This window comes from Triticum urartu, chromosome 7 (assembly GCF_003073215.2).
Source record: "Triticum urartu cultivar G1812 chromosome 7, Tu2.1, whole genome shotgun sequence".
NCBI classification, from domain to species: Eukaryota; Viridiplantae; Streptophyta; class Magnoliopsida; order Poales; family Poaceae; genus Triticum; species Triticum urartu.
The window spans coordinates 278,372,324-278,444,412 of NC_053028.1; the positions used below are offsets into that span (position 1 = coordinate 278,372,324).

Here is a 72,089-nt window from a genome sequence, read left to right on the forward strand (position 1 = left end):
ACACTAGTTCTAGAACTAAAAGAAGTTCATGGCCAAAATAATTGGAACAACCTTTTTACCCTTTGTTGTTTCAATGGGAGAAACTTGCCCAACTCTGCCAATATTTTTGCCCATAATTCACCAGAATTTTTGCCTGATAAGCAAGAAGAGTTGCAGACACAATTGCGTTTTAAAAAAAATTCCCATGATTTTTTGCTTTGTTGTTTTCGCCTTTATTTTTACTTTGTTTTTCGCTGTAGGGGGAGAGCTCCCCAATGCTACGCCATGGCGTCCGGCGGTGGCTGGGGAAGGAGTTGCACAGGAGATCTGGGCTGGTGGGCGTTGGGTTTTCTGGTGGTGGGTGGAGGGGAGGATCACATGAGGGAAAGGATGGTTGGTTGTCGAGACGTGGCAACAAGCGAGGAAAATTGGACTTGCCTTTTTTAGCACATGGGGTGGGGGACCGATAGGGACACTTTCCTTAAGTGTCGGCCGCGAGATCCACTCGCATAGCACGCGGGCGCTGTGTAGCAACGTCCATAGATGATTAGGGCATGTGCAATGATGCTATCTTAGGAGTGTCACATAGGATAAATGATGAGGTGGAGGAGAGAGAACTCATAAGAAAATGCTTGTCTTCTGAAAATCCATTTCTGATCATCGGAACAGCTGAGCCCGGAATCTCAGTCGTTCGTATTCATTGGGATGCAGGAGTGTTTTGTATTCCTGAGCATATGTGTCTCGTGTATTCACAGGGTATTCGTTGATGGGTGCCGCACATTAAAGAGCTGCTCAGCTACCAGCGCTTAGCGGGACGGGATCAATGTGGATGGATCAGGAAGTTTTCTGAGCCTCCCCGTCCCACGCATTAAAGATTCTGCGGCAAACCATGTTCAAGTAAAACAGCAGGCCCCTCGCAAAAAAAAGTGCAACAGACTGGATATTGTTATGCACATTAAGGAGCCAGTAGGCAAAAAAATAATCTTGGTGATTGTTGTGCACATCCAGGACCACGCATGGATAAGTGAAGAACCAGTGATCGGATGTCAACCTCGCCGGCATCGTTTTATTTTTTATCTCACAACAATTTGTCATATGTTGATCGCACACTAGTTGTTATGTCACAGTGATAGCAAAAATCAGATTCATCAGTTTAGACAGCGCAGCTGTATCTCAAAACATTAGTTTACATTCAAGAGGAACAAGCGCGGAAGTTAATCCACAAGTCACACACTAGAAAATGCTCGATTATTCGTCTTTTACACACGGTCTGAAAAAGTCTTAAAATGCTTTGGGCACTAGTGGCCTCGTGCACGAGGTGCGACGGTGTCTTGCAAGTTACAGGCTTGCGAGGTTGCTTTGGCAGATCACCCCTATATGGGGCTCTGGGCAGGTGGGTCCTCTTATGACCTGGGAGCTTGCATATACTACAAAACCTCGTCGGCTTACTCAGGCCTTCATATGGTGCTTTCTCTCCGCTCGAGCATGGCCGCCCGACGTCACGCTTCTTGCTTGGAGCTGACAGACTCGCTAGGGCACCCCAATTGCTAGATGCGGTAATGCTTTTCTCATTCTCAACAATTATCGCATCATTGTTGAGCATTGCCCCAGCTGATACATTGTTCTTCCGACTTGATTCAGCTAATATCCTGTCCTCAATCCTTAGTCCATCCCTGTTCTCTGCAAACGGAGATGCCACTATGATTAAGTCTTTGATCCTCCCAGCACTAGTTCATAGGCAGCGACCGATGAGTCTCCGATCCTCACAAGTTCCATTGCATGTAGGCACAGAGTTGAGCTTCGACACATAAAAGATTGGTTAGCAGCCTGGTCCTCCTGAAAGTGAGCAATGTGGTGTGGCAAGGTGTCCCTAGCATCTTTTGTCCACCTTTTCAGGATGTGCCGTTTAGGTATCTCCTGCACGCCAATGTGGTCCATCGCCTGCGCACGTCAGCAAGAATAAGTACCATATCATGCATATGAGCGGGTTCGATAGTATGGCAGCAAGAGATATTATCTTGAGAGCATGGCAGCAAAGCATTCCAGTGTGGGCAAACTGACCGCACTCACATTTGAACCAGTCACCCTCATCTGATATGGTCACCTCGTATTCCACCTTACTCCATTTCTCTTGTCTTTCGGCGTCATTGTGTCTTGCGATATACTTTTTTTTCTTTCCAACTTCCTCGACTTGGTATGATCCACCTTTGAACAGATTCTCACCAAATTGTTCAAACATCTTCCGTGTATAAACCTTACTCGCATGCCTCTTGATATCAATGTTTGTTCTCATGACAGCATCACTCTGAGCAGCACAGAGAAAAAAAAGAGAATTTGTCAGTTTTATACACAATAGGTTTTTCATATAGTGGGCTTACAATCCTTGTTCTTTTTTCTTGGTAGCTCTCATCTGATTCCCGGTCGAATTGCAGGCTCATGTACTGACGCACAAACACATGCATCGGACTTGGTGGTGGCATGTATATTTTCAACATATTGTTTGCACTCTCGCTACACTGGGTGCTGGTCATTTTGGCACAGAAAACACCTTTGAAGTATGGCTTCGCCCACTTGCGTCGTATCTCATACAGATTTGTCATGTAATTGTGGGACTTCAGACTGTAGTTCTCAACAAGCATATCCCATGGAGTCTCAAATTCTTCCTCACTTATCATGTGATTCAGCACTTTGTGGAATTCAGCCCTGAACTCACTCTTGTCGGTGTACAGTGGGCCAAGGTTCTCTTTTGCTTTCTTAAGAATATGCCATTTACACCATCTGTGCACACTCCCAGGAAGCTCGCTCTTGATTGCTATCTCCATGGCTCTTACTTGGTCTACATTTGTCACAACAGAAACAAATTAGTGGAATACATGCATTTTTTCCGCACCATCATAGCTTTGTTTGTCACAAATAAAATGGATGCATACGTGTCAATATTGTTTGTGGATGTTTATCGCCCATCATGTTGACGAATTCAGAGAGCACCCACTGGAAGCTGTCAACTTGCTCATCACGCATTAGCACTCCAGCCAGTATTATGCTTTGGAAGTGATTGTTCACACCAAGCAACAACCCAAAGGGCATGTCATACAAATTGGTCAGATACGTCGTATCGAATGTGATGACATCACCAAAGAATTTATACTGCAGCTTGCTGTTCCCATTTGTCCCCATAAGGTTTTTGATTCTGCTTTCCTCATCACCTTGTACTTGGTAGGTGAACTCTGGGTCATTCCGCTGTTTCTCCTTGAACACAGCTAAAGCTTTGTTCACATCATCGTCAGCCTGGTCTCGACTTATTCGTCCACACAGATTATGCAATGACCTTTTTGTGAAAGGCACACTCTGTCACGAACCGAAGAAGCTACCAACTTTGTTGTAAACCTTGTTGAGGTTCACATTGTTCGACCTAAGCTGCTTCACCAAATCTTTTGTGTAAACGTATATGTGCTTGTGAGATGGCCAATGTACCTTTTCACCACAAGTAAGAGACAATGAATGGTTGTGGCTTGACTGGTGCTCAGCAATGTACCATCCATTTGTCTGCAGAAGTAGTCTCATCATCGCAGGGCACTCGCAGCGGCAATAGCGGCTATTATGTTGCTCTGGTTTTCCCTGCTATTTTTTTACTATTTGTCAGCTCTTAACAAATAAATTCCAGTACAAGAATTAGTTAAGGAAATATAAAAGTCTGAAGTGCTAACCGAGCATCCACAGACGATCTCTTGCATACATTTTGTCCGCTTGACATTCAACCTGCTCTTGCCATACCTTATACCAAATCCGAGCTCCCAAGAATACAGGTTATAGAAATTATACGGTTCCCCTAGGGAATCAAAGCTCATCCCAATCTCTGGCTTTACTACATTCTCTGATGGTTTATCAGCGTATCTCCGTATGGTTTCTTCTAAAGGAGTGACTCTACCAACAGGGTGTTCTATCTGGGGTGACACCGCCAACTCGCAACCTGAAAGAAAAATTCATTTTGGTTTTTCAGTTGTTTGAACATTTTTACATTGTCACTAGGGTGTGTACAAGATCTTTTGTCTTGTTTGTGTTTTCAGTTCAGAAGCACTAAAATGGGTTAATTCTGTGAATGGTTGACGAACTGATGACAGTAGCACTAGATTTTTTGTCTTCAGTTCACAAGTGCATCATTTAGCTGACAGTATCACGTATATGCTTGAGCTATTTTTCATAATGGACATATTTCTTTTTTCACCTAATAACTGCAGAAAAATTGGAACATTTATGAGAGCCATGTATACCTTCTGGTCCATCTCGGGGCCTCTGGGTTGACCTTCTCGGTGGATTCGGCTGACTGTGTCGGCGGTTCCTTCCTCTTGCGGGGTGACTTGTTATGCTCAGATGAATCACCGAGGTGGCCAACCACAACGTCGCACGTCAAGTCGGCTGGAGTCGGCGCCGACGGCCGTACGTCCATTAGCACCAATGGATCTGGCTTCTCAACATCAGCAGTCACCTCTCGCAGCGGGAATCTACGCGCGTGACCGATAAATTAAAGAATATTCAGCATATTTGCGTTGGAGCGTCTCTGGATGGAATAGAACAGAATATTATGGTGAATAATGTACCTGTCAACCGGATCTAGCAGAAATTCGAGCCCGTCCTGACGTAGTTCCATAGATGTCGCCGCACTCCCCGCCATCGCCATTGTTTTTCGCCGTCTCTCGGTGAGCTTGGAGGATGGGGGCGGTGGAGGGGGTGGGGCTGGAAGGGAGGAAACTGCTCAAATGAGTACATGGGCACCGAGATATTTCGAGCCGAGCCACTCACCAAGGAAGGTAACTCCTCTCTTCCTCTGCCGCCCCCTTGTGCGTCTCCACTTGTTGTCTTCCCTGACGCTGACGCGGACACCAGGGACCGCCGGTTTGCAACCACCCAGGCCGTGACGAAAGGTGCTCGAAGCCTCCACAACCGGCGTGGCTATGCTGTGGCGTAAGAGCATCTCCAGCTGCGCCCCAACAGCCTCCCAGGCGATTTTTCCACACCGGCAGGCGAAAATCGGCCCAGTTGCGTTCACAGGAGCCCGTTTTTCGTCGGTTTGGGTCGAAACTAGCGCCGGCGGACTCAGGACGAACCCGGCGCGCTGGGGGGCGCCGGGGCGAGCGATTTTGGCACAAACGAGGATGGGCCCGCCGAGTCAGCGAGACGCCACTTCGTCGTCCTCATCGCGTCGGTTTCCGCGGGAATCAATGCGAAGGCTGCCGCACTGCCGCGCCGGTCAGCCTCCATTGATGCCTCACGGGCGGCGCAGTAAAGGCGCCGCGACGCGCGTCCCGCCCTCTCATGCCACGCGTCGCCCGGCGTGCAGCCTCTCGCCGCCCCGCTGCGGCTATAAAAGGTGACCTCCCCGCCGGTGGACGACACAGCTCACATTCCTCCCTCCGGCGCACGAAGCAACAATCTCCCCCCCCCCTTCCCGTCGGCGAGCAAATGGCCGAGAGGTTTCCAGGCGATGGCGGGGCGGCGAAGGGCTTTGGCCGCTGCCATCTACAAGAGCCGGAGGCGCGCCTCCTCTACGAGGCTGAGTATCCGGCGCCCCCGGACATGCGGGTGCCGGGGGCGTGGAGGCTGAGCGCCGGCGGTGTCCCGGTGCCACTGGTTTTCGAAGGGGCGGCACGGCGGGTGGAGATCGCCGCATCCGCTCATCCTTGCCGCCGGAGCAGCGGGACGAGCCGCGGTACGCCACCGACAGCCACACGATGTGGTCCATGTACTTCGCGCGCCGCCGCGAGGAACAGATCGCCTCCGCCAACGGCATCATCCCCCGCGGCCGCCTCAACGCCGACGGGCGGCGCGAGTGGTGGGGCGTGCCAGTCCGCACCCTCGAGGCCGTCCTCGACGGCATCGAGACCGGCAACGTGCCGCGCCTCGAGTACCCTTCATGGCCTTCCTTCTCTCGCCGCCGTGGCAGCTCCTGGACGCCGCGACGAATGGAGCCGGGGTCGTCCTCGTCGTCGGGCTCCGGCTCGCTGGCGTTCCGCCCTGTCAAGCCAGAGCCGGAGAAGACGCCGCTTGGGCGCCACACCCACAGCGTCGCCCTCGTCATCAACGAGGGTGGCCGTCCCTCCCCGCGCTCCCTCCGGCTGGTTCGGCCGAAGCCCGAGCCGGGCCTGCTCCCCGTGAAGCCGGAGCACGTCGACATGGTGGCCCCTGACGACGAGGCCGCCATAAAATGGGTGAAGGAGGACTACGTCCGCGAGCAGGTGCGCCGCCAGCACCGGGCGCACAAGGAGCTCCACTGGCACCGCGGGCGCGAGGAGGGCGGCGCCATCGTCCTCGACAACGATGAGGAGGACGAGGCCGGGCCGTCCAGCGCCCCACCGCGCGTCAGCGACCCTGGCCAGGGGTGCAGCAGGGATGGCGGCGGCACCGGCGAGGCACGCGACGACGACGACGGCGGCAGCGACTACACCCGCTTCTATAGGCTTCTCGACATGTAGATGGCGGGCGGTGGACGCGGGCGCAGTGCCTAGGCGTAGTTTGGCACAGTAGTAGGCGTAGTTTGCATGTTTTTATGTTTTTTTTACAAATTTCAATGAAATTTCGCCGAATTCGTGCCAAAATCGCCGAGTTTGCCATAATTTGTACGGAATATCGCCAAACCCGCGGTGACCTGTGGGCCGACGATTGGGAACAAAGTCGCCCCCACACGTCAATGTAACGCTGGTTCGCTCCCAGGCGGCTCTTTTTCGACGCCCTGAAGGGGCGAACGGCTGAAGATGCTCTAACCCTAGCCGCAGTTGGTTGCCGGCGTCTCTTCTGCTCGCACCCTTGTCTCTTCCGTCGCGCCGCTGACCGCGCCCGGCGAAAGATGGCGAGGGCTCCAAGTACGGCGACGAACGGTGCCCCATTCTCTTCGGTACGTCTGCTCTCCCTCTCTCTCTCTAACAGGCTGATTTCAGTCATCTTGGGTGGTACTGTAGTGTACGTGTGCTTGGTGTTCTTTTTTCCAGAGCTCAATGCCAAGCTCTGCTCTACGGCGGCCTTTGGAATCGGAACCAACTGCGGCTACGGCAGCATTTACTAACCCCTTGACGGCGCTGTCTTCGCGCCAGACGGCTGACGGAGACGATCCACGGCTCGGGTCATCAGTGTAACGTGGATTTTAAATTATGAGCCCACGCCACTGTTTATCACCGTATATTGTCAGCCGATCTCATGTTCCCTCAGCCGTATATGATGCAATGGACCCACTAGTGCAAATCCCTAGAGATGGACCTAGGGCCAGGATACCATGTTCATATGCCATCCTGAAGATTATTGAATTCTGAATATGTATTAGGGCCTCAAAGGGCTGTTTATATAAGATACAAAACTTGGAGGCCAAGGATAGTAGAGATAGATTACAATTTGAACTACCAAATATACAAACCGAATATATACTCTAATACCCCCCCGCAGTGTCAACATCAGGTGTAACAATGTTGAGACTGGAGCGAATGCCAGTGAATGCTGCAGTGGGGAGCCCCTTGGTGAAAATATCAGCAAATTGTGCAGTGGTAGGAACATGAAGCACACGGACCTCGCCAAGAGCCACTTTTTCACGAACAAAATGAATATCAATCTCGATGTGCTTGGTGCGTCGATGCTGAACAGGATTGGACGCCATGTAGACTGCAGAAATATCGTCGCAATAAACAATAGTTGCACGCTCGATTGGTCGATGGAGCTCAACCAAAAGCTGACGGAGCCACACCGCCTCGGCCACAGAATGAGCAACAGACCTGTATTCAGCTTCTGCAGACGATCTGGAAACTGTAACCTGCCTTTTAGAAGACCAAGAAACAAGATTGTCACCCAAATAAACACAAAAGCCGGATGTAGATCGTCGAGTATCTGGACAACCCGCCCAGTCTGCATCAGAATAAACTGTCAAGCTTGTTGGAGAGGAAGAATTAAGGAGAAGACCATGATCAATAGTGTCTTTGAGATACCGAAGTATTCTCTTGACATGAGAATAATGAGGAACACGAGGATCATGCATATATAAGCACGCTTGTTGAACAGAATAAGATATATCAGGACGAGTGAGTGTGGCATATTGGAGAGCACCAGTGATACTGCGATATAGAGTAGGATCAGAAAAAGGTTCACCGTCGGCCGACAACTTGGTACCAACGTCGACCGGCGTACGACATGGTTGACAGTCAGTCATCCCTGCACGAGAGAGCAAGTCAAGAATGTACTGGCGTTGAGAGAGAAAGAGTGTAGATGAAGTGCGGGAGACAGTGATCCCAAGAAAGTGATGAAGAGGACCGAGATCAGTCATGGAAAATTCACGATTAAGAGAAGATATAATGTGTTGTAAAAAGGAATCAGAAGAGGCAGTGAGAATTATGTCATCAACATATAAGAGAAGATAGGCAGTATGGGAGGAGGAACGAAAAATGAAGAGAGATGAATCAGATTTAGACGCGGTAAAACCTATTGTGTGAATAAAGGTGGTGAAGCGATGAAACCAAGCACGAGGAGCTTGTTTAAGACCGTACAGAGATTTGTGAAGAAGACAAACAAAATCAGGAGAAGAGGAATTCTCAAAACCCGAAGGTTGTTGACAATAGACAGTTTCATTGAGAGTGCCATGGAGGAAGGCATTTTTAACATCTAACTGATGGATCGGCCAAGAGGAGGAGACAGCGAGACTGAGAACAACACGAATGGTACTAGGTTTTACAACTGGAGAAAAAGTCTCATCAAAATCAACACCGTGTTGCTGAGAAAACCCACGACAAACCCAACGAGCTTTATAACGAGCAAGAGTACCATCAGCATGAAATTTGTGACGGAAAACCCATTTGCCGGAAACAACATTGACACCGGGTGGTTTGGGAACGAGAGTCCAGGTGTTATTTTGCTGAAGAGCATGAAACTCATCACGCATAGCAGAGTGCCAAAGAGGATCGAGAAGAGCACGTTTATAAGATGTAGGAATAGGGGAGATAGTGGGAACGGCCGTGAGGTTAAGACGTCGTGTAGGGAGGTGAAAGCCACGCTTACCACGAGTGCACATGACATGATCATTGGCCGGAGGTATTATAGGAACGGCATTAGATGGAAGAGGCGGTGTGGAGGAAGAAGAGGAAGAAGGAGAAGCAACAATAGGGGAGATGGGCGTGGGAGGAGAGGAAGCTGCTGTCAAGGGAGGAGTGGGGGCGTGGAAGGCTGTGGTGAAGGAGAAGTGGGTGGTGCAGAAGGCTGCTGTGGAGGCATGGAAGACTGATGCGGTGGTGGTTGTTGCTCCGGGACAATAGAGGTAGGAGCTAGACGAGGGAGGAGAGGAGATGAAGACGAACAGAGGAAGGTTGGGTTGTGGATGATGTTTGTGTGGCAGCGTAGGGAAAGGTATATTCGTCAAAGACGACGTGACGGGAAATAATGACACGGCCGGATGAGGGATCAAAGCAGCGAGAGCCCTTATGATCATCGGAGAGACCAAGATAAATGCAGGGTAAAGAGCGAGGTTCTAGTTTATGAGAAGTGGTAGAAGTGATGTTGGGAAAACAGAGACAACCAAAAACGCGAAGGGAAAGATAGTCGGGATGGGAAAGAAAGAGGGATTGAAAGGGAGTGTAGAGAGGACATGTTTTGGTTGGTCTAATATTGAGAAGAAGTGTGGCAGTGCGTAATGCTTCAACCCAAAAACGGGGAGGAAGAGAAGCTTGAATAAGCAAGGTGCGAAGAATATCATTGATGGAACGAAGAGAGCGTTCTGCTTTGCCATTTTGAGGAGATGTATAGGGACAAGAAAAACGAAGAAGTATGCCGTGAGAAAGAAAGAAAGTGCGATTGCGAGTATTATCAAATTCTCGTCCATTGTCACATTGAATAAAGCGTATTGGAAGACCAAAGTGGGTTAGAACATATTGACGAAAATTGAGAAAAATTGGGTGTACATCGGACTTGGCTCGGAGAGGAAAGGTCCAAACATAATGGGAATAATCATCAAGAATTACAAGATAGTATTTGTAACCAGAAACACTAGGAATTGGAGAGGTCCATAGATCACAATGGAGCAATTCAAAAGGATAAGTACTAATAGTAGAGGATGTACCAAAAGGTAGTCTAACATGTTTGCCACATTGACAGGCATTACAAAGAGAGGAATCATGAGGGACACTAGAACTAGGGATACAAAATTCCTGTAACAATGATGATAGTGTAGCTTTATTAGGATGACCAAGCCGACGATGCCATAGATGAACTGATGCAAGCATGGCGCGAGGAGTGGAAGTGGGGGCGCCATGAAGAGGATAAAGATCGCCGGTGCTATTGTACCGAGCTAGAACCTCCCCCGTTGTCAGATCCTTCACAGATAAACCAAAGGGGTCAAAGGCCACAATAACTTGATTATCGATGGTAAACTGACGAACGGAGATAAGATTAGTAATTAAGGATGGGACTACAAGAATATTGCGTAAAAGAAAATTGTTAGAAGAATAGGGGATGTAAGAATCACCGGTGCAAGAGACAGGAATAGTAGAACCATCACCGATGGTAATGGAAGAAAAAGAAGAAGGGAAACAAGCTGACAAAAAATTCATAGTTGAAGACATATGCGTAGATGCACCAGAATCGAAAATCCAATCCGTACCTTCGTTGTTGAGGGTGAAATTGTTCATGGCGGCGATGAAAGCAGCCTGATCCCAGCTCGGCGATGTGGTCGTAGGAGAGGGAGCAGGCATGTTCATTGGTGCATGCTGCCCGTATGCGTACGGTGACGGAGCCGAAGGAGCACCGGGCGCATAGGGAACCAGGGCGTAGCCGGGCGGAAGCACGGGGGCGCCGGGCGTGGTCGGTGTAGTAGTGGCGGTGTAGACGTGAGCCGGCGGTCGGGGTCCGAGGAGACCAGGGGAGCCGGTGGCAGGACGATGGCCCGGGCTCCAGGCGCCCGTGTATGCTGGAGGAGCGCCGTAAGGAGACGGAGCAGACCAAGGCATGGGCCACGCCTGAACCAGCCCGGTCCAGGGATCTTGCTGCTGGTGCCATGCCGTTGGAGTAGATGCCGGTGTAGACGATGATGATGATGACGCCGAGGAGCTGGCGGAGAGAGGCTGGGGCGGACGGTAGACGGGATTCTTGCTGCGGTAGTTAGGGCTCGGGCGCCAGCCTGGAGGCGGCTGGACAGGGGCCGACGACGAAGTGGATGGAGCTGGCGCCGAAGACTTGGTGGTGGCATGAAACACTTGTGGACGAGTGGCCTTGCGAGCTTGATTCTGAGCCTCGAGCTGAAGGAGAGAGCGGACCTCGCCGAAGGACGGGTAGGGCCGCAACATGGGGATCAAGGCCACCTGTTTCTCGAACTGCTCACCAAGACCGACGAGAAGAGCGTTTATAAGAACGCGGTCGTCGACGTGATCACCAAGTTGCCGGAGTTCATCACCGATCGACTTGATCCGCTGGCAGAAGACGGTGACCGGGGAGTCTCCTTGGGTGATGGTGCGGAGCTCGGTGTGGAGAGCGTTGATGCGGGCGTCGGAGTTGTCTTGAAACAACTGTTGAAGGGCGGCCCAAAGATCGGCTGCAGTGGCATCGTCGTTGGAGACAAGATTGAAAAGCTCGGTGGAGATCCGAGTATAAATCCATTGGATGATCGTGAGATCGTCCTTTACCCAACGAGGATTGGCAGGCTGCGGCACAGAGGATGGATGAATATGGTGGCGTAGACCGCAGTGACCAAGGTGGATGTGGAAGAGATGGCGCCAATGGTAGTAATTGTGGGCAGCCAGGTCAAGCGAGATGGGTATGAACGGCGCAACGTCGACAATTGTATCTGCTAGAGAGATTGGTGGTGGCGGAAGGACATATTGGTGGTGGGTAAGGGAACTAGGGTTGAAGGAGGAAGAAGAGGCAGATGGCGATCTGGCGGCGTTGAACTCGGCCGCGGTAAAGAGAGGCCGCGCCGGAAGAGGTGGAGGGGCCGGCGGAGAGGCCATGTGGAGAAGATAACCTAGGCGACGGATACCATGAAGATTATTGAATTCTGAATATGTATTAGGGCCTCAAAGGGCTGTTTATATAAGATACAAAACTTGGGGGCCAAGAATAGTAGAGATAGATTACAATTTGAACTACCAAATATACAAACCGAATATATACTCTAATACATCCAACTCAGTAACGCCTCGCTCCTTGCCTTCTCTTATTTAAGATAAGACAAGAAATGATCTCTTAGCATAATTTGTCTCACCATATTTTAAGGAATTGCTAGTTATTAAAGATAAGGGCATGTACAATGGTTAATAAGATAGTCTTGTCTTAAGCTTTGCATGTAATTTAGAAATGACAAAAAAAATGTATACAATGGGTTATCTCTTAGCCTTATTTTCAATAACTAGTAATTCCTAAAAATGTGGTGAGACATATTATGCTAAGAGATATCTCGTCTTATTTTAAATAAGAGAAGACAAGCATTCTCTTAGGGCATGTACAATGGTGTTATCTTAGGAGTGCCACGTAGGATAAATGATGAGGTGGAAGAGAGAGAACTCATAAGAGAAGACTTGTCTTCTCTTATTTAAGATAAGACAAGAGATAATCTCTTAGCACAATATGTCTTACCACATTTTTAGGAATTGCTAGTTATTCAAGATAAGACTAAGAAATGACCCATTGTAGACATTTTTCTTTGTCATCTCTAAATTACATGCAAAACTTAAGATAAGACTATCTTATTAACCATTGTACATGCCCTTATGAGTTCTCTCTCCTCCACCTCATCATTTATCTTACGTGGCACTTCTGAGATAGCACCATTGTACATGCCCTAAGGCTAAGATATAACCCATTGTAGACATACTCTTTTGTCATCTCTAAATTACATGCAAGACTTGAGATAAAACTATCTTATCAACCATTGTACATGCCCTTATGGTTTCTGCCATTTACATATCCAAGTAACCAAACATCTAGAGTTGACGATTCTCTCTCGAGTAACAAACATCATTGTTTGCATAGGCTCCACCAGAGCCTGATTTTGCTTTACCATTCTATGATCTTTACCAACTGCAGGCAAATTGGCCCATAGACAAATTCCAATCATTTCATTGAAAACACATGGGGCAAAAAAAATGTTTCACTGCATCCAAGCCAAACTTGCTGTAGTGCCCATTCTTCTTGGCCTAGCGCCTTGTAATTGAACTTGTCGAAGACCTCGTTTGCCTTGTAGGTGCAGCCTGCTCGGCATCAGCGATGACGTCCAGGAAGGTGCGCAGCTTGCGCTTGAGCACCCTGTGCCGCTCGCTCCTCCATCACCTTGTACTTCTCCAGCAGGTAGCTGGATACCTTCTGCTTCACAATGGACAGCAGCGGTCCAACCACTATGGTGGCCACCAGCTCTGCCATCGGACTGCTCAGAGCTCGAAGAACCACACACAGGGCGGAGAAGATAATGGTGGTGTGAGCAAGCTAGATCCTTGGTGCTGAACCTGGAGAGGGAACACACGGGGAATCAGACCTGCACTTTAGAGTGGAGAATGGCGGGGATGCAGAGCTCAAGTCCAGCCATTTACTGCATGTTTGTGTGGATCAATTGGCTGTGACGAATATAAGAATAGAGGAAACAGATCATACCTGGTGTTGTCAACGGCAAGCGGGACCAAAATGACGGTGACATCCAAGACGATGAACCTCAACCTCAACACCAGCATTCTCCTTCAGAATAGTCAATGACCAAACTTCAGAGATCTGCCAGGTGAGCCAGAAAGATAGTTTACGAGAAGATAAAAAAGAAAATTTTCAGGTTGATACAAGAAGCAAATAAATCAAATATCTTTTTCGAGAAGATAAAGGATAACTGGATTCTCACTTTAGTAGAGAAAGAATATTTGGATTAAGGATAGTTGGATGAGAAGTGTGCTTAGAACAATTTCGTCAGTTTAAAAGGAAGCACATACATATAGACACAAAATCAGCAAATGTGCTATAAGAACACCAACAAATAAGTGATAACAATACTCAGACCAGCAAAGCCATATCTTGCAGAAATTAGGTGTGACATTCGGTAAAACAACAGGTTCACAAAGTCAGCCGAATCTATTGGTTTGCTGTCAGTCACCTTAACAGCGCATTTCTTTATTGGTCTACTTTTTTCCTGATGCAGTATAGTAACCAGAGTTTGTGTGTCACAAACTGAATCACCCAACACTGCCAAAAAGAATCACCTAATTGCTTCAAGTTACTAACACAAGTGATGCCCGACATTACTATTGAGTTGCTTAAATATCCAAGGCACTAGAGTTATGCAACTTAATTCCCTGAATTAGAAAATTTAGGCAACTTAAAATTGGTCGATAGACAGCCTAATTTGCAGGTTGCAGTAAACACCATCTAAGCTGGTTTGGAGCTCAACTTTATGAAACTTAATTGGAATCAGGACGCATCATAAGCATTAGTTCACATAAAAAATGGTACTGTCATGTTCCAGAGCACCTATTTAACAGAAACAAACCTGTGACATAGGAGGGCAGATGCCGAGTGGCCAACGGCAAGCAGCTTGAAGAGGGCGCTAGTCAAGGTCACTTGTACAGAGGAGTTGGCTGCTGGCAGATATAAGTGACCAAGAATGGTTAGAAACATAGAATGGAATGTCAATAAAAGCAACATTAATAATCTTCAGCAACTATCACAACACAAGTAGCATTAATAAGCCTCAAGCAACAATAACAAGTTACTAAAACATATTACAATTATTTGAGGTTGCAAGCTAACTACCAGGAGCAGAAATTCGTATAAGCGATATATATAGAGCCAGCTTACCTAGGGAGTAGAGGTTAGCAACTGGGAGGCCATGTAGGTTGCCTGGAGCTGCTGGTCCAGCATTTCCTCACCCTCCCGCGCCCATCGCGCCATCAGGATCTGCGGCGGCCTCCACCACGACTACGCTGCTATAGCTGAAGAGGAGGTGAGCTGCCGGTGATGATCCCTCGCAGGGAGCCGCGACTGGCTCAACTTGGGCCTGGGATAGCCTCGCACAATCGACACTAGTAGAAACCTTAGACCAAATCTCATATTTGCCGGCTGCTGCTGTTGGTTGGTAACTTCAGACATTTCACATTTTCTCCAGGAACCATTTATGAGCTAGCTAATTTCCCTCAACATATGTACACTTGCTTGCACGTACATTTGTCAATATTACATTTTGGTACATGCATGTGAGAAAATATTTTCCAAGCAAGTGTTTCTCAGAAGGGACTGCCACAACTAATAACTAGACCCTTATCCTTGACCCATCTCTGCTATTTTGGTACATGCATCTGAAGCGGTGTTGATGAACAATCAGACTATGATTGTTTCTGACTACCATATATAGCATCTAGCTCTAGCAATTCAATTTTGGTATTCATATAAATAAAAAGATCACCTTCCCCTTTTTTCATATTCCAGACTACTAGTAAGCTAACAGCAGGAACAGGACAAGCACAATCAATCAATTCTTTAATGTCAGCCAAGCTTCCAGTTTCCACACATACATACATGATAGGAATCTCAAGACTAAAGGGCACAAGAAGGAAATGAAATGAAGAGCATACCATGCTTGGCCCAGCCTCCAGAAAGCATCCAGCTTCTAGGCCAGCTTCATGGAACCCATCCTGGAAAAAGAAAAGGGATGGAACTTCCTGACTCTAAATTCAGGGCGCCAAGCTATCTGTAATATCTATTTTATCTAATGTGGCAGAATTGCAACTCGGGTCGAAATACGTGATCCAAAGTGTAATTTACTGAAAGGAACATGACTGATAGTACAGCATAATCCTCGAAAATAGGAAGAGCCAAGATGACAACAATGAGGCACACACAGCATTTCTATTTTCTACCTAAGACCCGGAGAAAAACATATTCATGCTAACATAGGAAAATAAGCGATAAACATATGCATTAGCACTCCACACAACTATAGTAAAGCTAGAGAAAAAAAACACCTCAGGAATTAAACATGGTTCTGAAATAGATATAATGAACTTTTCTCATGCCACTACTGCACTTCACCACATGTTTTGTGAATGAAATAAAATAGAACAAAAATGACTTACTTGGTCATGGATAACTGTGTCGAGCATCATATCATAATAAATAAACGAACAAGCCATGTTAAGTTTGCAACGTTAGGTTACAATCTTAGATCATCAATAGTTCAATATATATGAGCACAACAATAGGAGATGCACCCTTAAAAAAACAATTTCCATGCATGCATTTAACATTACTGAGTCAAAAGGAGTTTGCTTATGCAGACCTAAATTTAATCTTTACCACTTCCAAATAGACAGAACTTAGTTGAGAGCAAGAAAGTTTATACTTTATTACAGAAAAAAAACATTAAGCCAACCTTTCTACCATTTGACCATTGTAGATATATATACTGCATATGTCAGGCTAATAATAAATCTGAAGATTGGAGACCTGAGGTCTGGCTGGGTCAACCACAAGTAAGGACTTAGTATGCATCAGGCTAACACATTTGAACACCGTACCCATAATGCGTATAACATAGACCAAGCAGAAAACACAAGTGCGTCAGTTGCTTTACAACTTGTAAGATAAATTTCTCCAAAAACCTATCAAACTTGTAAGAGGTGCCATACATAATTATCATGATATTCAAAACATTTATTAATAACTATTTTTGCCCTAAGGCATCAGTACAAGCTTCGGTTGAGGGATAAATAAATAAGAATACAAATGCAGTGACTACTGAATTATGGAGAGAGCACCGAAGCTCCTTGAAACTACATAGACGATAAATAAGAGTACATATGCCATGAATGATTTACATGGACAGATGGACTCTAGATTTTACTGATGACGCAATGCATCTTATTTTTCAATTATTAATTAGGACCTGAAGTGAATCACAGCAGGCGAAGCCATGACCAACTCCTTAGTAATCTCCACCCTCAACATATCCTTCTGCTCACTGGTCCGTGGATACCGAGAAGGACAGACCTTGATACTGGGATCCAAGTCCCTGCAGCGCTTACAGACCTGCCAGTCATACAGAGATATCTCCTTCAGGTTCACTGCAATCTCCATGACATGCCTAACGTATCGCACAAAGTTGTCCTCAGGTTGGAAGCCGTAAACGGTGAGCTTAATCAGATTCTTGTGCTTAAAATGAACTGTAGATGGTTGGTACTCCACATTTACTTTCTCATAGTAACCAAGTTCCTTACGGACATCCTCGTCTGTCTCCATTTTGCACAAATGATCCCACACCGTGACGCATAGCTCCTTTAGGGAGCTTGCAGCTTCAAGAATGAACATGGTCCAAGCGATATCACATCCTTGCGGAAGATTGTCCAGATTCACAATCTGTAGCTTGCCAAGCACATGCACAAGCAGTCTGGGGCATTCAGGTAGAACCCAAATCTGGCACGGCACACAAGAAGCAAATTAATAACAATTGGGCAAACAAATTACATCACACCCTCAAGAGCTAGAAATGACTAACATAAGTTTGTAAGTACTATTATAAGCAATTAAAGGAATGAGACATACATAGGTGGTAGCTACTGAGTACCTTTTCACTTCTAAAATCCAGATGGAGGTCGCTTATCCAGGGTACATTAGCAAGGAGCTGACTTAACTGGAGATTACTAGTTGAGCTAACACCATCTTTTTCGAGGGTTAGCTTTGAAAGCTGCGGCACAGAACCAAAAATCAGGGGATCTTTGGTAAGACCAACCAAGATATTTGACACGTTGGAGTTTTGGTAGACAGCTGAGTTGGACTGCTTCAAATTCCCCATAGTCGATATGGAGCTCAACAAGTTGAGCATGTTCTACTTGAAGCACAGATTGGACCCCTGCGTCACAATAGGAGAGACGCAGTGATTCCAACCTCTTACAGGCGCTGAGGATGTTGGGGATGTCCAGTTCACCAAACCTCATATTGCGCAGCCACAGGCGCGTGAGACCAGCAAACACGGCAGGACAATCACCAAGCCAACTATTGAAGTGCTTGGCATAACAGAGGAGATGGTCTTCAGTGCATTTCAAACAAATCGTCTCCGTGAGGACCACAAACTCAGCAACATCAAGCTTTTGGGTTGCCATGGCATGGGCGACAACTTGGCTGATGGAGAGACATTCATCAGGCCTCAAACAGAACCTGACCCTCAGTTTGCGGATGGGGATCTCAGGATTCCTCGCACTCAGGACCTTCTCAATGATAGCAGCCACAACAGTGTTGTACTGAAAAATACGATTAGTGGTGTCGACCTTGGGCTTGATGTAACGCGCAAGGGAACCAATGTCTATATCAAGCAGCGAGAGCATGGGGGGAAGCTTGAGCATTCTCTTAGAGAGGATGCAGGTTCTCAAGGCATCTATCGTGCGAACCCTCTCCAGGATGTTGAGTAGAACGTGATCTGGCAGCTTGCTAAGCCTATCAACTTCGGCTTCATCCGAAGCTGCTTCATGGCAGCGAGCTTTGGCTTTCTGCATCGCATTAATCAAGGAAAGAAAATGAGCCTCATGGGCATGAACAAAGGAGGAGAAAACATGAAAAAAAAAGACACTTACATTATTGTTTTCCATCTCCGCAAAGTCCCTCATTGGCCAGGGATAGCCTCATTAGATGGATCAAAGAAGTCGAAACCTCCTGCAGCTAGTCCGCTAACAAGGGCAGCACAAGAATAGGAGAATCACATCCTAATGATTACTGACTATATCTCGTGACACAAACTTTGCTGTTAATAAATATAAAAATAAACAGCTCCTTTTCTTCTCTTTCGATTGCGCAAGGCCTGGTTGCTCCTCTGAGCAAGGTTGTCAGAATCATGATTCTGAATCGGATCGGAGCCCTAATGGTAGAGTCGCAAATCATAGAATCTTCACTACCAAAATCGTAGGCGTAGATTTTACTAGCCAGAGTCGTAGAATCATGTGAGTCAATATGAATCGTAAAGTCGTAGAATCGTACGATAAAATCGTGATTCTGACAACCTTGCCTCTGAGGCTGCCTTTTTTTATTCTATGGATTTACGGACGGATTTTCGGTTTCGATCGTGATTAGAGCATCTCCCTCAGGTCGAGGATTTGAATAAAAAGAGCTCCTTTTCGAGTCGAGTCCGCTTGGGATCTGAACCCCCAACCGAAATCGGCCCACGATTACACGAGGAATCCCGTGCCTGCCCAAAACGCAAAAAGGACATACCCCTGGACGGAGGAGGCAAGGACGCGGCGGGGAGTGGTTGTCGCCGGCGGCCGCAAGGGCGATGAGGAGAGCTGGCGGCGGCCTGCCCAAAGGCGCGGAGGGGATTGGGTCAACTAGGGTTTCTTTTCTCTTCTGGCGAGGCTGCTGTACTAAACTCAGGGTCTGTCTAAGATGATGTCATCCCTATTTGTGGCCCTATGGTTGACAACTTTTTTCCACCGATTCTATTTCTTTAATTGTCCAGCCAAGCTGCTGTTTTATTGCGCACGTACCAGGAGTCGAACTTCGAACTTACTACTGAGTATCTCCAGCCGCGCCTCCATCAGGCACTCCTCGTACATTTTTATCGCGTCGGCGTCAAAAATCGGCCCAGTCGCGACCTCAGGAACCCGTTTTTCACCGGTTAAGGCCGAAATTGGTGTCGGTGGATCCAGATCGAACCCGGCGCGCTGGGGCGCCCGAGGTCGCTGGGGCGAGTGGTTTTGGCATGAAAGCGAATGGGCACGTCGAGTCAGCGAGACGCCGCTTCGCCGTCCTCATCGTCTCGGTTCCCGCGAGAATCAATGCGAAGGCTGCCGCACTGCCACGCCGGCCAGCCTCCATTGATGCTTCTCACAGGCGGCACAGTGAACGCACCGCGACCCGTGTCCAGCCACGCGTCGCCCGGCATGCAGCCGCCCCGCTACGGCTATAAAAGGCGACCTCCCCGTCAATGGACGCCACAGCTCTCATTTTCCCCTCTCCGGCGTAGATAGCAACAGTCCTCTCTTCCCGCCGACGAGAAACATGGTCGAGAGGTACCCAGGCGACGGCACGAACGGCTTCGGCCGCCGCACCTCCAAGAACAGGAGGCGCGCCTGCTCTACGAGGCCGAGTACCCGGCGCCCCCGGACATGCGGGTGCCGGGGACGTGGCGGCTGAGCGCCGGCGGCGTACCGGTGCCACTGGTGCCCGAAGGAGCGGCGCGGCGTGCCGAGATCGCCCGCATCCGCTCTTCCCTGACGCAGGCGCAGAGGGACGAGCCGCGCTACGCCGCCGACAGCCACACCCTCTGGACCATGTACTTTCAGCGTCGCCTCGAGGAGCAGATCGCCGCCACCAACGGCGTCATCCCCCGCGGCTGCTTCAACGCCGATGGTCGACGCGAGTGGTGGGGCGTGCCAGGCCGCACCCTCGAGGTTGTCCTCGACCACATCAAGACCGGCAACGTGCCACTCCTCGAGTACCCGCAACGGCCGTCCTTCTCTCGCCGTCGTGGTAGCTCTTGGACACCGCGGCGGATGGAGCCGGGGTCGTCCTCGTCGTCGGGTTCTGGCTCATCGGCCGCGCCCCGCCCCGTCAAGCCCGAGCCGGAGGAGACGCCGCTCGGGCGCCGCACCCGCAGCGGTGCCCTCGTCATCAACGAGGGTGCCCGGCCCTCCCCGCCTGGTCTGGCTCCGGGGAGGCGCTCCCTCTGCCTGGTCCGGCCGAAGCCCGAGCCGGGGCTTTTCCCAATGAAGCCGGAGCACGTCGAGATGGCAGCCCTCGATGACGAGTCCGCTCTCAAGTGGGCGAAGGAGGACTACGTCCGTGAGCAGGTCCGTCGCCAGCGTCGGGCGTACGCGGAGCTCCAGGCCCGGCGCCGCGGGCATGAGTAGGGCGGTGTCATCGTCCTCGACAACGACGAGGAGGACGAGGCCAGGTCGTCCAGCGCGCCACCGCGCCTCGCCGACCCTGGCCAGGCTTGAAGCAGCGATGTCGCCGGCCCAAGCCAGCCGCGCGATGATGGCGACGACGATGACGACGATGGCGGTGACTACACCCGCTTCTACAGGCTTCTCGGCATGTAGACGGCGGCTGTTGGGGAACATAGTAATTTCAAAAAAAATCCTACGCACACGCAAGATCATGGTGATGCATAGCAATGAGAGGGAAGAGTATCATCCATGTACCCTCGTAGACCGTAAGCGGTAGCGTTATGAGAATGCGGTTGATGTAGTCGAATGTCTTCACGATCCGACCGATTCAAGTATTGAACGCACGGCACCTCCGAGTTCAGCACACGTTCAGCTCGATGACGTCCCACGGACTCCGATCCAGAAGAGCTTCACGGGAGAGTTCCGTCAGCACGACGGCGTGATGACGGTGATGATGTTGCTACCGACGCAGGGCTTCACCTAAGCACCGCTACGATATGATCGAGGTGGATTATGATGGAGGGGGCACCGCACACGGCTAAGGGATCAATGATCAACTTGTGTGTTCTAGGGTGCCCCCCTGCCCCCGTATATAAAGAAGCAAGGGGAGGAGGCCGGTCGGCCCTCCTAGGGCGCGTTAGGAGGAGGAGTCCTCCTCCTAGTAGGAGTAGGACTCCCCTTTCCTCGAAGGGGGAGGGGAGAAGGAAGGAGAAGGAGGAAAGGAGGAAAGGGGGCCCGGCCCCCTAGTCCAATTCGGTTTGGTCTAGGGGGGCCGCGCGCCCTGCCTCCTCTCTTCCACCACTTGGCCTATGAGGCCCAATACTTCTTCCCCGTATTCCTGTAACTCCCCGGTATTTCGAAAAATACCGGAATCACTCGGAACCTTTCCGATGTCCGAACATAGTCGTCCAATATATCGATCTCTACTCGACCATTTCGAGACTCCTCGTCATGTCCCCGATCTCATCCGGGACTCCGAACTACCTTCGGTACATCAAATCACATAAACTCATAATATCGATCATCACCAAACGTTAAGCGTGCGGACCCTACGGGTTCGAGAACTATGTAGACATGACCGAGACACGTCTCTGGTCAGTAACCAATAGCGGAACCTGGATGTTCATATTGGCTCCTACATATTCTACGAAGATCTTTATCGGTCAAACCGCATAACAACATACGTTTTTTTGACTATATACTGCGAGGCAACAACCTCACAGCCCTTTATTCAAATCAATAAAACAAAAGGTTCTCTGTACAACTAAGGAGAAAAGAAAGAAAATACAATACTTACAAAGAGAGCTATCATACTTACAAAGAGAGTTAGGGGAGAGAAGCTATCCAAGCTAACAGACTGTCCCTATATTTACATTTGATTCTGTGAGCTAATAATGAAAGGTCATGCACAAAATTCCTCCTCCAAGCTCTAAAACTAGGAGTCACATTTATAAAGATTTTGCCATTCCTCTGCATCCAAATGTTCCATGTTGCAGTAAAAACCACCTCAGAATAGAAAGGCCTATTGAAATCCTTCCTAGAAGCTGAAGCCATCATGAAAGTAGACTGGTTGGGTGCTGCTGGCCAGGAAATCCCAAGATAATTCCAAACTCTTTGACTAAAGTTGCAAGAGAAAAAAGGGTGGACTCTATCTTCATGAAAGGAAGACTGGCATAGAACACAAGTATCATCCTGGATATTCCAATGCCTTCTCTGCATCATGTCCCCTGTGTTAAGGCGATCCATCAATAAAAGCCAACCAAAAACCTTGATTTTGAGGGTACAGGAGCATTTCCAAATGTACTTGAAAATTGGGTCAATCCTCAAATGAGAGAAGGTGAACTCATAGTAGAGCTTAGATTGATACTCTCCAGATTTAGATGGCCGTTTCCAAACATCCTTCTCATCTGGATGCAAGCTGATGGGTTGTAACAAAGTCTGGAGCTGAGCTAGTTCCAGATATGCCTCCGGAGAGAAAGGTAGATGAAAACCTTCAACAGCCGACTGGTAAGAAAAGAAGTCCTTGACTGTTATCATATCATCAATGGCAAATGAATGAAGTCTAGGGAATCGATCCTTAAGAGCAATCATTCTATTGTCAATTTGCCAACGATCAAGCCAAAAAAACCACAATGTCTCCAGCATGCACGTGTGTTGTGGCAAGCAAACATAACTTTTCATACAACTTGAGCACATCACGCCACCAAAAGGAGCCACAAAGCTTAGTAACTTGTGGGGCTGATGAATGATAATAGGAATCCCAAATAAGTTGAACCCATGGGACATCTTTCTTATTGAAAAACTTGAACAGATGCTTGATCAGAAGAGCTTCATTTTGCACTCCCAAATGAGTGACTCCCAGCCCGCCATACTTCTTTGGCTTACAAACCAACTCCCATGTAGCTAGAGATTGTCTAGGAGTTTCAGTATTCCCCCTCCAAAGACACTGTCGTTCAATCCTTTCAATCTGCTTGAGGATACCTTGCAGTATAGATAAGGAGCAGAGAAAGTAAATGTGCATGGACGTGAGGGCTGACTGCAGGAGTTGAAGCCTACTGCCTTGGTTGAGGAGACAAGAGGTTGCAGATAATCTTCTCTCAATGCGATCAACAAGAGGCAGTAGATCGTAAATGGTCGGCCTAGAGGTGCCAATGGGTAAACCAAGATACGTGAAGGGCATTGATCCAACAGAGCATCCAAGTAAAGCAGCAATACGAATTCCTTCTTCCTCAGATATGTTCATTGGGATGAGGGAGGATTTACTGAAGTTGACCCGCAAACCCATGGATTCAGCAAACTTGTGTAACATATCCTTGAGAGCAATCAATTGGCTGTCAACCACAGGCAAAACTATCAGTGTGTCATCCGCATATTGAACAATCGGATAGTCATTAGACCTAGTTGGGATTGGTAGGCTGAGGATATTACGACTGCACATATCATTCACCACATATTGCAGAAGATCCACTGCAATGACAAAGAGAAGAGGCGATAAAGGATCGCCTTGACGAACACCACACTTGCACTAAAAATGTTGGCCAGGAACTCCATTTAACAAGACCGCAGAAGAACCAGATGAGAGAAGGTTAGTGACCCAACCATTCCAACGATCATCAAAGCCCTTATACTAAAGAAATCTAAGAATGGCATCATGTTCAATCGTGTCAAACGCTTTAGTGAAATCCAGCTTCAATAAAACAATGGGCCTCTTTGAAGCTTTGCATTGGTGTATATATTCAAAACACCATGCAAGGCAGTCTTGGATAGAGCGACACTTGAGGAAGCCATATTGGTTTTGGTGGATGCATTGGAGGATTACTTTCTGCAATCGATTCGCCAGGAGCTTGGTTAAGAACTTATGGCATGTATTGGTTAAAGAGATTGGCCGAAAGTCACCAACAGACTCAGGGTTTAACTTCTTAGAGATGAGGGTAATGAGGGAGGTGTTGAGACATTCCAAGCTGCATTTTCCCTCATAAAACTCTGCAACCAACTTCATAAAATCTGTCTTAAGAACACTCCAACATCTCTTCAGGAGAAGGCCTGTAAATCCATCCGGGCCAGGGGCACGGTCAATCGGTAAATGTTTAATTACCTCCTCCACTTCATCATCAGTGAATGGCCTGGATAAAGCTTCAAGTCCATCAACTCTATTCAGGAGGCTATTAAGGTCAAAGTTCATGCGAATACCCTTGGCTTGACCCATGCGATGCTTGAAATCAGACCAAAACATGGAAGCTAACTGATACGACCACCCATCATCTAAATACTGAGATCGTTCTTGTTTGGCCTAAAGTCGATGGTATACATGTTCCAAGGTGTGAGGATGCATTAGTAGGCACTACGTGCAAACATACCATAGTTGAATCAGGACATGAAGGAGCTCGCATGCGTATAAGTGGGTCCAGCAAAAAATTAATTAGAAGCCATCAAGTTACGTACTACGTGAACGTGCAAGAGTTTGTTTCAGACTCAGAAGGAATAAATCATGTTGATTTTTTTTTGGGAGACCCCGACCACCAGAACGACCAAGAGTTACATGCACTAAGAAGTTTCTCACGTGGAAGATCTTCTGTTTAAAGGAATCGGGATGGGGGCCACCAGCTGGAAAAACTAAATTAACCAACGCACAAGTAATAGAGTCCAACTTTACTTTGAGTAGGTCTTTTGGGTACATGCCGAGATGTAAAAGGCAATCTAGTTTAAATCAAGTAAGAGTCCAGTACTTTTGGAAAGCTTGCGTGCGTTTAATCTTTGTTAGATGGGTTGGCTATAGTAGTATAAATAGCCTTAGTACGGTCAATGTAAAAGTAGGTTATTTTTATATGAAATAGAGATGTGTTTTCGAGGGTAGAAACACGTATCAAGTTTTTGAGGTAACTTTAGAAAACCTCTTTGTTGCGATTTCTGCAAGGAAATTGTTTTGCGCGTGAGGTGCCATCGTACAGATTGTTTCTCTCATGCTGAGCCGCAAGGTTCAAATCCTCTACTTTGTGTACATCGCTTGCGCGGGCGAGAGGTTACTGCTACTGAAGGTGGAGTGTCGTGAAAGGTCGGGCCGCAACAACGGATCGGATCTCGCCATCGAGGTTCAGTCCATATCACTAACTGATGATGATCAGTCACGACCTCACCCGCAACATTTTTAATGGAGGTGATGGTATTCCTTCGGCATCGTTCTTTAGCCATGGCGTGGAAAAATTTCGTGTTTTCCTCGCCTACTTTGATAAATCTGATGGTACAACGCTGTTTCCAGTAGATAAATTGCAAACGAAGGATATCCTCAAGATGGAGCTTAACGATTTTACGAAAATTTATCTCCGGCCAAGTGAGCGCCCGGAGTTCCTCCAAACTATCAAAGTGCAGGATCACCTTGTTGCAATCAGCAATTAGGGCTTTAACCTTCGAAAGGCTTACGTGCCACCTCTTGAGAGCATAACGGAGGGCTTTAAACTTGGCCGAAATTGTACGAGCAGCAGAAGACCTCTAAACAGGCATGCTCCAAACTTCAGAAACACATTCATCAAAACCTGGGAGATTTACCCAATAGTTTTCAAAACAGAAGACTTTGGCTTTCGGAATAGAAGTGGCAACAGAAACCATACAAGGTACATGATCCGATGTTGTCCATGCAAGGGGCATGACCATAGTATTAGGGTGATCTGAGGTCCAAGATACCGTGGTGAAGAACCAATCAATCTGCTCAAGAAGAGGATTTGTTTGCATATTGGACCATGTATACTGTCTTCCTTTTATTGGTAATTCCACCAAACCCAGGTGCCCAATAATTTCGTTGAAGAGAAATATATCATTAACATTACCCCCAGGTAGATTACGGTTTTCCAAAGAACGCATGAAGTTAAAATCACCGAGAAGCAGCCATTTCTCATCAATTTGTATGTTGAGGTTATATAACCATTGAGCAAATTCATCTCGAGCAGGATTCTGACATGGACCATAAACTGACACTAAAGTCCAAACTTCAGAAGTGTGTGCAGATGTAAATTCCACAATGATGCCATAGGAATGAGTTTCAATTAATTTCCTAGAGAAGAAAGCCGAATTCCAAATAATCAGGAGACCACCAGAAGCCCCAGACGATGGCATATACACAAAATTATCAAAGCGTCGAGGACAAAATTTCCTAAGAAAATGCTGATCAATATGCATGCATTTAGTTTCTTGCAAACAAATGATAGAGCACCCACTTTCATCTATCTTCTGCTTAACTGCAAGTTGCCTCACTTCAGAGTTAAGACCGCGCGCATTCCAACACAATATCTTCCAGTCTCTAAAGATTGTCTGATTCATTACAAACTAAAGAGAAGAAAAGCAAAAGTAGATCACACAATGACCTACAACATCGACCGAACATCATCATAAAGTTCAACATCAGATAACAAAAGCAAAGATAAGTGGCGATTAAATGGGTTCCCCAGCGACCCATGTTGTGGCAGACTTCATTCATCGTCAGGATTCTTGGAAGGAGTGGCTTCAGAAGGATCAGCTACAAGCTTCTCCGCCGTGATCTTCTCAGGGGCAATCCGCAGACGTGCGCCAATGCGTTGAAGGTCAGGAATTGCAGTTGAAGGAGGCACAACTGGCTCATCAGGAGCGGGCGCAGACTGGACAGGCCGGGCACTGGTTTTGCGCTTCTTAGTGCGCTTGACAGACTGTGGGCTGATTGGGGGCACCTGACGGAAACCATTACGCAAGGTGCAAAGTCAGGCACTACGACGGACCTGGGAATCCAGAAGAATCGGCCCAACAAAAGTAGATTTATGAGATCTCTTATTGCTGATAACAAGCATAGCGGAGAACTGAAACTTCTCCGAGACAGGTTCAGACAGTTCAGATGGCTCATCGAAGTAGAGTGCACGAGCAACTGGGCGCTTGACTGGTGATAGCTGACAGAAAACCTCAAAAGCAGATGGAGGAGGCAACAAACTAAGATCCAAACTTCCAATAGAGAGGCTATGAATCGACAATTGCTTGATCAAGTTAAACAGAGGCATCTGCAAAGGTCACGGGATGACTGTCGAATCAAATTGCTGCATGTACTTACAAAAAGTACGAGTCCACTACATCTGTGGGGGCAGAATTGGGCCAAAAACCGTTAGAACCTGACCAATATGGAGAACCTGCTGAGCTGGAAGTTGAGCTTCAGGATGAAGGGGCACAATACTAGCATTGTGTACAACAGCAGGGCCATTGTCATTATTAACTGAATCATCCGAAACTTGCAGCACTATGGACTCTTGAGACTGAACTTCGACAGGTTCCTCAGGTGCTGCAGCATTGTCAGGGACGGCATCATGTTGCACATTGTCATTGTCAACAACAGGAGGAGGCACATCATTCCATCCTAGTTTAGGAAACTCCGGCATTACCCAGTTGTGATTGTTGAAGTGCATTTGGCCAGGGAGGGGATGTGGATTTCCATCGAACGACATTGGATCTTCATCTGCAGGCAACACATCCGCAAAATCCACAGACAGAACATAAACTGGAGCAGACCATGAAACCCTAGTACCACCAAAATCTCCAAACTCCCGATAAACCACACCTCGAGGCACCATAGAAGGGGCAGGGAAGGACACATATGCCAGAGTCCGCACCAATAGAGGATCGGCCTGATGCCAATAGTGAAAACAGCCAAAGGTGCTAATCACATCCGCAATATATTGCGGCCGATGATAATCCAGAGGAATTCCCAAGAGCATCACCCAACCACGATGAAAACCCTGAACAACTCTGTAGTTGGTCCCCTCATCATGCGGAATAAATGAACAAAGCGATCGTTGCCTAAATCAAAGGGTGGATGATCCACCATAACTTGCCTAGAGATTGCACTACGGAATCGGAACAATCCAACTCCCTGAATCCATGGCTGAACATCAAGAACGTCTCTCTCCAGCCGATTAACAACAAAGTCACTAACCATGTTACGGTAGAGTTGAATCTCCTCAGGCAGCGGCACTGGCTCGACGATGCCAATCGCATACTCCTCATGTCTTCTGTCTGGCGCAACAGCTGGAGCAAAAAAGGTGCGAGGGAGACGGAGCGGCCCTCCATCGATGATCTCGAAGCCCGGCGGCACGTACTGTAGAGGATCCAGCTCAAAGTTGGCCATCTCCGGCGAAGGTGCTGATGGCGTGCCCGACAATGATGGAGGTGTTGTGATTGGAGGTGGCGGCGTATCTAGTCGCGGGGCGGATGGTGGAGCTGGGGGAGATGGTGGTAATGGTGGTGGCGGAGGCGGAGCTGGAGGGGATGGAGGTAATGGGGGTGGCGGAGGTGGAGGCGAAGTAGGCTTTGATGACGAAGCTAGATGTAACTCGTCGATGGGACGTATCAATGGGCAGGCTGCAGCGGTAGGGTGGAGGGAACTCGAGGCGTCAAGCCGTAAAACCGGTGGTGGGCTGTCAGATGGACTCTCAATGACGCGCGGGACCCACCTAAAACCTCCTGCCGGTGCAGATCCTGTGCAAGATTTTGCCCTGTGGCCTGGCCGAAAACAACGACGACAGCATGTTTGATTGGTGCAACTGGAGGTGATATGTGCCATAGAAAAGCAGTTGTGGCATTTCCAGACATTAAACGCCATTTCATCAACCATAGAAGAAAATCCATCCAAATCCTTAACAGACTGGCCCAAAATCCGGGTGGGCGATAAGTTACGATTCTGATTGACTTGCCATGCACTGGGAGATTCGGCATTGACTGGGTTCAGAGAGCTTACGCATGTCTCAGAAGGTGGGCTGCTGGGCTGGGCAGGAACGGCCCTAGATGACACAATGGGCCCATCAATTGCTGGTAAGTCAGGAAGGTGGTGATTTGAAAAAATCCCAGACCCGCCCAACAGATGCTCCGAAGATTGAGGAACCAGTTCAGGCGAGATTGACGCCGATCGAGTGGGTGGCAGAGGAACTGTACCAAAACAGATCGGTGGGGTGGCCACTGTCCACCGGAGTTCCGGTGCTGGAGGAGAATGAATAATGACACACTCACGTTGATTAAGAACATAACCCGCATCCTGGACAGTGTCAATGCATGTTTGTGTGGCAGGGTATTGATAACCCTTTGCAGGCAGGATAGTTTTGAAAAGTAGCAAATGAAAGTTTCTTCCTGCAACTAGGGCCAGACTTCAAAGAAGATTTAACAGGGGGTTTATGCATGGCCATCATACCCATTGTAGCGCGACGTTTGGTAGGACTAACAAAAATCCATTCAACATCACACTCTTTTCTCCAAATCAAGACCTCACGTCTCCAATTTGGACCACCATGGCCCCAAAGGTGGAAGAAACACTTAAAATGCTCACAAGCGAAAGACGGAAGAGCAAGAACATGGAAACCAACTTTTTTGCATGAAACATGAAAGGAGAATACCTTGTCACGTATAATGGAAACCATGAACTCGATCGCCAATCCACCAATAGCGGCCTCAAGAGCTGCTGCAACCGAATCCTCTGAAAGGCGGAAATCATGCCTACTAAATGAGACCACCATGATGAAAGAATCCGTGCCATCCGAAGGATGAACCGAGACGCCACAAGATCTATAGATCTCATTTGCAAAAACCAGCCCCTTGGAGAAATCCAAGCCAAGGGTAGAACCAGAACCCTGATCCATCGAAGATGGTGATCCTCATAGAGAGGAGGAGACGCTGGAGAGGATGAGTGGATTGGTTTGGGAGTTTAGTGGCTAGAGAGGGAGATCACCGGAGAGCCTATCGGCGTGGGTGGAGGTGGGGTGGGAGCCATTTTTCTTCCATACATGAAGGTCCTTATTTGTGACGCCCCGAGACCGATGCGCCAGGTGTCTTCCAGTTATTCGCCGTCGTTGCCATGTCATTTTCTTGCGTGTTGCATGTTGTCATGTCATCATGTGCGTTGCATCATCATGTTTTCAAAACCTGCATCCGTCCGGGTTTCCCCCAGTTCTTTCCGTTGTCCGTTCTGAGCCCAGACACACTTGCACGCGCCCGCGGCATGTCCGAAATATTATTTTATAAGTGGCCGGAAAATGTTCTCGGAGTGGGTTGAAAGTTGGCGTGTGGTCTTATTATAGTGTAGATAGACCGCCTGTCAAGTTTCATCGCATTCGGAGTTCGTTTGATAGCCCAACCGTTAAACTATAGCGGCATTATAGCCGGTCTAACGTCGGACGTTTTCGGTCTCCGGAAACAGTCGCCGGGGCTCCCTCTCTTCTCTTCTCTAAGCTCAAGACCATCTACACAGCTCACTACTCACCGCCAGGCCCTACCTAACCTCTCTCGTCAGCCCGCGACCCTCCTCGCGCACGCGCCCGAAAGCTGTCCCGGACCCGACTCGGACTGTCGCTACCGTTGTCTCCGGATCACCCCCGAACATCTACAAAACGTCTCCGTTTCTTTATTTGGACTCCCCAACCTTTTTATCTCGACCATCCGATCTAAATCGGAGGGTCCAAATAGCCCTTTATCTCATTGCTATATATATTTAGGCCAACCCTAACATTCCTCCCCGCCGCCGCCATCTTCCCCTTGTTTTCAGCGCCACCAAATCAACTCTGCAGCCGCCACAGCTCCTCCCGATCCAAAATCCATCCCCACCAATCCTGCCCGAGCACCTCTCCACCAACCCTCGTCGGCCATCGGAGCCCTCGCCGTCCGCGACCGACCCGCAGTCACCAGGAACCGCCCATTCCTCCTTCTCCCTTCGTTTTTCCCTGGATCTCTCGCTCCCTCTCGCTGTTTTTCCTCGCAGGAGCCGCCATGGGGAACCACAAGCAGCTCCGCCCAAGAACTCCTCCTTCCGCGCTGTCGTTTGCCCAGATCCGGCGCCAACCGACCGGATCCACCCGCCTTCGCCGTTCTTGGCGCTGCCAGCACCCCAAGTTCCCGTCCACGCTGCCGTTCTCCGGCCATGGAGCCTCGGCCTCCTCTGCTAACCGCGACGCCCAAGGCCCCATCCTCGCCCCCTCCAGCGACCTCGACTCCGAGCCAAGCTCCGCGCCGTGCCAAGCTGTTGTCTCATGCCTCGTCGTCAAGTGCCCACTGCTGCATCCTCTCCATCCTGCTCATCCCGCGCCTCCTCTGCATTGAGCCGAGCCGCTCCAACGCCCGCTGCGACGACTGGTTTGCTGCCGCTCCAGGCCGCCGCACCTGTAATCCGCCGCCGTCGCCAAGTCCCTCGCCTCGCCGCCCCTATGCCCCGCTCGCCGAAGTTCGACTCCCAGCCGCCGCGCCCCTGGTTCCTCTGCGCCGAAGACGAGCTAGCGGGGCCCGCATTGACTCCCTCCGTTTTGACCGAGCGGCCTCGCTACTCGCCTGGGCCGGCCTCCTCTCCAGCCGCGGCCCAACAGCCTCCAAGCCCAAATCCGGCCTACCTCACCACCATCCGGCCCAAGACCCGCTGTGAGACCCCCCAGCCCCTCCCGTGCACTGATGGGCCAACCAGATCCGGCCCGTATCGTGTTTTTTACATAGAACGTTTTTCCTTTTTTTCAGAGAACGTTGTTTTGCAGATAGGTCCCTAAACTTCATGCATATAATAACTTAATAACCGTGCATCGGATTAAAACAATTTATATATGAAACTTGCTTAGAATTTTGTCTAGTTTCATAATATGTCATTTTCATCCATGTTTAAAATGTTTAAAATGCTGTTTGTGTAATTTTTGCTTAATGCCATGCTAAAATGCTTTAATTCATAACAAATTAACCGTAGCTCCAAACTTAACAAACTTTATATGTAAATGGGGTAGAAAAATGCCTAGTTTAACATGGTGGCATCTCCTTGCATGTTTAACAACTATAAAATATGGTTTAGGGCAGAACAGTACCAAACCTAATATATGCACATGAGGATTTTCCGGACTTGTTGTTTTGTTGTTCCGGCCTCATTTAAACTTGCCTAGATAGATAGTTTCTTTATGCTTCACCTCTTTCCATGCTTAACAACATTTAATATTGTTGGTTACATAAACGAGATCAAACTAAATAACCTGAATCTGGTGTTTCGTCAATATGCAACGGAGTTACATATTGATCTCCACTTAATTTGTAGTGTTGTTTGTGCACTTTGCTTTGCCATGCACATTTAAACCGGACATGCATCATACTTGATTATGCATCATGCCATGTTATGTGATGGTTGTTTACTATGTTGTTTGCTCCTTTCCGGTGTTGCTTCTTTGGGTTGGTTCCGACAACGTTGCGTTTGTGAGGATTCGTTCGACTACGTCCGTTTGTCTTCTTCATGGACTCGTTGTTCTTCCTTCCGTGATCTCAGGCAAGATGACCATACCCTTGAAATCACTTCTATCTTTGCTTGCTAGTTGCTCGCTCTTTTGCTATGCCTATGCCGCGATACCTACCACTTGCTTATCATGCATCCCATATTTGTTAAGCCAAGCCTCTAACCCACCTTGTCCTAGCAAACCGTTGTTTGGCTATGTTACCGCTTTGCTCAACCCCTCTTATAGCGTTGTTAGTTGCAGGTGAAGATTGGAGTTTGTTCCTTGTTGGAACATGGATATTTTGTTGGGATATCACAATATCTCTTATTTAATTAATGCATCTATATACTTGGTAAAGGGTGGAAGGCTCGGCCTTATGCCTGGTGTTTTGTTCCACTCTTGCCGCCCTAGTTTCCGTCATATCAGTGTTATGTTCCCGGATTTTGCGTTCCTTACACGGTAGGGTTATAATGGGAACCCCTTGACAGTTTGCCTTGAATAAAACTCCTCCAGCAAGGCCCAACATTGGTTTTACCATTCGCCACCTAGCCCTTTTCCCTTGGGAGTCGCGCATCCCGAGGGTCATCTTTATTTTAAAGCCCCGGGCCAGTGCTTGTCTAAGTGTTGGTCCAAACTGAGCGATGTCCGGAGCTACCGGGGGAAACTCTGGGCTGGCCCACCCGATGTCTGGCTCATCCGGTGTGCCCTGAGAACGAGATATCTGCAGCTCCTATCGGGATTTGTCGGCACATCTGGGTGGCTTTGCTGGACTTGTTTTACCATTGTCGAGGATGTCTTGTAACCGGGAAGCCGAGTCTGATCGGATTATCTTGGGAGAAGGAATATCCTTCGTTGCCCGTGAGAGCTTGTGATGGGCTAAGTTGGGACACCCCTGCAGGGATTTGAACTTTCGAAAGCCATGCCCGCGGTTATGGGCAGATGGGAATTTGTTAATGTCCGGTTGTAGAAAACCTGAAGTTGATCTTAATTAAAATACATCAACCGCGTGTGTAACCGTGATGGTCTCTTCTCGGCAGAGTCCGGGAAGTGAACACGGTGTTAGAGTTATGTTTGGCATAGGTTGTTCTAGGATCACTTCTTGATCATAGTTTCTCGACCGTGCTTTGCCTTCTCTTCTTGCTCTCATTTGCGTATGTTAGCCACCATATATGCTAGTTGCTTGCTGCAGCTCCACCTCATACCTTTTACCCTACCTATAAGCTTAAATAGTCTTGATCGCGAGGGTGTGAGATTGCTGAGTCCCCGTGACTCACAGATACTTCCAAAACCAGTTTGCAGGTGCCGATGAAACCGTACAGTTGACGCAACCGAGCTCAAGGAGGAGCTCGATGAAGATCGTGTTCGTTATGTTGTTCCATTTTTCAGTTGATCAGTAGTGGAGCCCAGTTGGGACGATCGGGGATCTGTGTAGCATTTGGGGTAGTCTTCTTTTATTTTGGGTTCCGTAGTCGGACCTTGTGTGTATCTGGATGATGTAATGCTTTATTCATGTAATTGTGTGAAGTGGCAATTGTAAGCCAACTATGTTTCTCTTTCCCTTATGTATTACATGGGTTGTGTGAAGATTACCTCACTTGCGACATTGCTTTCAATGCGGTTATGCCTCTAAGTCGTGCTTTGACACGTGGGAGATATAGCTGCATCGAGGGCATTACATTATTGTTGGGGAACGTAGTAATTTCAAAAAAAATCCTACGCACACGCAAGATCATGGTGATGCATAGCAACGAGAGGGGAGAGTGTTGTCTACGTACCCTCGTACACTGAAAGCGGAAGCGTTAGCACAACGCGGTTGATGTAGTCGTACGTCTTCACGATCCGACCGATCAAGTACCGAACGTGCGACACCTCCGAGTTCAGCACACGTTCAGCCCGATGACGTCCCTCGAACTCCGGTCCAGCCAAGTGTTGAGGGAGAGTTTCGTCAGCACGACGGCATGGTGACGATGTTGATGTTCTACCGACGCAGGGCTTCGCCTAAGCACCACTACAGTATTATCGAGGTGGACTATGGTGGAGGGGGCACCGCACACGGCTAAGAGATCAATGATCAATTGTTGTGTCTATGGGGTGCCCCTGCCCCCGTATATAAAGGAGCAAGGGGGGGTGCGGCCAGCCATAGGAGGAGGCGCGCCAGAGGAGTCCTACTCCCATCGGGAGTAGGACTCCCCTCCTTTTTCCTAGTTGGATTAGGACTTGGGGGGAAGGAGGAGAGAGGGGAAAGGAAAGGGGGGGCGCCCCCCTCCTTGTCCAATTCGGACTTGGGGGGGGAGAGGGGCGCACGGCTGCCCCTTGGCCGCCTCTCCTCTTCCTCCACTTGGGCCCATAAGGCCCAATAGCCTCCGGGGGGTTCCGGTAACCCCTCCGGTACTCCGGTAAAATCACTATTTCACCCGGAACACTTCCGATATCCAAACATAGGCTTCCAATATATCAATCTTCATGTCTCGACCATTTCGAGACTCCTCGTCATGTCCGTGATCATATCCGGGACTCCGAACAACCTTCGGAACATCAAAATACATAAACTCATAATAAAACTATCATCGTAACGTTAAGCGTGCGGACCCTACGGGTTCGAGAACTATGTAGACATGACCGAGACATGTCTCCGGTCAATAACCAACAGCGGAACCTGGATGCTCATATTGTCTCCTACATATGCTATGAAGATCTTTATCGGTCAGACCGCAACTGAAGGAAATATGCCCTAGAGGCAATAATAAAGTTATTATTTATTTCCTTATATCATGATAAATGTTTATTATTCATGCTAGAATTGTATTAACCGGAAACATAATACATGTGTGAATACATAGACAAACTTAGTGTCACTAGTATGCCTCTACTTGACTAGCTCGTTAATCAAAGATGGTTATGTTTCCTAACCATGAACAAAGTGTTGTTATTTGATTAACGAGGTCACATCATTAGTTGAATGATCTGATTGACATGACCCATTCCATTAGCTTAGCACCCGATCGTTTAGTATGTTGCTATTGCTTTCTTCATGACTTATACATGTTCCTATAACTATGAGATTATGCAACTCCCGTTTACCGGAGGAACACTTTGGGTACTACCAAACGTCACAACGTAACTGGGTGATTATAAAGGAGTACTACAGGTGTCTCCAAAGGTACATGTTGGGTTGGCGTATTTCGAGATTAGGTTTTGTCACTCCGATTGTCGGAGAGGTATCTCTGGGCCCTCTCGGTAATACACATCACATAAGCCTTGCAAGCATTGTAACTAAGATGTTAGTTGTGAGATGATGTATTACGGAACGAGTAAAGAGACTTGCCGGTAACGAGATTGAACTAGGTATTGGATACCGACGATCGAATCTCGGCAAAGTAACATTCCGGTGACAAAGGGAACAACGTATGTTGTTATGCGGTCTGACCGATAAAGATCTTCGTAGAATATGTAGGAGCCAATATGGGCATCCAGGTCCCGCTATTGGTTATTGACCGGAGACGTGTCTCGGTCATGTCTACATTGTTCTCGAACCCGTAGGGTCCGCACGCTTAAGGTTACGATGACAGTTATATTATGAGTTTATGCATTTTGATGTACCGAAGGTTGTTCGGAGTCCCGGATGTGATCACGGACATGACGAGGAGTCTCAAAATGGTCGAGACATAAAGATTGATATATTGGAAGCCTATGTTTGGATATCGGAAGTGTTCCGGGTGAAATCAGGATTTTACCGGAGTACCGGGAGGTTACCGGAACCCCCCGGGAGCTATATGGGCCTTAGTGGGCTTTAGTGGAAAGGAGAAAGGGGCAGCCCAAGGTGGCTGTGCGCCTCCCCCCTTCCCCTAGTCCTATTAGGACTAGGAGAGGTGGCCGGCCCCCTCTCTCTCTTTCCCCCCTCAAGGAGTCCTATTCCAACTAGGATTGGGGGGGGGGAATCCTACTCCCAGAGGGAGTAGGACTCTCCTGGCGCGCCTCCTGTGGCCGGCCAGCCTCCCCCCTCTAATCTTTATATACTGAGGCAGAGGCACCCCAGAAACACACAAGTTGATCCACGTGATCTATTCCTTAGCCGTGTGCGGTGCCCCCAGCCACCATAGTCCTCGATAATACTGTAGCGGAGTTTAGGCGAAGCCCTGCTGCTGTAGTACATCAAGATCGTCACCACGCCGTCGTGCTGACGGAACTCTTCCCCGACACTTTGCTGGATCAGAGTCCGGGGATCGTCATCGAGCTGAACGTGTGCTCGAACTCGGAGGTGCCGTAGTTTCGGTGCTTGATCGGTTGGATCGTGAAGACGTACGACTACTTCCTCTACGTTGCGTCAACGCTTCCGCAGTCGGTCTGCGTGGGTACGTAGACAACACTCTCCCCTCTCGTTGCTATGCATCACATGATCTTGCGTGTGCGTAGGAATTTTTTTGAAATTACTACGAAACCCAACAGTGGCATCCGAGCCTAGGTTATTTATGTTGATGTTATATGCACGAGTAGAACACAAGTGAGTTGTGGGCGATATAAGTCATACTGCCTACCAGCATGTCATACTTTGGTTCGGCGGCATTGTTGGACGAGACGACCCGGACCAACATTACGCGTACGCTTACGCGAGACCGGTTCCCCCGACGTGCTTTGCTCACAGGTGGCTTGCGGGCGACTGTCTCTCCAACTTTAGTTGAACCAAGTATGGCTACGCCCGGTCCTTGCGAAGGTTAAAACGGAGTCTATTTGACAAACTATCGTTGTGGTTTTGATGCGTAGGTGAGATTGGTTCTTGCTTAAGCCCGTAGCAGCCACGTAAAACTTGCAACAACAAAGTAGAGGACGTCTAACTTGTTTTTGCAGGGCATGTTGTGATGTGATATGGTCAAGACATGATGCTGAATTTTATTGTATGAGATGATCATGTTTTGTAACCGAGTTATCGGCAACTGGCAGGAGCCTTATGGTTGTCGTTTTATTGTATGCAATGCAATCGCGATGTAATGCTTTACTTTATTACTATAACGGTAGTGATAGTCGTGGAAGCATAAGATTGGCGAGACGACAACGATGCTACGATGGAGATCAAGGTGTCGCGCCGGTGACGATGGTGATCATGACGGTGCTTCGAAGATGGAGATCACAAGCACAAGATGATGATGGCCATATCATATCACTTATATTGATTGCATGTGATGTTTATCTTTTTATGCATCTTATCTTGCTTTGATTGACGGTAGCATTATAAGATGATCTCTCACTAAATTATCAAGAAGTGTTCTCCCTGAGTATGCACCGTTGCCAAAGTTCGTCGTGCCCAGACACCACGTGATGATCGGGTGTGATAAGCTCTACGTCCATCTACAACGGGTGCAAGCCAGTTTTGCACACGCAGAATACTCAGGTTAAACTTGACGAGCCTAGCATATGCAGATATGGCCTCGGAACACGGAGACCGAAAGGTCGAGCGTGAATCATATAGTAGATATGATCAACAAACGATGTTCACCATTGAAAACTACTCCATCTCACGTGATGATCGGTTATGGTTTAGTTGATTTGGATCACGTAATCACTTAGAAGATTAGAGGGATGTCTATCTAAGTGGGAGTTCTTAAGTAATATGATTAATTGAACTTAAATTTATCATGAACTTAGTCCCTGATAGTATCTTGCTTGTTTATGTTGATTGTAGATAGATGGCTCGTGCTGTTGTTCCGTTGAATTTTAATGCGTTCCTTGAGAAAGCAAAGTTGAAAGATGATGGTAGCAATTACACGGACTGGGTCCGTAACTTGAGGATTATCCTCATTGCTGCACAGAAGAATTACGTCCTGGAAGCACCGCTGGGTGCCAGGCCTGCTGCTGGAGCAACACCAGATGTTATGAACGTCTGGCAGAGCAAAGCTGATGACTAACTCGATAGTTCAGTGTGCCATGCTTTACGGCTTAGAATCGGGACTTCAACGACGTTTTGAACGTCATGGAGCATATGAGATGTTCCAGGAGTTGAAGTTAATATTTCAAGCAAATGCCCGGATTGAGAGATATGAAGTCTCCAATAAGTTCTATAGCTGCAAGATGGAGGAGAACAGTTCTGTCAGTGAGCATATACTCAAAATGTCTGGGTATAATAATCACTTGATTCAATTGGGAGTTAATCTTCCAGATGATTGCGTCATTGACAGAATTCTCCAATCACTGCCACCAAGCTACAAGAGCTTCGTGATGAACTATAATATGCAAGGGATGAACAAGACTATTCCCGAGCTCTTCGCAATGCTGAAAGCTGCGGAGGAGCATCAAGTGTTGATGGTCAACAAGACCACTAGTTTCAAGAAAAAGGGCAAAGGGAAGAAGAAGGGGAACTTCAAAAAGAACGGCAAGCAAGTTGCTACTCAAGAGAAGAAACCCAAACCTGGACCTAAGCCTGAAACTGAGTGCTTCTATTGCAAGCAGACTGGTCACTGGAAGCGGAACTGCCCCAAGTATTTGGCGGATAAGAAGGATGGCAAGGTGAACAAAGGTATATGTGATATACATGTTATTGATGTGTACCTTACTAATGCTCGCAGTAGCACCTGGGTATTTGATACTGGTTCTGTTGCTAATATTTGCAACTCGAAACAGGACTCGGATTAAGCGAAGATTGGTTAAGGACGAGGTGACGATGCGCGTGGGAAACGGTTCCAAAGTCGATGTGATCGCAGTCGGCACGCTACCTCTACATCTACCTTCGGGATTAATATTAGACCTAAATAATTGTTATTTGGTGCCAGCGTTAAGCATGAACATTATATCTGGATCTTGTTTGATGCGAGACGGTTATTCATTTAAATCAGAGAATAATGGTTGTTCTATTTATATGAGTAATATCTTTTATGGTCATGCACCCTTGAAGAGTGGTCTATTCTTGTTGAATCTCGATAGTAGTAACACACATATTCATAATGTTGAAGCCAAAAGATGCAGAGTTGATAATGATAGTGCAACTTATTTGTGGCACTGCCGTTTAGGTCATATCGGTGTAAAGCGCATGAAGAAACTCCATACTGATGGACTTTTGGAACCACTTGATTATGAATCACTTGGTACTTGCGAACCGTGCCTCATGGGCAAGATGACCAAAAACGCCGTTCTCCGGTACTATGGAGAGAGCAACAGATTTGTTGGAAATCATACATACAGATGTATGTGGTCCGATGAATATTGAGGCTCGTGGCGGATATCGTTATTTTCTCACCTTCATAGATGATTAAGCAGATATGGGTATATCTACTTAATGAAACATAAGTCTGAAACATTTGAAAAGTTCAAAGAATTTCAGAGTGAAGTTGAAAATCATCGTAACAAGAAAATAAAGTTTCTACGATCTGATCATGGAGGAGAATATTTGAGTTACGAGTTTGGTGTACATTTGGAAAAATTGTGGAATAGTTTCGCAACTCACGCCACCCGGAACACCACAGCGTAATGGTGTGTCCGAACGTCATAATCGTACTTTACTAGATATGGTGCGATCTATGATGTCTCTTACTGATTTACCGCTATCGTTTTGGGGGTACGCTCTAGAGACGGCCGCATTCACGTTAAATAGGGCACCATCAAAATCCGTTGAGACGACGCCTTATGAACTGTGGTTTAGCAAGAAACCAAAGTTGTCGTTTCTGAAAGTTTGGGGCTGCGATGCTTATGTAAAAAAAGCTTCAACTTGATAAGCTCGAACCTAAATCGGAGAAATGTGTCTTCATAGGATATCCAAAGGAGACTATTGGATACACCTTCTATCACAGATCCAAAGGCAAGACTTTTGTTGCTAAATTCAGAAACTTTCTGGAGAAGGAGTTTCTCTCGAAAGAAGTGAGTGGGAGGAAAGTAGAACTTGATGAGGTAACTGTACCTAATCCCTTATTGGAAAGTAGTACATCACAGAAAACTGTTTCTGTGACACCTACACCAGTTAGTGAGGAAGCTAATGATGATGATCATGAAACTTCAGAACAAGATACTACTGAACCTCGTAGATCAACCAGAGTAAGATCCGCGCCAGAGTGGTACGGTAATCCCGTTCTAGAAGTCATGCTACTAGATCATGATGAACCTACGAACTATGAAGAAGCGATGGTGAGCCCAGATTCCGCAAAGTGGCTTGAAGCCATGAAATCTGAGATGGGATCCATGTATGAGAACAAAGTATGGACTTTGGTTGACTTGCCCGATGATCGGCAAGCAATTGAGAATAAATGGATCTTCAAGAAGAAGACTGACGCTGACGGTAATATTACTGTCTACAAAGCTCGACTTGTCGCAAAAGGTTTTCGGCAAGTTCAAGGGATTGACTACGATGAGACCTTCTCACCCGTAGCGATGCTTAAGTCTGTCCGAATCATGTTAGCAATTGCTGCATTTTATGATTATGAAATTTGGCAGATGGATGTCAAAACTGCATTCCTGAATGGATTTCTGGAAGAAGAGTTGTATATGATGCAACCAGAAGGTTTTGTCGATCCAAAGGGAGCTAACAAAGTGTGCAAGCTCCAGCGATCCATTTATGGACTGGTGCAAGCCTCTCGGAGTTGGAATAAACGTTTTGATAGTGTGATCAAAGCATTTGGTTTTATACAGACTTTTGGAGAAGCCTGTATTTACAAGAAAGTGAGTGGGAGCTCTGTAGCATTTCTGATATTATATGTGGATGACATATTACTAATTGGAAATGATGTAGAATTTCTGGATAGCATAAAGGGATACTTGAATAAAAGTTTTTCAATGAAAGACCTCGGTGAAGCTGCTTACATATTAGGCATTAAGATCTATAGAGATAGATCAAGACGCTTAATTGGACTTTCACAAACCACATACCTTGACAAAGTTTTGAAGAAGTTCAAAATGGATCAAGCAAAGAAAGGGTTCTTGCCTGTGTTACAAGGTGTGAAGTTGAGTAAGACTCAATGCCCGACCACTACAGAAGATAGAGAGAATATGAAAGATGTTCCCTATGCATCAGCCATAGGATCTATCATGTATTCAATGCTGTGTACCAGACCTGATGTGTGCCTTGCTATAAGTCTAGCAGGGAGGTACCAAAGTAATCCAGGAGTGGATCACTGGACAGCGGTCAAGAACATCCTGAAATACCTGAAAAGGACTAAGGATATGTTTCTCGTATATGGAGGTGACAAAGAGCTCATCGTAAAAGGTTACGTTGATGCAAGCTTTGACACAGATCCGGACGATTCTAAATCGCAAACCGGATACGTGTTTACATTAAACGGTGGGGCTGTAAGTTGGTGCGGTTCTAAACAAAGCGTTGTAGCAGGATCTACATGTGAAGCAGAGTACATAGCTGCTTCGGAAGCAACAAATGAAGGAGTCTGGATGAAGGAGTTCATATCCGATCTAGATGTCGTACCTAGTGCATCGGGTCCAATGAAAATCTTTTGTGACAATACTGGTGCAATTGCCTTGGCAAAGGAATCCAGATTTCACAAGAGAACCAAGCACATCAAGAGACGCTTCAATTCCATCCGGGATCTAGTCCAGGTGGGAGACATAGAGATTTGCAAGATACATACGGATCTGAATGTTGCAGACCCGTTGACTAAGCCTCTTCCACGAGCAAAACATGATCAGCACCAAGGCTCCATGGGTGTGAGAATCATTACTGTGTAATCTAGATTATTGACTCTAGTGCAAGTGGGAGACTGAAGGAAATATGCCCTAGAGGCAATAATAAAGTTATTATTTCCTTATATCATGATAAATGTTTATTATTCATGCTAGAATTGTATTAACCGGAAACATAATACATGTGTGAATACATAGACAAACAAAGTGTCACTAGTATGCCTCTACTTGACTAGCTCGTTAATCAAAGATGGTTATGTTTCCTAACCATGAACAATGAGTTGTTATTTGATTAACGGGATCACATCATTAAGTGAATGATCTGATTGACATGACCCATTCCATTAGCTTAGCACCCGATCGTTTAGTATGTTGCTATTGCTTTCTTCATGACTTATACATGTTCCTATAACTATGAGATTATGCAACTCCCGTTTACCGGAGGAACACTTTGGGTGCTACCAAACGTCACAACGTAACTGGGTGATTATAAAGGAGTACTACAGGTGTCTCCAAAGGTACATGTTGGGTTGGCGTATTTCGAGATTAGGTTTTGTCACTCCGATTGTCGGAGAGGTATCTCTGGGCCCTCTCAGTAATGCACATCACTTAAGCCTTGCAAGCATTGCAACTAATGAATTAGTTGCGGGATGATGTATTACAGAACGAGTAAAGAGCTTGCCGGCAACGAGATTGAACTAGGTATTGGAATACCGACGATCGAATCTCGGGCAAGTAACATACCTATGACAAAGGGAACGACGTATGTTGTTATGCGGTCTGACCGATAAAGATCTTCGTAGAATATGTAGGAGCCAATATGGGCATCCAGGTCCCGCTATTGGTTATTGACCGGAGACGTGTCTCGGTCATGTCTACATTATTCTCGAACCCGTAGGGTCCGCACGCTTAAGGTTACGATGACAGTTATATTATGAGTTTATGCATTTTGATGTACCGAAGGTTGTCCGGAGTCCCAGATGTGATCACGGACATGACGAGGAGTCTCGAAATGGTCGAGACATAAAGATTGATATATTGAAAGCCTATGTTTGGATATCGGAAGTTTTCCGGGTGAAATCGGGATTTTACCGGAGTACCGGGAGGTTACCGGAACCCCCCGGGAGCTAAATGGGCCATAATGGGCCTTAGTGGAAAAGAGAAGAGGCAGCCCCTCATGGGCCACGCGCCCCTCCCCTCCCTTGGTCCGAATAGGACAAGGAGAGGGGGCCGGCCCCTCTCTCTCTTTTCCCCCCTCCGCGAATCCTATTCCAACTAGGATTGGGGGTGGGGAATCCTACTCTCAGAGGGAGTAGGACTCTCCTGGCGCGCCCTCCTTGGCCGGCCAGCCTCCCCCCTTTAGTCCTTTATATATGGAGGCAGGGGCACCCCAGAGACACACAAGTTGATCCACGTGATCTTTTCCTTAGCCGTGTGCGGCGCCCCCAGCCACCATAGTCCTCAATAATATTGTAGCGGAGTTTAGGCGAAGCCCTGCTGCAGTAGTACATCAAGATCGTCACCACGCCATCGTGCTGACGGAACTCTTCCCCGACACTTTGCTGGATCGGAGTCCGGGGATCGTCATCGAGCTGAACATGTGCTAAAACTCAGAGGTGCCGTAGTTTCGGTGCTTGATCGATCGGGCCGTGGAGACGTACGACTACATCAACCAAACGCTTCCGTTGTCGATCTACTAGGTATGTAGATCACACTCTTCCCTCTCGTTGCTATGCATCACATGATCTTGCGTGTGCTAAGGAATTTTTTTGAAATTACTACGTTCCCCAACAGATACATTCCAAGCAAGATCTCAACCTGAGCATCCATAACTTAACACTATCAAAAGCAATATCTAAACCTCAGCATCCATAATTTAGGGTTCCAACAACGAAAAGATTAACGGAAATGTTAACGCCCACACGTGTGGGCGTCTGGCAACTCGACCACACGCATCCATCACCGTTCAACAGTTTTCTGCACGAATCTTGGCACGTTTTGGCTGATTTTGTGTGCCACGTAGGACAAGTCGTGTGTGTGGTGTGTGAGAGTGTTCGCCCACACGCTGGTTTCCCCCCGCGGTCAATGGTTGCCACTCGGAGGCGTGCGGTGGAACTGCTCTGCACCCGCACGCCACGCCCGAACTGCGGTTGCCGTCAACCACGTCGCGCACTTCGCCCCCCTCCCCTCACGGTTCCATTTACTCTCCACTTCATTACTCACCCAACCCATCCCGCAGTTCATTCGATTGGAAGAGAAGGCGAGAGGAGAAGGCGACGGCGGAGGCGGAAGAGTCGACGGAGTTCGCGGCCGTCGGTGGTGCTCGCCGGACCGGAGTGGCCTCGCCGGAGCGCCTGCAGATTGAAGGTAATGCTCGCTCCCACTCTCACAATCATTGCCTGCATTTTTCTCCCCTTCCCTCGGTGTTCGATGCTTCGCTCGAGATTCGTAGAGATTCAGGCGATTTGGCGATGCGTCGGCGTTGCCGCCGGCGGCGGAGTCCCATGTTTGCCGTTTTCGGTGGCACTGGGCAGTTTCGTCGCCACCGCGGTGGCGGTCTCGCCGGTGTGGTTCTGCCTGTCCGGAGACACACACTGGTTGTGCCTTGGGATTGGGCTGTTGTTTTCCAGTCTGATAGTTGCGCATTGCTTCGAATTGGTATTTGCGATCAGTTCGGGGAGAATTTTGGGGATGAATTTCAAGTCATTACAGTTGCCATTGAACCCTAGATCTAGTTAGTTGTTTTTGAAAACTGCAGTATGAAGGCAAATGTGGTGGTTTGAGTAACTATCATGACTGTATGGCAACTAATTTCCTGAATGACTGTCATAGTTGCCACAAACATGCTTTTTCCATGCGGCAACTATTTTCTTGAATGACTGTGATAGTTGCCACAAACATTCATTCCCATGCAGCAACTAATTTCCTGAATGACTGTCATAGTTGCCACAAACATGCTTTTTCCATGTGGCAACTATTTTTCCCTGACTAATTGTGATAGTTGCCACACTGTAGGAATGGTAAAGTACAGTAAATCGGTAGTCACTGCAGTTTCAATAACCAATTGGACTGGATGGAAACTAATCTGCACATCAACTATGCATGTTGCCACCTGGATAGTATATTCTTGTGGCAATAGAGTATGAACACACTGTGGCTATTGCCATGTTGTAGACAGGATAATGTGGCAAATTGGCTGCATAACATGGCAACTAATTTGCACATCAACTGTCTCAGATGCCATATATATGCTTTCCATGTGGCAAGTCTTTGTCTGAACACAGCATGTCTGTTGCCATGTTACAGTCAGTATAATGTGGTAAATTCATTGTACGGGAGACACAATTTTCGTGTTTCTGCCATGCTGACTTGTGATATCTGAACACAATGTGGCAATTTTCAGGTTGTTCATTAGATGTTTTTCATCGCTTTTGTGCTATCTGAACACACTTGTGATATATGTGTTGCATTTTAACATGGCAATTTCAACCTAGCACATTTTTGCCATCGAAACACATGGCAAGTCATTTGTTGTACGAGGACAGGGTGTGAGCTGCCACATGTTAGGTTTCTGCAGTGGGGGATTTTGTGATTTTCTTTTCGTACTATCTTGTGCTAACATGGCAACTTCAACATTTTTGTTTTTAAGTGCATTTATGATCTGTACATTTTTTTCAAATGTAACCAATGTGCTTAATTGCCATATTTATGTTTTCGACAATCATAGGGGGGGGGGGTGCGTGCGTGTTCATGTGATATTTTTGCATTCACTATTTGACATTTTTTCACTCGAGCCCATGCGGCAAGGACATTCTGTTAGGTGGCAACTGCTTACTTCCTGCATTTTTCATTTCCACACTCACAATTTGGTCTGTTCTCACCTCAGCAGAATGGCTCGCGGCGATCATCAAAACGACGATGATGATTTCATGGATCCACCACAGCGGAATCGGGCAACTGGACGGCGAAAATAGGGCGACAAGGTAACTGTCCACACACCCTCTTCCTCCTGCATATGTTATTGGTTGCCACCTCGAGCTTTGCAGTCGTCTGTCATGAACTAAAATTTCATGACAGTGAAAACATGGCAAAAACTGATCATTTGTCTGTTTTTTGCAGAAGAAGAAACATACTCGCAACAGGGCCTCCCAGGAATGGCTGACTTCATTGATTGACAGATTTACTGACGATCAGAAGGGAGCTGCTGCTGAGATGGGTATGCAGGCTATGATGAATGTCCGGTGCACGAATTGAGTCAACCCTGTGTGCGACTGGCTTGGTGAGATTTACGACCCCCTCCAGGGAATTTGTGATTCCGGGACGTGGAAGACTGCCGTTGAACGAGGAATCTGTGTTCTGCATTTTGGGTGTGCCCCATGGAAAATCAAAGTCCCGTATGAGGTCAATAACAAGATCGAGGAAATGTTGTTCCCCCATTTGTTTCCTGGGTTGGAACCCATGCTGAACACGTCTGTACTGGCAGATTCGCTGCAGGCCATGACAACCCATGGCGAGGTTTTTAAGATGAAACTACTCATGTACCTCATCTCAGCTGTTTTCGCGCCGACCACTTCTCTTCGCCCAAGCAACAAATGCTTCCCCATCCTGGTGAATGATCTATCTTTACTACATTATTTTTCCTTCAATTTTTTTGCTTCAATGTCATGTGCAAGCTAGTCACTACCAGTGTTTTTTGATGTTTTTTTCCATTTGATTTTCTGATGCGGCAACTCGTTGTCTTGAATTTTGTGCGGTGCAGGCGAATCTGAAAGATGTGAAGAACATGAATTGGTGTAAGTTCAATGCCGACTTCCTGCATGATGCATTCTCAAGCAAGATGTACCAGAAGGGTTGTCGACTGCATTTAATGGTATTTTTTTACCAGTCCTTTTTGTGAACACTCTTTTTAACACCTTTTTATTCATGCATGGCAACCTGATCATAACAAGATGGCAACTGCCATCATACTATGATGGCAACTGCCATCATAACAATGTGGCAACTGCCATCATGACAATGTGGCAACTGCCATCACACTATGATGGCAACTAGCACATACAGATGGCAACTTGTTCTTTCTCTCCTTTTTCATGCACTTCAACTTGATGATCGTAGGAACATATATATTATCCTGCTTTTTCGTAAGATACCCATGATCGCAACTAATATTTCTTTCTTTTTAAAATTGTTGTACATCAGCTCATGTACATCGACTGTCTTGATCTGTCCACCTTGGATTTCACTGGGACAGGAGGCCCACTGCCTACGCACAAGTTTGATGTTTCTGCGTGGACTATCGATGCTGTCAAGGCTGTGCTTGCTGCTGACAGGATAACTGATACCAAATATGGAAAACTGCAGGTTAGTTCTGGTTTCTTTCTCTACACGGCATTCTTACAAATTTTTGCAGCATAACATATCATCGTGTGGCAAACGTCTGTGGTTAACAAGAGATAACTACCTTTGTTAGCCATGGCTGTCTGATTATGGTATCCATGTCTCACTCCACATGGCAACTCTGTCATTCATGTTGAAACTTATATTCGCGTCTTCTTTTTTTGTTGTATTTGCAACACATGAACTGCTACTCAGTGTTCATCATTCTCTCTCTTACATCCTAGCTATTTTTTGGTTTTTTCCAGCCGATGGCCAAGCATGCTATAGACTACAGCATGTTTGGGGGGCCTCAAAACTTTGGAAAGTGGATGGACGTGCACTCAGCTCCGTCTTGCCCTACTGAGGTAATCAAAGACATATATCTATGGTTGCCTTGCATTTTTTTGATGTCGTGCTAGTGACTGTAATATGGTTGGTGACTGCTGCTTCTTTGTTTCGTGCATAGGCGAGGGCACCTCTTGAGCATCTAATTGGGCAGTTTGCATCCGGAATGACCGGCTTGCTCGGGAAGTTGGTTGAGGGGTGGACTGTTGGGGAACGTTGCAGAAAACAAAAAATTTCCTACGGTTTCACCAAGATCCATCTATGAGTTCATCTAGCAACGAGTGATCGGATTGCATCTACATACCTTTGTAGATCACGCGCGGAAGCGTTCAAAGAACAGGGATGAGGAAGCCGTACTCGACGTGATCCAAATCACCGGAGATCCTGGCGCCGAACGGACGGCACCTCTGTGTTCAACACACGTACGGTCAGCGTGACGTCTCCTCCTTGATCTAGCAAGGGGGGAGGAGAGGTTGATGAAGATCCAGCAGCACGACGGCGTGGTGGTGGATGCAGGGGTCACCGCAGCAGGGCTTCGCCGTTCTACTACGAGAGGGAGAGGTGTAGCAGGGGAGAGGGAGGCGCCAAGACTCAAGGGTGCGGCTACCCCTCCCTCCCCCCTTTATATAGGCTCCCCTAGGGGGGGCACCGGCCCTAGGAGATGGGATCTCCTAGGGGGGGCGGCGGCCAAGGGTGGAGTGGCCCCCAAGGCAAGTGGGGCGCCCCCCCCACCCTAGGGTTTCCAACCCTAGGCGCAGGGGGTGGGCCAAGGGGGGTGCACCAGCCCACTATGGGCTGGTTCTCCTCCCCACTTCAGCCCATGGGGCCCTCCGGGATGGGTGGCCCCACCCGGTGGACCCCCGGAACCCTTCCGGTGGTCCCGGTACAATACCGGTGACCCCCGAAACTCTCCCGATGGCCGAAACTGCACTTCCTATATATAATTCTTCACCTCCGGACCATTCCGGAACTCCTCATGACGTCCAGGATCTCATCCGGGACTCTGAACAACTTTTGGGTTACTGCATATTCATATCTCTACAACCCTAGCGTCACCGAACCTTAAGTGTGTAGACCCTACGGGTTCGGGAGACATGTAGACATGACCGAGATGGCTCTCCGGTCAATAACCAACAGCGGGATCTGGATACCCATGTTGGCTCCCACATGCTCCTCGATGATCTCATCGGATGAACCACGATGTCGAGGATTCAAGCAACCCCGTATACAATTCCCTTTGTCAATCGGTACGTTACTTGCCCGAGATTCGATTGTCGGTATCCCAATACCTCGTTCAATCTCGTTACCGGCAAGTCACTTTACTCGTACCATAATGCATGATCCCGTGACCAGACACTTGGTCACTTTGAGCTCATTATGATGATGCATTATCGAGTGGGCCCAGAGATACCTCTCCGTCATACGGAGTGACAAATCCCAGTCTTGATCCGTGTCAACCCAACAGACACTTTAGGAGATACTCGTAGTATACCTTTATAGTCACTCAGTTACGTTGTGACGTTTGGTACACCCAAAGCACTCCTACGGTATCCGGGAGTTACACGATCTCATGGTCTAAGGAAAAGATACTTGACATTGGAAAAACTCTAGCAAATGAACTATACGATCTTGTGCTATGTTTAGGATTGGGTCTTGTCCATCACATCATTCTCCTAATGATGTGATCTCGTTATCAATGACATCCAATGTCCATAGTCAGGAAACCATGACTATCCGTTGATCAACGAGCTAGTCAACCAGAGGCTTACTAGGGACATGTTGGTGTCTATGTATTCACACATGTATTACGATTTCCGGATAACACAATTATAGCATGAATAAAAGACAATTATCATGAACAAGGAAATATAATAATAATCCTTTTATTATTGCCTCTAGGGCATATTTCCAACATGGACGTCCCTTAATGGCTCCGACAGCGACGCGGTTGCGAGGCAGTTCACTACATTTGTCCCAGAACGGACACATCGGCCAACTGGTTGCCATGGCCGGTATGACTACAACAGTTCCCAAGAGCTTGCTGACACACAAGATGAACTAGATGGAGATGCTGGTCTCAGCAAGGATGACGATGATGACATGGAGAACGCGCAGCAGGACACCGATGATGATGAACACGTTGAAGTTCGTGCAGGTGGTAAGAAGGGCAAGGATGCACGAGATGTCCCCCCACCGGAGAAAGTCAAAGAACATACGGCTGCGAGGGGCGAGGGGGTGTTGCCATCAAAGAGGGGGAGGGCTCCAGAGGATGTTGCGCATGGTTCTCTTGGCAAGAGGTCTAGGACCGATCCCGTAGCTGCTAGGAGGAGGTCGACTTTAATTTTAGTTTTTTGTTTTGTCTACATTTTTGAAACAGCTGATCCCTTTTTGCATTTTTTGTTGCTAAGCACGGCAATGAGTTTGCTGTCTGACAATTGCCACCTCTTGTTTTCCTCCATCTTATACGTGCAGGGAGGCGACAGCTGGTGGACGAGCAGTTACGAAGAAACAGGCACCAACGCCAACCCATGTTTCTGCTCGGTTGAACAAAGGTGCCCCCATTGCTGGTGACACACCTTCCACCAGGTCATCCCCTCATACGACGACGTCCAACACTGGGGATCCTGTCGTGCTGCCAGACCTAAGAAAGCCAGTCAAGAAGTAGGTTTTCCATGTGCTTTCATTGACGTAGTGCTATATTTTTTGATTTTTCAATGTATCCGTTAAGCTTGCCACATGGGCTTCTGTCATCGTCCCCACATGGGGCAACTGCTGTTCTTTCAAATGATTTCCTTCCTTTTTTAACTACATGGCAACTCCTGCTTGTTTTTACATGGCAACTGCTATCTAGGCCAAATGGAAACTCTTTTTGTACCTACATGGCAACTGCCATCTTTCCATTGACTAGTGTGCTCATCCCATACCTAGTTTTGAAATTGCATTCCTGGCAGATCAGACATTTCTATCATTCTTCAAGTTGGCTAGCATGGCAACTTTGCTGGAATTGCATGGCAACTGCTAAATATGCCACATGGCAACTCATATTCCCCTTACATGGCAACTACTAGCTTTTCCACCTATTTTTCATTTTTTTAGATTTTGTACCATGGCAAATATTTTTTGTTCATTTTTAATACCTTTTTCACGTGCTTTTATTTTTTTCAGGGTGAAGAAGACTACTTCACGCGGGGCCAAGCATATCATTAGGGATCCACTCGAACGCCTTCATTCAAAGTTGTCAACAGGGGGCAACTGAGATGTTCATGAGGCGCCAGTCGACAAAACTGCTGCTGCATCGTCAACTGTTCCCACTAACTCTGACGCAAGTGGCTGAGCATCTCCGCCGGTTGCAGATGTGCAGGTTAGAACAACAGGCATCCGTACATCGGGGAGTGACGAGTCAGTATCTGCCAGGACAGCTGAAATATTGCCAACTCTTCTCGCAATGAAGGACGCTGCTGTGAGCCATGCCACCCCATCAGCAAGCGTTGAAGTGGAAGCTCCCGAGATCAACCTAAGCAAGGAAGATTCGCGCTCATCTGACACTGATTCCAAGCGCGTGCGTGCTGGCACTCCTGTGTCCACGACAGAAGTGGCTGAGACGGCAGTTCATAATGATGTGCCATCTGCAGGTGAGAGTCTTGGCACAACATCTCCAGCTCCTGTCGGTGCAGATACTGCTAAGGCGACTGTTTCGCGTGCTGGTCTTCCACCGAGGTGTCGTAGCCCCCGCAAGCAATCAACAGACATACCCAACGCACCAGCTGTAGCTAGGAGTAGCAGAGATGAGTCTGGTTATGTTCCTACGTCCACACTGTTCCCGCCACCTGCCAAAAGCAATGTGATGGAGAAACCGGAAGACCGGAGCACAACTAATGCAGGTGTCAAGCCGGGCACGAGTGACGCAGGTGAACGTCCGAAGCAGGCTGCGCCTTTACCCACAGTGGAAATCCCCAGCTTAAATTTGCGCACTTCCAGGCTCCCAGTCAATGTTGGTGTCCCCTACAGCCCAAACAAGAAGATTGTCAAGGAAGTTGTGGCTGATACCGCTGATAACACGCCTCGCCCTACAAATAAGCCCGATCATTCTGTAGCGGCCGATTCAGATATGTTTGTTGATCTTTCAACCTTGGATTCTGCCCCGCAAGTTGTTCGTGGTCCGGCCAGTAGGCATGAGAGGCACCCAATGGCCTTCACCCCACCGAGCTTCAGCCTTGGCATCAGTCAAGATCAACCAGTGGTGGCAGATCCTATGCCAGTTGGCTTTGCTTTCCCGGGAGGCATGCCCGCAATGATGGCGCATCTAATGGTTGAGGGCAGGAAGGCTGTCAAGTTCGCAGAGCCGATCGTCCAAGGTACATTTTTCTTATGTGCTTTATCATTTTCTTGTATACATCTGTGTAGTCTGACTTTTGCCCCAAGCATTTTTTTGGGTTTCTCACTTGTGATGGAAACTGTTATGTGATGACATGGCAACTGGATTTGCTGCACCATGTCACCTACTGTCGGTGTCAAAACCGGCGGATCTCGAGTAGGGGGTCCCGAACTGTGCGTCTAGGCCGGATGGTAACAGGAGGCAAGGGACACGAAGTTTTATCCAGGTTCGGGCCCTCTCGATGGAGGTAAAACCCTACATCCTGCTTGATTAATATTGATGATATGGGTAGTACAAGAGTAGATCTACCACGAGATCGGAGAGGCTAAAGCCTAGAGGATAGACTATGGTATGATTGTTGTTATTGTTGTCCTACAGACTAAAACCCCCTAGTTTATATAGACACCGGAGAGGGTTTGGGTTACACAAAGGCGGTTACAATGGTAGGAGATCTACATATCCGTATCGCCAAGCTTGCCTTCCACGCCAAGGAAAGTCCCTTCCGGACACGGGACGGAGTCTTCAATCTTGTATCTTCATAGTCCAGGAGTCCGGCTGAAGGTATAGTCTGGCTATCCGAACACCCCCTAATCCAGGACTCCCTCAGTAGCCCCTGAACCAGGCTTCAATGATGACGAGTCCGGCGCGCAGATTGTCTTCGGCATTGCAAGGCGGGATCCTCCTCCAAGTACTTCATAGAAGATTTTGAACACAAAGATAGTGTCCGGCTCTGCAAAATAAGTTTCCACATATTGCCATAGAGAGAATAATATTTACACAAATCCAATCTGCTGACGTATTCCGTAGTGTGACACACCACGGCCAAGCCTTTATCCGAGTCATTTCATTATCCCACCTCAGCGCGTCATGCGAGGCGGTTTCCTTGGCACGTCTTGTTAAAGTAGAGATCGTGTCCCCTTATTCCGGGATTCCCATCAATACGGGCGTGGGTAACCCAACCGCTTCTAGGACTCCTAGATTATAGGCAAGTCCAAACGGACAAGGAGAGGACGCTTGATATCCACCCTCTTTATAAAGGGACAAGGCCTTTATTTTTTCCCTCCCGTGCTCAATCAAATCCTTCCCCCACCTCAAGCTCAAACGCCCAAAGTTCAGGTCAGGTGCTCCGAACCTTCAGTCATGTCCGGATCTAGCCTTCAAGGCCGATGGGTGCCTTCCTCCGTCACGGAAGAAGACATCAAAAAGTTGAGGGAGGCCAGATATCTGACCGCCGAGATTTTGCATCGGCTGCCTCCCCGAGGGCAGGCCGTCCCCACCCCCGAACCCAATGAGAACGTCGTGTTCGTCTCCCACTTCCTCCGAGGTCTAGGCCTTGCTTTGGATCCTTTCGTCAGGGGTTTGATGTTTTATTACGGGCTAGACTTCCATGATCTAGCTCCGGACTCCTTTCTTCATATCACGACATTTATTGTCGTGTGCGAGGCCTTCCTTCGGGTTACCCCTCACTTTGGCCTATGGCTCAAGACCTTTGAAGTAAAGCCGAAGATGATCGAGGGGCAACATGCAGCGTGTGGAGGTGCCTCAATACGCAAGATGACGGGAGCTCCGTGGCCCAAAGGTTCCATCCCAGAGGTGTCTGAATTGTGGCAACAGGAGTGGTTCTACATCACAGCTCCTAGAAGTGCCAAGTGGGCGGCCGCCCCTGTTTTCCGCTCGGGCCCTCCTTCACAACTGATGTCATGGATCAGCAAAGGTCTGAGCTGGGGTCCAGCCAAGGACGTGCCTATACTGCAAAGCCGCATTCGAGATCTCTTCAATGGAGATTTCAGTTTGGTTGCGGTAATACAAGTTATGCTGGTTCGTCAAGTCCACCCTTGCAAACGCCAGCATCTTCGCCTGTGGGAGTTCAATCCCGAGGGACCACGTGTCATTCAAAATTTTCTCGGCCTGACGCACGAGGAGACGTACAAGTCATTCTTCGGACCTCAGGTGGAGTGTCCGGAAATCACCGAGGACGTGGGCCTGAGTAGTAACCGCGCTGCCGAACAGGTAAGGCATTTTCTGGCCGAACATACTATCTCTCCTTTGTTACGAACTTATTTCTGAGAGTTCGCTTTTTGACCAGGACTGGCTAACAAAGGCAAAGTTGATTCGGTGTTCGGGCCCCTCCCCGAGGGCTTGGAAAATCCGGTATTGGAAAAGATGCTCCAGACCGCACCTTGCCCGGAGCCCTTGAAGGAAGATACTGTGGAGGATAATACGGGCAGACGCAGGCCCCCAACGCTGCCCATTCTGACCGAGGGAGCGAGCGTCTCCATGAAGGAAGACGACCAGAAGAGGAAAAGGACTGCGCCCGGGGATTCGGAAGCCGAAGCTTCCAAACGGGAGAAGAAGTCTCCCACAGAGGGTCCTACCTTGGGGGCGCTGTTGTCGCACAAAGTCCGCGGGGGGATCAATTCTCCCGCGAGTCGTAAGTGACCCGAAATACTTTAATAGTACAGATATGCCATCTTTTTCTTCTGAGAAAATAACCACCGCATATATCTTTGCATTTCGGGCCTTAGCCCCTCTCAAATGAGCTCGTCTTCGGGGGATCTTCTTCCAGAGATGATGGAGAGCGAAATGCCTCCTCCAGACTCCTCCGCTCCGGAAGCGGGCGACCCTGAAGTGTCTTCGCGGAGGGCCTCTCCGAGTCCGGTGAGGCCAGAAGATAATCCCATTGACCCCCGAAGCCCCAGTGCCGGCTCCCAAAGAGAGCAGACAAAAGAGTCCGGCACCATCTAGTGTGCGATCGGATGTTCTGAGGGAGTTGGTGGGGCGAGCGGCCATCTCAGATGAACACCGTGTGCTGATGAATACGGTGATGGAGAGAATCTCGTCCGCCGAAAGCGGATTGCATGAAGCTTTTATGAGTCTACTGACAGGCTTTGAGGTACGTAAAAGAATGTATGATAGTCCTGCACATGCTAGGTGTGCCCTGTGTAGATAGTAGCCCCTGAGACTCTGGTTGTCGTTGGAAACGACGACGAACAGAGGATCATATTCCCAGGTAATAACCATACTGCCTCTATGTGCAGGTGATGGAAGCTCCGGTGGCTAGCCGGATTAGCGAGTTTGCCCATTTAGAACGGCAGTTGGATGCGACAGACACCGACATCGAGCTTGTTAACAAAAGGCTTGACGAGGCACAGGGTAAGTGTCATTATCTGGTAAATGCCACATAGGAAGAGCAGCATGATGCCAGTATCTTTAATATGTTGTGACTGCAGATGGAGCTGCCACTGTTGAAGCCTTGCGGGCAGAACTTGCCCGAGCCAAGGAACAAGCGAGGTTGGGTAATGCGTCTGCTTTGAAGGCGGCCGAAGAGTTGCAAGCCGAGAAGGCCGCGCATGGCGAGAGCCGAGACAAGATGGCCATAGAATTAAAAGCCGCCGACGACCATTGCCAGGTTCTTGAAAAGGAAAACCAAGCGAAGGCATCAGACCTTGAGAAGGCTGCTGCGACGAGAAAAGACCTCCGCTCTACTATGAGGGCAAAGAAGGAGGAGCTGCGGGAAGCCGGGGACATTGTAGCTGGGAAGTCCTTTATGTTGCGGAGGAAGTTCAGAGATCCACGGTATGCCCCTCTAGATCGGCTATGGAGTTCGGAGGATGTGTATATGGATTTGGTGGCGCGCGCTGTCGATGCGGCCAAATACTTCCAAGGTCAGACGGACCGTGGAGTAGACCAGCTGTTTTGGAGACAATTCCATACTCCCGATTCCGGGGTGCGTACATGCCTGGCCGGAAAACGGCCCTTCGTTAAGGCGGATGAATTCTAACATTCCCACAGGTCATCGAGTGGTTGACCAGTCTCACGCTATATCATGACAGTCAGTTTTCGGCTTTCTCTACTGAGGTGCTTGTCCGGATGAACTAGGGCACAATCGCAGTAGTTCTCCTAGTGCTACCTTAGCCGGTAAAGCGGAACGTAAGGCACCAAAACACAGGAGCCGATCGAACCCAACATTTGACCAAAGACAATGATTCGGAGCTGATGCATATAGGGCCAAACTCGCGACGCCGAACACTCCCTAAGGTATTCGGTCTTTGTGGTATAAACCAGGCCTAAATAATGGCCTTTGTAAGAAGCCCCTTGTGTCCAGGTACGTGCATTGTTCTGGCGTGGCCACATGCCAAGACGTCAGCATCCTTCTAAGCGGTGGATATGTATCAACAAGAGACAGTAAAAAAGGTTTACGCAGGGTCTTAATCTAAAAAGGATCCTTGGAGCGGGTCCCTGCTGCACGTCTGCGCCTGTGTCTCCGTTGTGCCGTATCCTGGACAGGTGTAGCACGATGATCGTCTGTAAAAGAGAGGAATTTAGGTGAAAAAGTTATCGTGCAAAAAAGATAGTTTTTTTAAAGAAACCATGTGTAATTCAAGATGAGAAGAAATTGCCACTTGTCTGCGCGCGTTGAGCCCCTTGTATTGACAAACAGGGGTGTGACCATTTATTCGGTATAAGTAGCGGCGCCGGACTCGATTAGTTGTGTCTGAGGTCTTGACGACCTATTGGATGCTTTCGCTGGTCCGGGTGCCTTTAGTGTGCGGCTGCCAAGGCAGCCTCACTCTCTTCGGCGCGCAGAGATCGCTTGATATTTCCATGCACTGAAATGATGCCACGTGGACCGGGCATCTTGAGTGTGAGGGAGGCGTAGTGTGGTATTGCATTAAAGCGAGCGAAAGCTTCACGTCCGAGCAGTGCTTGATAGCCACTTTGAAACGGAGCGATGTGGAAGGTTAAATGCTCGCGGCGGAAGTTATCGGGGGAGCCGAATATAACTTGTAGTAGGAGGGAGCCCGTACAACGGGCCCCTGGGCATGGCGTTACTCCTTTAAAGGTAGTATTGCTATGGCGAATTTGTGTTGGGTCTAACCCCATCCCGCGGATTGTATCCTGATATATTAGGTTTAGGCTGCTGCCTCCGTCCATCAAGACTCGTGTTAAGTGATATCCACCAATTACTGGGTCTAATACCAGGGCAGCCCATCCTGCGTGTCAGATACTTGCTGAGTAATCGCGATGGTCGAAAGTGATCGGTTGATACGACCAGTGGCAGGACCTCGCGGTGACAGGCACTTGGGTATATTTTCCTGGGAGTGTCGCGTTGTTTTTTCCCTTGATCACGTGTAACCCGTTTACTGTTTTGACTTCTGGTGGAAATTTCTTTTGTTCCCCCGTGTCTTGCTTGGGAGGCTCGTCCTCGTCTTCACGTGGTGTATCCTCCCCCTTATGTACGGCGTTGAGCTTGCCGGACTGCTTGAAGACCCAACATTCTCTGTGGGTATGATTAGCAGGTTTTCCAGGGGTACTATGGATCTGGCATGCTTGGTCCAGAATTTTGTTGAGGCTGGATAGTTCATCCCTGGTGCCTTTAGAGGGCCGCTTTTGACCTGGCCGAGAGCTTTTGAATCCGGCGTTTACTGTCGTGCCCTTCATGCGGTCTTCTTTATTCCGGCGTTTGTCATTGCTGTTGCGCCGTGATTTCCCGTTTCCATCTCTAACTTCAGATGTACTGGGGGCGCTGGTGCTGCATCTGGCTAGCCAGCTGTCCTCACCCGCGCAAAAGCGGGTCATGAGGTTTGTTAATGCGGCCATCGTTCTCGGCTTATTTTGGCCGAGGTTTCTGGCGAGCCATTCGTCACGGACGCTATGCTTAAAAGCTGCCAAGGCTTCAGCGTCCGGATAGTCGACAATCTGGTTCTTTTTAGTAAGAAACCTGTTCCAAAGCTTTTGGGCTGACTCTCCGGGTTGTTGAGTTATATGACTCAAATCGTCCGCATCCAGAGGTCGGACATAAGTCCCTTGAAAATTTGCCCGAAAGGCATCTTCGAGCTCTTCCCAACTTCCAACGGAGCTTTCGGGGAGGCCTTTAAGCCAGTGACGAGCTGGCCCTTTGAGCTTGAGGGGTAAGTACTTGATGGCGTGGAGATCATCTCCTCGAGCCATATGGATATGAAGGATGTAGTCCTCAATCCAGACCCCAGGGTCCGTTGTTCCGTCGTATGCCTCTATGTTTACGGGTTTGAATCCCTCTGGAAATTCATGGTCCAACACCTCATCGGTGAAACATAGGGGGTGTGCGGCACCCCTGTAGCTGGGTGTACCGCGTTGTTCGGATGTTTGTTGTGTTGCATTATATGCAGGGGCGCGCTTGTGTGGTCCATAGATGGATCTTGTTGCGCCGTCCTTTGGGTGCGAGCCCTCGCATGGGTCGCGTGTTGTATTGTGAGCGACGTTGTATGCCGCTCTGTGTTGGTAGAGGGGTCGTCTATCCGACCAGGTGGCTGCTTTGATATTCGGTTGTGGGGGGTCTGAGGCCTCCTCATCGAATTCTGGTAGCAGCTTCCGCTTTTGGTAGCTCTTGGAGGGGCGATTGTCGCCGTACCTCGCTGCTGTGTTGAGTATTTTACTCCATCTGATTTGGAGTGTGTCTTGCGCAGCCTTGAGCCTTTGCTTCTGCTTTCTAAGACTCCTCGCGGTGGCAACAAGCCTTTTATGGGCATTCTGCTGCTCCGGGTGCCTGTCCGGCGTTATATCGTCCGGACCATTATCCTTGATAGCATTTGTTTGTTCGGTTTATTTATTCGGATTGCCGTTGTCCGGTAGCGGTTTGCCCTGCTCCAGCGCTGGGTCTGTGTGATCGTTGTTTCTGTCGAGGCAGGATTTGGCGGCGCTTGCGTCGCTGCTTTGACTGCTTTTCGAGGGAACAAGCCTTCGGTTCGTCCTTCCGCTCCTTGTCGTCATCTTTTGGTGCGTCCACCATGTATATGTCATATGACGAGGTGGCGTTCGAGGGCCCAATAGGCGCTGGTTCTTCATCGTCCCCTTCATCGGCGTCCATATCGTCGATGTCTTCGGAGTCGAAGTCGAGCATGTCGGTTAAATCGTCGAAAGTGGCTACAAAGTGGGTGGTGGGTGGGCTTTGAATTTCTTCATCGTTCGTATCCCAACCTTGCTGACCATAGTCCGGCCAGGGCTCTCCTGATAAAGAGAGAGACTTTAGCGTCTTCAGAATATCGCCGAAAGGCGAGTGCTGAAAGATGTCCGCGGCAGTAAACTCCATGATCGGCGCCCAATCGGATTCGATCGGTAGGGGCGCGGAGGGTTCGAAGTCCGAAGAGGAGTCCGGCTCCTTGGAGTCATGAGTCTCGCGGAGTGCGGGGCTGGTGTTTGGCTCGATCACCATTGGGATCGCAGCCCCTGAGGCGGCGTCCAACCGCCCATCCTCGATCGGCGCAGTTGGCTCCGAATTAAGGGTCGAAACCGATGCGGGTGCGGCCTCCAGGGCACTGTTCGGTGGCAGAGCTAGATCATGCTCGTCATGACAGTGCGGCGCGCTCGGCAGTGGCTCGAGTCCGTCGAAGATCAAGTCCCCGCGGATGTCAGCCGTGTAGTTTAAACTTCCAAATCTGACCTGACGGCCAGGGGCGTAGCTTTCGATCTGCTCCAGATGGCCAAGTTAATTGGCCCGCAATGCGAAGCCGCCGAAGACGAAGATCTGTCCGGGGAGGAAGGTCTCACCCTAGACTGCATCGCTATTGATGATCGTAGGAACCATCGAGCCTGACGGCGACGACACAGAGGAACTCTCAATGAAAGCACCAATGTCGGTGTCAAAACCGGCGGATCTCGGGTAGGGGGTCCCGAACTGTGCGTCTAGGTCGGATGGTAACAGGAGGCAAGGGACATGAAATTTTACCCAGGTTCGGGCCCTCTCGATGGAGGTAAAACCCTACATCCTGCTTGATTAATATTGATGATATGGGTAGTACAAGAGTAGATCTACCACGAGATCGGAGAGGCTAAACCCTAGAGGCTAGCCTATGGTATGATTGTTGTTAATGTTGTCCTACGGACTAAAACCCTCCGGTTTATATAGACACCAGAGAGGGTTAGGGTTACACAAAGTCGGTTACAATGGTAGGAGATCTACATATCCGTATCGCCAAGCTTGCCTTCCATGCCAAGGAAAGTCCCTTCCGGACACGGGACGAAGTCTTCAATCTTGTATCTTCATAGTCCAGGAGTCCGGCTGATGGTATAGTCCGGCTATCCGAACACCCCCTAATCTAGGACCCCTCACCTACATTTTTTGTTGCCATGCTGCATTTTACATTCGGCAATTCACATGGCAACTGAAGTTAATTCAACATGGCAACTGTAGTTGTTGTCACATGGCAACTACAGTGCAATACACATGGCAACTGGATTTGCCGCACCATGTCACCTGTATTTTTGTTTCCATGCTGCATTTTTCATTCGGCAAGCACATGGCAACTGGAGTTGCCGTCACATGGCAACTACAGTGCACTACACATGGCAACTGGATTTGCCTCCACATGGCAACTCCCTACTTTTTGTACCTACATTTCACATCAAGCACCCTATCTTTTCACATTCCATTTGTTTTGTTTTCCAGGTATCCTAACCCACTTTTTTTTATCCTTGCAGGCACCCCTGAGGAGATTTCACCGTCACTTGATGAATGTTACCGTAGGATCGAGGAGTCAGCATTGCAGAGGAGGTCCTCACGAGGTCGGGGGCAATCAAGTTCCAATGTGCCTGCAGATACGGTATCTGAGGATACCATTAGGAGTGCCACCCTGGTTCTGTGAGGCAGTAGAGGGTAGTTCACCCACCTCCCGCGGAAGACTACGAGCCCGATGTCAGGGCCACAAAGGAATAGACCCAGCTGTACGATATTGTCAAGCGATTTGGAAATGCGAAGGTCAGCAGCAAGCACATGAAGGAGCTTAAAGCGTAATGACCACACTTTGCTTTGCTCTTTCTACCATTCATATTTTTTTCTACTTTCTATATATGATCCGCTTACCTTTTAGTTCATCCTTTTTTACTTAGTAGACATGATTCTTTCATGTTATATCATTTTCATACAGCTCATGTTTGGACAGAACCAAGGTCATTCAATGCGAAGCGACGTACGTCGACCTGGGTGATCTTGCCGAGTCCGTGAGGCCAAACGGTAAAATGTCGAAGAATGTAGTTGCATGCGGGATTGACTACATCAACAAGCATATGGATATGTGTCCCGACAAAAAAATCATGCATTAAAGTGTGACCTGCAAAATATGGGATGGTGACTTCCTCCACAAAATCCTGAGGAAGAATTTTGCTCAACACGGAGAATTCAAGCTCACACTGAAGAAATATGTGAGTACTCCTTCCCTGTTTGCACTTTTTTCACATGGTATGGTTTTTTTGGCATTATCTGCACTCTGTTTATGTGGCAGATGTTTCATGCGACATCAGCTGCCGTGCAAACTGACTTTTTGATTTTTGCATCCCGTGCAACCTATGTGGCAACTTCAAAGTAAAATACACGGCAAATTTTGTTCATACATGGACATCAACTTTCTTCCAACTACCCACTACAACTGAACATTCTACGTGATTCTACTTTTTTTGTCCCTCTGATGTTCTTCATGTGAACTCTGCTTCTCATTTTTTCTTCACTTTTACATGCAGGTCATGTTCCCCATGTTCCAGGAGCTTGCACCACACGACCCAGACGACAAGTGTGGTCACCACTACGCGATCTGTCTTGACCTGAAGAACCAACACTTTGAGGTGCTTGATTCAATGCGTTCGGCAGCCGATGCAGACCTTACTTCGCATGGTGAATTCTTCATCAACAACGTCAAAGAGACATGGAACCGTCACTACGAAAACTCAAAGGTCCAGATCAGTCATTTCCCGATTGAGTACGTGGCGACTACGAAACAAGGGAACACGTAATTTCCTACCCCCCCCTTCATGTGCCATTTTACATCAATCCCACCCCTCTTTGGTGTTACATATGAATTGAATTTTATCATTGATATGTCTGTCCTTTTTGCAAGTTCACCTGACTCTTTTTCTTTGTGAAGGACGGACTGTGGCTTTCACATGTTGGAATACCTTGCAAAGTGGGAAGGTAGACTTGTTCCTGTTGTCAATGCTGCAACGGTCGTTGAGCTCCAGAAATTGTACACATGGAACTGGTTGATGAATGAAGATTTCAACAAGCGGTCCGGAGCATGCGAGTTCGTGGAGGAAGCTGTCAAGATAGTCTTCAAGAAGTACAAGTGATCACATGGCATTACACACCGGACGCATACCTTACATTCTGTTGCCGAGGAATGTAAGGTACTACCTTTTGTCCTTCTCAAAAACTATGTCTGTGTGCTATTCTATGACTGCAACCCCGAGTAGCCTAGTACGCAGTCGTGGTTCATGAGTGACATTTGAATATTTTCTGTAATATTTCGTGTGGATGTGAACCTATTTCAGGCGTGTTAGTAGATACGTTTTATGTTTATCATTATTATTTGTGGTTTCATCGTTTGCACCACCAGGTTGCTGCTTCGAATGCGTGCACTATGTTCTAAAACATAGCAACTATAGTTCATCAGACATGGTTATTAAAAGTCATCGTCGTTTTTTCATTTGGCTATTTTGCTTCTTCTTTTTCATTACTAACCGCACCGGCTACCATGGTAGTTTTGATCATGTAGCCGTAACCTTTTTTCTGCGGTTGATGCACGTTATGCTTTTTCAACTTTGTTTCCCATATATTTGCACACAACACAGCATGTGTGACTAAAGCGTGTCGAATTATCATGAAAATATACGCGTTGTAGAGTCATTACAAATAACATGGCATTTTTCAGTACAGCTAACACGGCAGATTCAGTACAAAGAACACGACAGATTCAGCAGCAAACATGATGGTAGACCCAGTATATTTACCATGATAGATTCAATATAAAATATCATGGCATATTTAGTACAAAATAGCATGGCAGATTAAACACATATAACATGGAAGATCAAGCACACACAATATGGCAACTGCAGTTACCCATTCAATGCATTTTTCCTGCAACTTCTGATGCCCCTCAAGAGTCATTCTCCCATTTCTAGAAAAAAATTCACAACATCTAGGCTACAAAACAAAATGTCCCAAAGGACCATGTCACAACGCCCCAATTTTGCTTACGGATTGCCCGTCCCTTTCTTCATTTTCTTGTGTTTTGCTTGAATCTCCAATCCCGATTTGTACCTTATCTCTTTTGGACGCCCCTTTGTGATGGAATGGGGCAGGTTTCTGACCTGGGTTTGTGTGCTTGCTGTTCCAGATCCTATCTCCAAGTTTTCAGATGATGGCCCCGTGGACGAAAGCACACTTGATGTGCGGGGGAACCTGTGTAAGGCTTCCTAAGCTGTCCTCATCTTGATCTCATCAAGCTCTCTTTTCAGGGGCTTCCTGTGTTTTTCTGCGACTCTAACTGTCTCATCACTCTTGCACCTTCATCAATTAACTCAGCATAGTTCTTTGTCAGCACAACGTGCCTCACGGCTTCCATGGTTGACTCAGGTCTCTCGTCATCCACAGCCAGAACTGCGTTTGTTGTCTGCGGCGCCAATGCGTCGTCAGCGTCCCAAGTCCATCACCGCCTTATGAAATGGTGGGGCATCCGTGTCACAGTGTTCATGTCCATTACTTTTAGTATGTGACAGCAACAATGCCGTCCCGTTCAAACTTGCAGCATTGGCAGTAGTATTCGCCTAGGACGATTGAGGCTTTCACGAAGTAGTTCCTTCCTTTGTCCGGGTCTTCAGGTTCCGAATCTGACATGCCCAAAATAGAATACACCTTGAACGTATGTTCATCCACCTGGAAAGCCGTGAACATGCTGGCACGCTTTATTTCTTCCTGGAATCTGCAAGTTTTGTGTGTTTTCTGTTAAACTATCATGCGCTCTTTTTTTGTAGCACCTTATGTTGTCATGGAAATAGAAATACATTTTTGTTTGAACATGGCAATTATAGTACATTGAACATGGCAAACATATCACCTTGAACATGGCAAACATAGTACATAAGACATGGCAACTGTAGTACATTAAACATGGCAACTGTAGTACATTAGACATGGCAACTGCAGTACATTAGACATGGCAACTGCATAACATTTTTCAACTGGGCATCGTCATTTTCCACACCAACATTCCCAATGGAAGCACATTGCATAAAACATGGCAACTGCATTTTATTAAACATGGCAACTACAGTTTAGTAAACAATGGCAATTGCATTTCAGCAAACATGGCAGTTGCATTTAATAAACATGGCAATTGCATTTCAGTAGATATGGCAACAACATAACATTTTTTTAGTTTGACATTGGCATTTGCATACCAACATGCCCAATGGAAGTACAGTGCATTAAAACATGTCAACTGCATTTCATTGAACATGGAAACTGCATCCGGGTAAGCATGGCAAATAGAATTTCCATTGAACATGGCAACTGCAGCTGAGTAATCATGGCAAACAGTATTTCATTAAACATGGCAACCACATACCATGGCAACTGCATTGCATTCTATATGACACATACTGCATCCGTGCTTTGCGCAAATACGACCGTAACGCAACTGACTTACTTGTTAAAGATCTTGTTGGTGTATATCTTGCTCATTTGCCTCTCCATCGGTAAATACGTTAGTAATTTTGGCTGCTTTAGCGCGGTGTTCGCTTCTTGCTGTAGCTCAAATCCCAGTATTTTTTGTTGCAAAGCTGTGTACTACTTGGCAAACTGTAGCAATGAGTTGCTAGGGCTCACGTACCGCTGTCGGAGTAATGGGCCATGGGTAGGCTAACCCGAGTCCCAGAACCTTTCAAGACATCGGGGCAGGCTGCGCCCCTCAAGACCCCTGGACAAAGAGCCGCCTTCTGAGAAGTCGCCGGCAAGGCCACCGACTAGCCACTCGCGGCCGAGTCCCAGGGACGACTTCAGGACAAACCGACTCCTGACTGACGACTTCCCAAGAAGCCGGCCTTAGCAAAACCCCATGTCCTCATCAAGAGGGACAGGACAGGGGAGTGGCTATAGTGACGACTGCTCCCACCCCTTACCAAAGGCAAGCATGGTCACAGTACGCCGTACCCGTGGAGATCTCCGTGCGGCGTGGCACTGTTGCCATGCTGGCCCTGACATCAGCACCGGTGGACCGAATCCTACGCCCACGACGGCTTGTCTGTACGACCTTTGGGCGGCGGGTCCCACCGGCCAGCGGGATCCCAGAAGACGGCAAGTGCGCCACAATTCGGACCCGTCGGGAGTCGGCCCCCGAGAGTCGGCCAACTCCTCCCCTGGGGCCCACACGCCATTAACCAGATGCGACGGAGAGTGGCAATAGTGATCGCCCGCCAGGCGGTGGGGCTGTTGCCGCGACTCCATGACGAAGCCTGCGTCATTAGAAGCATGGCTCCAGTAATCAGCAGCCGGCAAGACCCACCCGCGGCGGACGCGGCCTGTCGGCCCCGTACCGAGCCAGTCGGCGGGGCCCACCAGTCGGCGGTTAAGACGGCGGCCAGAGAGACTGGCGGCTGGGCCCGCGTCCAGCCGGATTACCATTGTACCCCTGGGGGTAGGCCTATATAAACCCCCCAGGGCAACCATGCAGAGGGTTGGAATCCATTAGTACTAGACCAGATCATATAGGAAGGAGAGAGCTAGCCTTGCCTTCTCCTACCTCTAGGAAACAGCTCAAGGAGCAATCATGTAAACACTTTGCCATAGTGATCATGCAGAGACCCCGCAGAGCAGCAGTAGGGGTATTATCTCCCCGGAGAGCCCTGAAGCTGGGTAAGATTCGTCGGTGTGCATGTCTTCGCCTCATCCCGTTTCTAGGCACCGGCGACGTTCTACTCGCCCCACCATGATAAGCCATCCTTTGGCATATGTCGCACCCAACCCCCGACATTTGGCGCCCACCGTGGGGCCAGGTGCACCGCCGTCCGAGGACCTGCTCTGGACGGGAACCCTTTTCCTCCCTGGCGAGCGCAGCCAGCCAGGCACGCCAGATGGAGTCAGCGCTAACGCGCTGCGCGGCGTTGAGATCGCCTGCGCAGCCAGCTGCCTAGCCGAACTTGTCGGCGAGGTTCGCCTCTCCGATGAACCTACATCCAACGTAGGCACGGGCGGCTTCGAGAGCCTCCTCGCGGGCCTCCTCGATCAACTCCACGTCGCCGGCGAGCCTGCCGTGGACTTGGAGTCCGTAGGTTCCACCGGCCCGATGCTGGTCGACTCCGACACCGCGTCGCTCGACGTGTTTCCCACTAATGTGGTGGTCTACGACGAGCCTCTCCCTCGTGTGCAGAGCGGCGGAAGCACCATCACCGAGTTGCTCGTCATCAGTCATGACGAGCCTCCCGGCGGAGGAGCGCATGACCCACTTGGCGCAGCGCTACAAGACCTGATTGTGCCCATCCCGGAAGACGCTGACGCAGAGACGTTGGAGGTGCACCGCCTTCAGCTCGTCGAAGGCGCGAAGAAGCTGGCTAGCATGAGACGCTTGTCAGAAGCCTACCAGCGAGAGATGGATCGCGTTGTTGGCGGCTCGCCGGCCCCAGCAGGGCCTAGCCGCCTTGGCGCGGTCCAGCAGCGCGGTGTAGCCATCGCCAATCTGTTCAGGGCAAGTCGCCCTGTGTACGCTACACCAGCGGAGAACATCCGAGCCGCGCAGGCGGCGGCGGATGAGCTGGACAATTTCGGGGGCGAAGAGCGCCGCCTGATGATGGAGCGAGTCCAGCGGCTCCTCGACGCGGCTGCCACGCAGAACGAGGCCGGCTGCCACACGGAGGCGCCGCAGCGGCAAAACGACGACCTTCGCCGAGATCAAGGCGCGATGTCTCGAACGCCGACTGGCGGCACCCGAGGAAGAAGAGACAAGGATCCGACTGTCAGCCACAGTCGGACTCACATTACCATAGAGCGCGACCGAGACGGCCGCCCGAGAGCAGTGGAATGACGGGACGACTGTCCGCCTCCTCCTCCTCGCAAGGAAAGACAAGTCTCCCCGCCGCCTGTTGATCATCCGACTCTCGGCGACCGCCTTGGCCGCCGAGAGGGAGTCGGGGAAAATGACGCCCGCCACCGGATCGACCGACTTCACCGATCCCTGGCGTTGGAAGAAGAAGATGAGTTGGGTCCGCCTTGTTTCGGGCCCCGCATTCGAGACGAGCCCTTTCCCAAAGGGTTCACACTCCCAAGAGACACGCCCAAGTACACCGGCTCCGTGAAGCCAGAAGACTAGCTGGTCGACTACTCCACGGCTGTCAGCATAGCGAACGGCAACAAGCGCATCGCCGTAAAGTACGTTCCGCTCATGCTCCAGGGCACGGCCCGGACATGGCTGAACAACCTGAAGCCCCACAACATCAACAGCTGGGTTGACTTCACCGAAGCATTTATCCGCAACTTCACCAGCACGTACAAGCGTCCTCCCAGGCCTCGTCAGCTTTCCTTGTGCATGCAAGGTCCCGACGAGTCGACTCGCGATTACCTCACGCATTGGGCCGAGCTTCGGAACTCCTGCGAGGGCGTGCACGAGGTGCAGGCTATCGAGTACTTCACCGCCGGGTGCAGAGAGGGCACCCTCCTCAAGCACAAGCTCCTCTGCGACGAGCCAGAAACCCTCGACGAGCTACTGATCATAGCGGACAAGTATGCCACGGCCGACTCCTCCATGAAGGCAGAGATTCAAGTTAGCGCAACCGGCAAAGTGGCCCCTCAGGCTCCAAGAAAATCCGGCGGGAGACGCAGTCGGCGGCAACAGCAAAGCGACCACAAGCACAAGGCCCCGCAGCTGGCTTCCAGCAGCCGGCAGGTCGCGACAGTTGAAGCCCAGCAGCCGGATGGGCAGCCTCCACCCAAGCGACAGAAAGGTGGCAAGCCCAACTTATTGCCGGCCTTCTCCTACAAGCAGACTCTGGATGGTCCTTGCAAATTCCATAGCGGCGCGAAGCCGTCAAATTACACCACCCGGAAGTGGCACTGGCTCACCAGGATCGCCAAGGGAGATGGCCTCCTACCTCCCCCGCCTGCTGGGCAGCCGCTACCGCCTCCGCCCCAGCAGCCGGCTGTCAGGCCAGTCAGCGCAGTACAAGATGAATACCTCGAAGAGCATGGAGTCTACATGGTGTTTACCAGCATGGCTGACGATCGGCGCAGCAGGCGGCTGCAGCGACAAGAGGTGAATGCAGTAGCATCAGAGACACCAGAGTTCATGCACTGGTCCGAGAAGCCTATCAGGTGGAGCAGGGCTGATCACCCAGAGGTGATGCCGAGTCCGGGCTCTTATGCCTTGGTCTTGGATGCCACCTTTGCCACGGATAGACGAGCCGCTCGTTTCTCGTGAGTTTTGATAGACGGAGGCAGCATCATCAACATCCTGTACAAGGACACCATGGAGAAACTAGGAATCAAGCAAAGATAGCTTCAGAACAGCCGGACTGTGTTCCACGGCATTGTTCCTGGGCTTTCCTGCTCACCAATCGGCAAGATCCTGATGGACGTCCTCTTTGGAGACAAAGAGCACTTCCGCCGAGAGTCAGTATGGTTTGAGGTGGTGGACCTCGAGAGCCCATACCATGCACTACTTGGCCGACCCGCCCTGGCCAAGTTCATGGCGGTCCCCCACTACGCCTACCTCAAAATGAAGATGCCCAGTTCCAGGGGAATTCTGACCATAGCCGGCGACTACCGGAAGTCGTCTGCCTGTGCAGCTGAGAGCAGTCGGCTAGCCGAGTCCCTGGTGATCGCAGCCGAGAAGCGGCTCCTTGAACGGGTTGTGGCGATGGCCGGCACGCAGCCAGAGGTGTCACCTAACCCAAAGGAGTCGGAGGCTGAGGGTTCGTTCAAACCAGCCAAGGAGACAAAGAAGATACCCTTGGATCCGGAGCACCGAGAGAGGTACGCCGTCATAGGCGCAAACCTCGACAGCAAATAGGAAGGCGAGCTCGTCGATTTCCTCCGTGAGAATCGGGACATCTTTGCATGGTCCCCCAAAGACATGCCAGGTGTACCAACGGAATTCGCCGAGCACAAGTTACATGTCCGATCTGATGCAAAGCCGATCAGGCAGCCCCTACGCCGCCTATCAGAAGAGAATAGAAGAGTTGTCGAAGAAGAGATAGCCCGACTCCTAGCAGCCGGCTTCATTATGGAAGTATTCTTTCCAGAGTGGCTAGCCAACCCGGTCCTGGTACTGAAGAAGAACAAGCAGTGGCGAATGTGTATTGACTACACGAGCCTCAACAAGGCCTGCCCCAAGGACCCGTTTGCTCTGCCAAGAATTGATCAGGTGATAGACTCCACCGCCGGATGCGAGCTGTTGAGCTTTTTTGATGCATATTCAGGATATCACCAGATCAAGCTGAACCCAGCTGACAGACTGAAGACCGCCTTCATCACACCGTTTGGAGCCTTCTGCTACCTCACCATGACGTTCGGCTTGAGGAATGCCGGCGCCACCTTTCAGTGTTGCATGCAGAAGTGCCTCCTCAAGCAGCTCGGCAGGTACGCCCACGTCTACGTGGACGATGTGGTGGTGAAGACGGAAAAGCGTGGAACACTGCTGGAAGACCTCAAGGAGACCTTTGAGAACCTACGCCGATTCCAGATCAAGCTCAACCCCGAGAAGTGCGTCTTCGGAGTACCAGCCGGCCAACTCCTTGGCTTCTTGGTCTCTGAACGCAGTATAGAATGCAACCCCGTAAAGATCAAGGCCATTGAGAGGATGGAGGTACCCAGCCGACTGTTGGACGTGCAAAAGTTCACCGGCTGCTTGGCGTCCTTCAGCCGATTCATCAGTCAGTTGGGCGAGAAAGCTCTCCCCTTATACCAACTCATGAAGAAGACCACTTTTTTCGAGTGGAACCACAAGGCGGACGAAGCTTTTTTCCAGTTGAAAAAGATGCTGACTACTCCACCCATTCTGGCGGCTCCGACTCCTAAGGAACCGATGCTCCTGTACATCGCCGCCACCAGCCGAGTAGTCAGCATGGTCATTGTAGTGGAACGCAAGGAGGAAGGCAAGGCACTACCTGTCCAAAGACCGGTATATTACTTGAGCGAAGTACTGTCAGCCTCCAAGCAGAACTACCCCCACAACCATAAGATGTGCTATGGCGTGCACTTTACCGCCAAGAAATTGAAGCCTTACTTTCAAGAGCATCCAATCACCGTGGTCTGCACGGCCCCACTTGCCGAGATCATCGGAAGCTGAGATGCTTCTGGCCGAGTGGCCAAGTGGGCTATAGAGCTGGCTCCCTACACCATCCACTACCAGCCCCGCACCGCCATCAAGTCACAAGCACTGGCCGACTTTCTCGTCGACTGGGCCGAGACCCAGTACCTACCTCCAGCGCCCGACTCCACCCATTGGCGGATGCATTTCGATGGCTCCAAGATGCGCACCGGCTTGGGAGTCAGCGTTGTCCTCACTTCTCCTAAAGGCGACAAGCTCAAATATGCACTACAAATCCATTTTGCCGCCTCCAACAACATCGCCGAGTACGAGGCGCTCATTCACGGGCTCCGGCTTGCCAAAGAACTCGGCATTCGCCGGATCCTGTGATATGGTGACTCGGACTTAGTGGTCCAGCAGTCGTCTGGCGACTGGGACGCCAAAGATGCAAACATGACGAGTTACCATTTCCTCGTACAGCAACTCAGTGGGTATTTCGAGGGGTGCGAGTTCCTCCATGTGCCAAGAAACGACAACGACCAACAGACGCCTTGGCATGAATCGGCTCTACCCGCCAAGCAATACCATCCGGCGTCGCCCTTCAACACCTCCTCAAGCCGTCTGTCAAGCCTTCACCAGAATCAGACTCTATCTTCGTGCCGGCTCCTCCCAAAGAAGTCGGATCCGACACCAGAGCCCCGGCAGACGGTACGGGGATTTCGGCAGATGGTTCCAAAGCCGCCACAGTCGACACCAGCCTAGGGACTGCAGAACCCGGCCCGGGGACTACGGCGGCGGGCTCGAAGACTCCAGAACTCAGCCCAAGAGCCGCGTCTGTCGGCCCGGGGACTTCATTAACCCAGCAAGCGGTTGTTGACTCCACCCCGCCGCCTCCCAGCCCAGCCGTCCTCGTCCAAGTCGCAGTTCTGGCAGTCGAAGAAATAGCAGCACCCTCATGGGCCCAGCCCATCCTCAAATTTCTGGTGAGCAAAGAGCTGCCAACTGATGAGACCTTAGCTCGGCAGGTACAACGTCGAGCGGCAGCCTACACCATAGTCAACAGAGAGCTGGTCAGGCGCAGCATCACTGGTGTCTACCAGCGCTGCGTAGAGCCAGAGCAATTCTCAAAGACATCCACCAAGGCGAGTGCGGCCACCATGCAGCTTCAAGAGCACTCGTCGCCAAAGCTTTTCGACACGGCTTCTTTTGGCCAACGGCCTTAGAAGAGGCCAAGGAATTGGTCCAAAAATGCAAAGGGTGCCAGAAGTTCCGCTCCAAGCCGCATCAACCGGCTTCTGCACTCAAGACCATCCCCATTGCCTGGCCTTTCGCAGTTTGGGGTCTAGACATGGTGGGACCATTCAAGACGGCACGAGGTGGCTTAACTCACTTACTTGTCACAGTGGACAAGTTCACCAAGTGGATAGAAGCAAAGCCAATCAAGAAACTAAACGGTCCGACTGCCGTGACTTTCATCTCCGATATCACAATTCGGTACGGCATACCACACAGCATCATCACCGACAATGGCACAAATTTTGCCAAAGGCGCCTTGGCCCATTTCTGTGCAACACAGGGCATCCGACTGGACCTAGCGTCCGTCGCCCATCCACAGTCAAACGGCCAGGTGGAGCGAGCAAACGGCCTCATCCTCTCTGGCATCAAGCCCCGACTAGTCAAGCCTCTGGAGCGTTCGACTAGCTGCTGGCTCGATGAGTTGCCAGCCGTCCTCTGGAGTCTGCGCACGACTCCAAACAAGTCAACCGACTTCACGCCTTTC

The 72,089-nt window shown here is 48.9% G+C and overlaps 1 protein-coding gene, 1 long non-coding RNA gene and 1 pseudogene across 6 annotated transcripts; all 3 read right to left on the reverse strand.

The window, feature by feature from the left end:
• Nucleotides 1-1,109: 1,109 nt before the first annotated feature.
• LOC125518724 (protein FAR1-RELATED SEQUENCE 5-like) lies at nucleotides 1,110-4,835 on the reverse strand. Of its 5 annotated transcripts, none has more exons than XR_007288075.1 (7): nucleotides 4,578-4,828; nucleotides 4,251-4,481; nucleotides 3,687-3,949; nucleotides 2,910-3,597; nucleotides 2,358-2,815; nucleotides 1,747-2,284; nucleotides 1,110-1,659 (listed from the first exon to the last, which is right to left on the reverse strand). XR_007288075.1 is itself a non-coding variant. In XM_048683554.1 (7 exons), the coding sequence occupies exons 4-7, from the start codon at nucleotides 3,154-3,156 to the stop codon at nucleotides 1,886-1,888; spliced, it is 984 nt and encodes a 327-aa protein (XP_048539511.1). In that variant the 5' UTR covers nucleotides 3,157-3,597; nucleotides 3,687-3,949; nucleotides 4,251-4,481; nucleotides 4,578-4,825; the 3' UTR covers nucleotides 1,110-1,885. The 5 variants fall into 5 exon arrangements, 4 of the variants coding, with proteins under 4 accessions (XP_048539511.1, XP_048539512.1, XP_048539510.1 ...); XM_048683554.1 differs by having other exon boundaries at nucleotides 1,110-1,920; nucleotides 2,041-2,284; nucleotides 4,578-4,825; XM_048683555.1 differs by having other exon boundaries at nucleotides 1,110-1,920; nucleotides 2,050-2,284; nucleotides 4,578-4,821.
• An 8,001-nt stretch (nucleotides 4,836-12,836) lies between these two features.
• LOC125525728 lies at nucleotides 12,837-14,449 on the reverse strand. The gene is made up of 2 exons (XR_007291411.1): nucleotides 13,579-14,449; nucleotides 12,837-13,433 (listed from the first exon to the last, which is right to left on the reverse strand). It is a non-coding gene; the product is annotated as an uncharacterized LOC125525728 (long non-coding RNA).
• Nucleotides 14,450-16,593: 2,144 nt separating this feature from the next.
• LOC125525727 lies at nucleotides 16,594-19,355 on the reverse strand (annotated as a pseudogene).
• Nucleotides 19,356-72,089: the final 52,734 nt, after the last annotated feature.

Excerpts from the sequence above, each read along its gene's own strand:
- LOC125518724 (XM_048683553.1), bottom strand. The coding sequence starts at position 3,156 with ATGGGGACAAATGGGAACAGCAAGCTGCAGTATAAATTCTTTGGTGAT. Across the intron at positions 2,816-2,909 it reads TCCACAAACAATATTGACAC|ACCAAGTAAGAGCCATGGAG; the intron begins GTATGCATCCAT and ends TGACAAATGTAG. Across the intron at positions 2,285-2,357 it reads AAGAAAAAAGAACAAGGATT|AGTGATGCTGTCATGAGAAC; the intron begins GTAAGCCCACTA and ends TGTGCTGCTCAG.